The sequence below is a fragment of the Megascapheus bottae genome, chromosome 6 (assembly GCF_031878675.1).
Source record: "Megascapheus bottae isolate mThoBot1 chromosome 6, mThoBot2.hap1, whole genome shotgun sequence".
Lineage (NCBI taxonomy): Eukaryota > Metazoa > Chordata > Mammalia > Rodentia > Geomyidae > Megascapheus > Megascapheus bottae.
In genome coordinates this window covers 19859340-19918732 of record NC_143514.1, presented here as the reverse complement: position 1 = coordinate 19918732, position 59393 = coordinate 19859340, and the positions used below count along the sequence as shown (strand labels likewise).

The 59393-nt window shown below is 41.6% G+C and overlaps 2 protein-coding genes and 1 non-coding gene across 4 annotated transcripts; 2 read left to right on the top strand and 1 right to left on the bottom strand.

Annotated features, from left to right (window-relative positions):
• Positions 1–22244: 22244 nt before the first annotated feature.
• On the bottom strand, positions 22245–22351 carry LOC150061487 (U6 spliceosomal RNA). Its single transcript, XR_016536083.1, has one exon. It is a non-coding gene; the product is annotated as a U6 spliceosomal RNA (small nuclear RNA).
• Positions 22352–24970: 2619 nt separating this feature from the next.
• Lamtor5 (late endosomal/lysosomal adaptor, MAPK and MTOR activator 5) lies at positions 24971–29446 on the top strand. Its single transcript, XM_090334395.1, has 4 exons — positions 24971–25077; positions 25679–25740; positions 27782–27899; positions 28787–29446. Exons 1-4 carry the CDS (start codon positions 25043–25045, stop codon positions 28845–28847), a joined length of 276 nt encoding a protein of 91 aa, XP_090190521.1. The 5' UTR covers positions 24971–25042; the 3' UTR covers positions 28848–29446.
• A 3395-nt stretch (positions 29447–32841) lies between these two features.
• Positions 32842–55026, top strand: Slc16a4 (solute carrier family 16 member 4). 2 transcript variants are annotated; one of them, XM_090334393.1, is made up of 9 exons: positions 32842–33012; positions 34808–34920; positions 40006–40138; positions 40676–40819; positions 40955–41116; positions 42956–43465; positions 44298–44509; positions 46684–46777; positions 54241–55026. In XM_090334393.1, the coding sequence occupies exons 2-9, from the start codon at positions 34834–34836 to the stop codon at positions 54399–54401; spliced, it is 1503 nt and encodes a 500-aa protein (XP_090190519.1). In that variant the 5' UTR covers positions 32842–33012; positions 34808–34833; the 3' UTR covers positions 54402–55026. The 2 variants fall into 2 exon arrangements, with proteins under 2 accessions (XP_090190519.1, XP_090190520.1); XM_090334394.1 differs by lacking the exon at positions 46684–46777.
• The last annotated feature ends 4367 nt before the right edge of the window (positions 55027–59393 follow it).

Below are 59393 nucleotides of genomic sequence, written 5' to 3'. Positions count from 1 at the left end.
GATATTGTCCAAGTAGTAAAATGCTACCCTTGCGCATAAAGCCAACCAAAAGCCAGGAGCTGGTGGCTCACATTTGTTATCCTACCTATTGGATCTAAGGATTATGGTTCGGAGCCAGCTCTGGAAGGAAAGCCTATTAAGACTTTTATCTCCAATTAACTAGAAAACAAACTAAATAAATAAAACAGAAGTGCAGCTTTGGCTCAATGGTAGAATGATAGCCTTGGGGACAAAAGCTCAGTGACAGTACCCAGGCTCTGAGTTCAAGCCCCAGGAACAGCACCAAAAAAACAAAACAAAACAAAAAGCCAACTAAAATCAGTAGGCTTTGTTTTTGCAGTACAGAGTACAGACACACTGCACACACACACACACACACACACACACACACACACCTCTTAGTAACACATTAGGGACCTTTATTTTTCTCCCCTCATGAAGTTTTATGACTGCATATGCTTTTTCTTTTTCTTGTCTGTCATGGGACTTGAACTCAGGGTCTGGGCACTGTCCCTGAGCTTTTTTGGTCAACGCTAGCATTCTACCACTTGAGGCATAGCTCCATCTCCCCTCCCCTTTTTTTCGGATGGTTAAGTGAAGGTACGAGTCTCATGGCCTTTCCTGCCTGGGCTGGCTTGGAACCATGATCCTCAGATCTCAGCCTCCTGTGTAGCTAGGATTACAGGTGTGAGCCACCAGCTCATGGCTTTGACATGCTTTTTCTTAAAAAGTGAGGTCAGTAAGTCCCCTCCATACTCTGTGACCTGAGGGTGTGATTATCCGCATGGGGCCAGAGACTCCTTGCCTTCACTGGCTGCCAGGAAAAGCCACCCATCCCCTGCCTCAAGCTGCCCTGCCTGGAGGTGGGGAAGAGTCCTGGAGAGGACTGAGACAGACAAACCTCATCTTAAGAAAATGACACGACTTGCTTTAATTCAGCTTCCTCCATCTGTCCCCACCCTTCCCAACACCTCCCCTCATCTTTCAGAGGAAACACATCTAAAGCTTTCTAAGCATCTATCCAATGAGAACTTAATATCTAACTAACTTGGGAATAACAAAGGGTTTCATTCCTGAGGCCAGTGCTTGTGTGTTCAAGACAGCTGAGGGGAGAGTAGGTCTGAGACTACCCCTTGGCTCCATGGGAATAGTGCCAATGTTCACTCTAGAGGTCTGTCAGACCTGCACAATGGGACAATGTTGACACATATACTATCTACTTTCTAACTAAGGGAATTTTCAAAGCCAGCCCCAGGCAGGAAAGTCCATGAGACATTTATCTCCAAGTAACCACTAGAAAACCAGAAGTAGTACTGTAGATCAAAATGGTAGAGTGCTAGCCTTAGGGAGAAAAAGCTCAGGGACAGAGCCCATGCCCCGAGTGCAAGACCCACAGCTGAGAAAACAAACAAAAAAATTTAAAAAAAAACTTACCCTGCCTTAAGAGAAATAAACACACCATATAAAGGAATAAACTCGTGTTTTAATGTTAAAGAAGCCAAAGCTAACCCTGAAAAGACTACCTAAGAACTCCGCCTTCAGAAGTACTGGTCTATTCTAGAAAGATCCCCCCACCCTAGTCATCTTGGTCAGAGGCCCTGTGACATAGACACAAGAGCCAACGTGAATTCTTTAGGCTCAGAGGAACTCCCACAAACAACACTCTGCATTTTTCCTCAGGTAGTGTTTACCCCCTCAAAGTAGTTCTTCAGCTCTGAGCACAATAAAGTGCAGTACCTTCAAGTTTCAGTCAAGAGTTCCATCATGCTCGTGGAAGTTTACTTGGAGAATGACTTCCCAGAGGATATTTCCTGATTCCCTTCAGGAAAGAAGTTCATGTAGCAGCCTTCTAACAAGGAAGTGCACCCCTACAATGATTCTAAATCAACTGTAGAATTCAAGGGGGTCATACTGACTGTAGAGTACACTTTCGGAGAGAGTACTCTGATCATGGGTCACTTCTCTCTTGTCGTTCCTTCTCTCCCTCTCTCCCCTCCCCTGAGGCTGTCTCCCCCCCCCCCACACATATATATATACCATCACCACCACCACCACTGCTACCACCTCTCTCTGCAGTAAGGACTGTCCTTTGTAGGACTGGACTTGTGGACTCAGGAAAAAAAGTAAAGTAGGGCAGAACCTGCCTTGGAGGCTAACAAGTATTAGACTGAAGATCATCTGTTGATATTGAAAGCAGTTAAGGTGATGCCACTATGTACGCATGTACATGCGTTCAAGTATGGGACACTCACAAAGGAAAGGGAATGAAAGGAAATAAGAGCATGTTGATGCTAATGACCTTGGGTTGTTTTGTCCTGGCTTCATCCAATTCTACGTCTTCTCAGTTTTCTCATGGAGCACGTGGTCCTTTTGTAACAAAACCAATTTAATCTTACTTTGAAGTAATTATAAAAAGGAGGAAAGGGGAAATGTAAAAAAGTAAAAAAAAAAAAAGACATAAGGATTTGGTTCATTTAGAACTGAGATCAGACCCTCAATCTTCTGTCCTTATTAATTTGTGTGCTTTGACAAATTACTTAACTTCTTTAGGCCTCTGTTTCATCCTTAAATTGCCTAAATAGTGCATGCTTAGAGCAAAAGGACAACCCACAGATTTAATGGTTTCTGTTTTCAAAGTAAAGGTGCAAAGAGCCAGCGAACGATGGCTGTGGTACCAGGAAGAGATTCTTAAGTTTCCTCTGTGGAATGAGGCAGCTTCAGGAGAGCAAGGGCATGGCCCATTTGAGCATCACACACACACCCCCTCCTCCTCACCATGATCCGACCTAGGCATGAGGAAGACAGAATAAACACCAGACACCTTGGGGTCCAGCAGCAACATTCCAACCCTGTTTGTGGCCATAACTAATGTTCATTAACATGTAGGAGTCTGGAATTTGCTTCCACATGGAGACAAGAGACATACACTTGGAGGACTCTCTGTGAGCTCTGGCCAGTGGGGGACCAAGCTGTGCTTGGAAGGAGGTTCTATGAATGGCTATGCCTACAAACTGGTGAGGCTCATGATGAAGCATCTGGACCTCCAGGGCAGTGTATAAGGATCACCTCAGGATGGGGCAGCTCATGGCTCCAAAGACCTTTTAAAGGCATTGCCCATCATGATAAGAAAGAGGTGGCAACATCCACAGCAGGGACACAGCAGCACTCGACAAAGAAACAGCCCCCACTTCACTCTGCCATGTAAATCTTGCTCCAAAGCACTCAAATTCATTTCAGCAAGAGCTCCCCAGAGCTCGAACTGGATCACCCAGGCTTCTCCAGTCCTTAAGAAAAACAAGAGGATCCGCCAGAATTTGTCAAGAAATTAATTGGAAACAGCAGCGAGAGTTTCATGAATTTGTAATAAGGTAGTAATTTGCTTTCTCAAGGGCAAGCTTGGAGGCTGGCTTCATTCCCTCTGAGGTGACAGTTGAGCCAATGCTGCCACCAGCAAACAGCTGCTTCTGGTCTAGCAAAGCTCCAGAACCATAGGCCCTACCCCAGAAGCCAGGACAGCAGGCTTTATGAGGTGTCTCAGGTGCCTTTTCCAAGAAAAGCAAGAAGAAATGCCTGGGGTGTTGTGGGTGTCTGAAATGGGCTCTTTATTTATTATGTTTATGTGTTTGTATTGAGCAAAAGCTCTATTGAGCAACTCCTTTCTTCTGCTTATGAAGTACTGTAAAACTGGAAAAAATACTCAGAGATTAGGCCTCTGGGCCCAGGATGTGTCACCCAATATTGAGATGTGAGCTTTCTGTATGATGAGGGATAACAGCAGAGGAAATTATAGAACTGTCAATGTCTCATAACGTAGGTCTGCTCTTGACCGGCTCTGCCATGTTGCTCCTTTGGTTTTATTTAAAAACTCAAGTACAGAATGAAGAGGCAGAAATGAAGAAGACAGTCTCTGTCCTCAAGAGACTAGTAGGAAAAAAAGGCATAAATGACTGTAAGGTTAAAAAATAATAATAATCTAAACACTGGAAATGAGAACAAGAGAATACTGCGTGTCTTGCCAACCTCAATGGGGCATTATTTCACAAGTTTGCCCACAGATGACTCAAGGACTGTATCTCCCTGTGGTTTGGATATTTATTATTAATTAAAGACTCAGACTCCATAAAGTTCCACATTGACTTGTGGATTTTTTCTAATAAAAATATAAAGGAGTTTAATAAAAACAATGCAAGGAGTTTAATTTCTTTTAGCTACTAGGCCTTCTACTTCCTAGAGCTATGACACCCCAAGTTATTTTGCCCTTTGTTATTTTTCAAATAGGGTCTTATTTTTTTTTTTTTTTGCCAGTCCTGGGCTTGAGCTCAGGGCCTGAGCACTGTCCTTGGACTTTCTGAAGGCTAGTGGTCTACCACTTGAGCCTCAGCACCACTTCCGGATTTTTTCTATGTATGTGGTACCGAGGAATCAAACCCGGGTCTTCATGCATGCTAGGCAAGCACTTTAACCACTAGGCCAAACTCCCGGCCCCTAGCGTCTTATTTGTTATCCAGGCTGACCTGGACTGCCATCCCCCTATTTATATTTCCCACATAACTAGGTTGACAGGCATACACAACCACATTCAGCATCTTGTTGGCTGAGTGGGATAGGAGGAGTCTCAAAATCTTTGGTGTGGCCTGACCTTGAACTAAGATTTTTTTCCCACACTCAGATTCCCAAATAGATAGGATTACAGGCAAGAGCCACCATGCCCAGTAGGTTATGATTTTTTAATTACTTTTTATTTCATTTTTTCATATTTTCATTTTTATTTCAATTTTTTAACTATGGCAAAAGAACACATAACATAATACTTACCATCTGGGCAAGTATTAGTGGTAGAGTGTAGCCTAGCATGCATGAAGTCCTGTGTTCGATTCCTCAGTACAGATACACACAGAAAAATCTGGATGTGGAGCTGTGGCATAAGTGGTAAAGTACTAGCCTTGAGCAAAAGAAGCACAGGGACAGTATCCAGGCCCTGAGGACTGGAAAAAAAAAAGTTATCATCTTAATCACTCTTCAGTTGGAATTAAGTTATATTCACACTACGTGCTGCTATCACCACCATCTGCAACTGACGTTCCATACACATTAACCAATAAATTCAATGCATAACCTAATGCATTCCATTCTACCCTTCCACCATTCTACATTCTACCTGTATGAAGCAGACTATTTTCAGCTAGATTTCCAGGTCAGAGCTTTGTATTTCTGACTGATCAACAGAGCTCTGAGCTCTGGGCTATTGAGCTCTTTATTTCCAAGATTTCAATTTTATCTTTTTCAAAATTCTCTGTCTTTATTGAGTTCCTCTTCCATATCTTCAGCTGTTTATTTGAAATCTGTTTGTGCTCAGTTGTTTGTCCTCTGAGTCATCCTCATGCATTTTCCTCTTCAGTGTTATTCGTCATTCTTGCCATTTGTTTTTTATTCATTGTTTGGAATTTCTTCCTCTTCACTATCACTTACAGAGTGGAGTTGTTACCTTTGGGGGGAGACTCTCCTTTTGTTTATTCATTTTGTGATTCACCCCCACCCTGCTAGCATTTAACACATCTGGAGCCTAGCTTTTAGGTACAGTTTTCAGCGTCCTAAGTCCTCACAGTTGGTAGTTTCTCAGGGATTATTTAAGAATAGTTAATGGCTGGGTTATAATGTATCTTCCTGTTACTAGATTAGCTCAAAAATAAAAAAATCAAAAAAATCAAAAATTTAATTTCAACGTTCAAATCCTATGCTCAAACCCTCTTCTCCATTCAGAGTGAGAAAGGTTGTCTGCAAAAACTATCATACTTGGATAAAGAAAAAAATCTTATGTTTAGCTGGGCATGGTTGCTCACAATTGTAATCCTAGCTACTCAGGAGGCTGAGATCTTAGGAACAAGGTTCAAAGCCAGCTCAGCACAAAAGGACCTGAGACTCTTATCTCCAATTAACCTCCAGAAAATGGGAAGTGGGGCTTGGCTCAAGGGTAGGGAGGCAGCTTTGAGCTGAAGAGCTCAGAGACCGTGCCCAGGCTGAGTTCAAGCCCCATGACCCACAAAAAGAAGAAGAAGGAGGAGGGGGAGGAGGAGGAGGAGGGGGAGGAGGAGGAGGGGGAGGAGGAGGAGGAGGAGGAGGAGGAGGAGGAGGAGGAGGAAGAGGAGGAGGAGGAGGAGGAGGAGGAAGAGGAGGAGGAGGAGGAGGAGGAAGAGGAGGAGGAGGAAGAAGAAAGAAGGAAAGAAAGAAAGAAAGAAAGAAAGAAAGAAAGAAAGAAAGAAAGAAAGACAAAAAAAATTCTTGTTTTTAAGGCAATCCCTAATGAAGACTAGTCACCACTACTGCTCTAGATGAATAGTGCTATAGATGAATATAGAAGCAAAAATGTATCTTTAGCCAGACCCCAGTGGTTCATGCAAGTAATCCTAATATTCTGGAGGCTGAGAACTAAGAATTACAGTTCTAAACCGGCCTGGGTAGGAAAGAAGAAGGCAGAAGTGGTGCTGTGGCTCAAAGTTGTAGAACCTTGGAAGAAAAAGCTCAGGGACAGCATCCAGGCCCTGAGTTCAAGCCCCATGACTGATGATGAAGATAATAATAATAATAATAATAATAATAATGTATATCTGTGTGCTCTTATAATGAGATTCTCAGCCTCCCCTTCTCCTCCCAGGAGGCAGGGGATGAACTTGGAACTCTTTGTTACTTTCCTTCTACTGATTGCATTTCTTTGTGGTTGTTTACCTTCTTGTTCTCTCTTCAGAGGCTCCTCGTTCTCTTTCTCTCTTTGTATTTTCAAAATCTAGTTTCTTCTTTTTTCAATTTTTCAAATTAAAGTCATTGTTGAATTATAATTCTTTACATTGACACTAGCCTTTTATTAGCTATATTATTTTCAAATGCTTTTTATTCCATGGGTTGACTGTTCACTATTAATATGTCTTATAAAGGAGCAATTGATGTGGCTCGGTTAATTTATTTTCTTTTGTTATTTATGCTTTGATGTCCTATTTAAGCAATCATTGTAAAATTCAATTCCATGAAGTTTTTACTTCTAAGAGTCTTACATTTTTAACACATATAGCTTATCTCATCCATGTAGAATTAATTTTTGTATGAAATATATGGTATGATCTGGGTACCAGTGGCTCATCCATGTAACACTAGCCTGTAATCTCAGGAGGCTGAGAACTAAGGACTTCAAATTCAGCCCAGGCAGGACAATCTGTGAGATTCTTATCTCCAATTAACCAACAAAAGCCAAAGTGGAGCTGTGGTTTAAGTGGAGCTCTAGCCTTGAACAAAAAGAGCTCAAGGACAGTACCCAGGCCCTAAATTCAATCCCCCAGACAAGGGGAAGGGGGCGGAGAGGGAGGTAAAATATGGGTCCAACTTCTTTTACTTGCAGATATTCTATTTCTCAATACTTTTCTTAGCACACTTGTTCAAAAACCCCACTTATCATATATACAAGGGAAATCAGCTTAACCTAGAATTTATTCTAACATTTCCTTCTAAAGAAATTTAGTTCCTCAAAATTCATGTTAAAGAGATAGGTACATTTACTCATACACATAATCACATCTGGGGGGCAAAGAACAAGAAGATCCCAGTTTAAGGACAGGCAAGCAAAAACTGAGTGAGGCCCCATATCAATAAATAAGTTGATGGTAACATAATGGCATATATCTATAATTCCAGCTAGAGTCATGATCTGGGACCAGCCCCAGGCAAAAATGAGACCTTAGCTAAAGCAGAAAAGAACCAAAAGCTCCTCTCTAGTGAGCATAAAGCTCTAATTTTGAACCTTAGTATTACTAAAAAATAAAATCACACTGAAGTAGCTCTACTACCTAACTGGCTCACTCATCCATAAATTACTAAGTATTTGACCTGTGTCAGTTCTATATTTGAAGGCAAGTCATGGATTGAATTCTTAAGCATTATGATTTCGCAATAAGATACTTAGCACTATGGCAGCTGAAGATTACTTCTAGGTGGAAGATTTTCAAAGCTTGTCTTTTTTTTTTTCTTTAGATCAGTCTTCAGATAAGTGTGGGGGAACAATGGAGTTTAGGGCAGATATTTCAGAGCTTGAGGTGAAATATCTTTCTTCCTCCTTGCCCTCTTTCTTATCTGTCTTATTCGGGTGATCCTAAAGACAGACACCTGTATGGACTGTCTACTTAACAAAGGCCCCCTTTGTTGCTGTTTCCCTCCCATGTTGTGTCCCTTCACTGCCCTTTGTGAAATGTCCTTGCTTTAGCCAGGGTCAGCTGTCCCCTCCCAAGTTAACACACACACACACACACACACACACCGCCACCAATGCCCCTTTTCTCCTATCCCCTTCATAAGAGCCTGGAGAGGTCCCCTTCATAAGAGCCTTGTCATGAAAACTTGAATTTTCTTTGATTCTGCATCAGCTAGGGAGCCACATTTCCTGGCTCCACCCCACCCCCCTCATGAGACACCTGTGAAATATTTCCTGACAGACTCGAAATGTTACCAGCATCAATCACAGGATAAAGAGCAAATAGGCCTGAGATACTGCAGTCGCCTCTGTCAGATCCCAAGCAGGATTAATCAGGAAGTCTGCTTATGACCAAAGCAGATGAAACCCCAGCCCTGAGTGATCTTGGCTTGGACCCCAGATGGGGCTCTTTCCTCTGTGGGTGCTTTGTCCCTGCTTGATGCAGAGTCTGAATTTAACACTATGATGTGTGGATTCTGGGTGTCCCAGGTGTGTAAATTCCTCTGGGATTTGTTGGCGTATGTTCCAATCCTGGGGTTTGAACTCAGAGCCCTGGTGCTGTCTCTGAGCTTTTGTGCTGAAACCCAGTGCTCTACTACTTGAGCCACAGCTTCACTTTCAGCTTTTTTGGTGGTTCATTTTTTTTTCTGCCTGGGATGGCTTTATCATGATCCTCAGGTCTCAGCCTACTGAGGAGCTAGGATTGTAGGTGCCAGGCTCCTTTGGCATTTTTGAACTCACACTGGTATGCACCTCAGGCCTTTTTAACCCACAGACATGACATTCCCTGGGAAATGAGCCACTGTGATGTGACATGCACTGTGGCTGGAAATACTGGAAGTCCACAGGCTCACCTCTCCTCTGCTGGAAATTCATATACAGAATCAGCCAGGAGATATCCAGCTTGTTCTTGAGCTTTCCCACTTTCCTTCCTTCCATCTTGCAGCCTCAAGCTGTCCAAATCTCCTAAGTTCCAGGCACTCCAGCATCTCCAGCTGTGGCTCAGCCTTTGATGCTAGGAGAGAGCACAGCACCCTTAGGCTAGCAGGGCATATTAAGGGCTGGGCAAGAACATGAGAAGGGCTGAGAGCAGGTGCAGCGCTTTCTAAGCAGGGTGGCTGGGGTTGCTTTGGGTGGCATGGATATGACTGGGCATAGTTGTTATCAGGCTTGAGGTTGGCTAGCATGGGTCTGATTTCACTCTGTACTAGAGTAGCCTTGGGAAAGCCGATCTCCTTAAGATGAAAGAAGAAAAAGATACTCCTTAAATCAGACTGCTGTATTCTAACAGCAGCCTCTAACCTCTAGTGTTTACCTCACTCTTGATCATATTGCTTCCTCTTTCATCACATGTTCTTTTGTTCATCGTGGTATTCATATATACAAATAAATGGTAAATGTAATCAATAAGAGGCCAGGTTGTAGCTGACCTGAAAATGAAAAGTATAAGAGATCCAGGACAACAAAATGGGACCCCAGTGGTGGTCACTGCTCACTAGTCCGGCGTGTCCTCTGCCACCTAAGCTGTGGTCTTGAAGAACAAGAACAAGGTGACAGAGCTGTGGAAGCATCTGCTTCACGGAAGACAACGAGATCAACCCAAATTCAAGATGGGCTCGTGTCAGGTGTGGAGGAGCTGCTAATGGCCCCGGCTGAAGAGCTGACGGCCAGGTGCGGTCATCTGGCACCGTGATGGTAAGGAGCAAGGCAGGGAGTCTGCCTGCCGTGTTGAAGGGAAAGGCTGGGCCTGGCCATGCTGTAGAACATGGTCCCAGAATTGTGCTGCATTGTAACGCATCATCTTGTGGGGGGGACGTGAGTCTGGGAGTGCTCCTGTAAAGGCACCTGGAGAACTTTTGGAATTCCTAGAGAAGCTTGATTGTGGGGAGAATAAATCTACAACACGGATAAAACCTCCTTATTCTGGAGAGGGATACCCAAAGGACTTCATCTAGAGAGACTCCAAATTTGTACCATGCTTCACGGCTTGTAAGGGCAGGCCGAAGTTTGGCTTAGAGGAGCGGTTGCAGGCTACAAAGTGAAATCTTGTGACCGGCCACAGGGCCACTGGGCCTATGGCTAAGCACAAAGCCCTCCGCTGTCCCACCAGAGCTGTAAGAGGTCAGGGATGGTACTGCCACATTGAGTCACTGAGAGGGGCTGCTTGAGAACCAAGGTTTGTAGACTTCATACTCCAAGTCCAGAAGTTCAGTTTAGTCCTAGTCCTAACTTAAGGTCTAGCCATACACACACATTTGAAAAAGGGGGGGGGGGGCAGAGAGAGGAGATTTACTACACGGCAGCCATGGGGAGACACTTCAGTACATCTTCAGTCATCTTCAGAGTTGCAAAGATTGACTTCAGGTTAAATAGGAAGAATTGGGATGGGGGAAAGGGTGGTTAAAATAGTTCCAAGTCACGGATGTGGCCTGCTTGACCATTAGAACTCAGTTTCTGTCTCGGAAGGAATTCTGCAGAGGTTGTTTTAACCTTATTAAAAGGAACAAGGTGGTCTCCTGAATTCGGGGCTGTTTGCTTTAGGACAATAAGGAGACACTGCCTATGTCTGCTGTCCACACGATGGGGATCTGAATCTCCTGCAAACAAGGTGATTGCAAAGGGAAGGCAGCAGAGAATAGCAGGGTGCAGGTACAAAGCATTGGGGGACTTTTAATTTACAGGACTCAGCAAAAGCACCTTTTAAGTGACCTCTGCCACTTGGAGAAGAGCAGCGCTCTGGGGCCTGTGCTGATCTAGGCTTGTGAACACATATGCCCATGTGCTCACAGGACAACGTCATTGCACTATGCACTCGGCAGTCAATAGCCCTTCGCGAAGCACACAGCCGTATAAGTGACTTCCATGCCTGGCAACAATTAATACGTGTCTACTATTTCCTGAGGGTCAGGGAGTGAGTTTTGTCCTGTTAGTGTGGGTCTAAGAAGCATAATGTCCATTGGGGGCACAGGCACTTGAAGAAAGGGCCAAAAGGGCCCAGCACAGAGAACTCATGCCTATAATCCTAGCTGCTCAAGAGACTGAGATCTGAGGATCTCAGTTCAAAGCCATCTCAGGCAGAAAAGCCTGAGGCCAAAAAGCCATCAGTAGAGGTGTGGCATAATTGGCAGAGTGTCAGCCAATAAAGAAGAAAAAGTAAAAGAGTAAAAGAAGAAAAAGTCCAAAAGAACCCATGTCCCTAGATATTGTGTCTGCAGAATAATTCTTTCGCCAACTCATAAGGGAGGTTGGTTGTCATTTCATAGTCCAGCGAGTGATAAACTGTTCTCTACTTAAAGTGATATACACTGTATTAAGATGGGCCCTTCTCTACCTTGATAGATGAGTTCATATTCATCTCACTTCTCCTCTGGCAATTGAAAATATCAATGAGACATTTATCTCCTTGCCTCTAACTTTCTCCTAAGGGAAATTGATGCTGGATAGAATTAATGTGTGATTTACTGCGTGGTATCTGCAGTTTCAGGATAAGTCCCCTAGTTGCTGGCAGTGGAAATAGATTAAGAACAGCCATGGCCCCTTGAAAGGATTGGTCAGAGGGCAGTGTTATTGAAACTAGCTGAGCTAGGCACCAGTGGCTCAGTCCTATAATCCTAACTACACAGGAGGACGAGATATACAGGACCACAGACAGAGAATTCCTCAAGATTCTATCTAAAACATAATTCACAAAATATCACACTGGAGGCATGGTTCATGTGAGAGAACAGTCATGAGTGAAAACACCAAGCAAAAGGCCCTGAGTTTAAACCCTATACTGGCAAATCATCATCATCATCATCATCATCATCATCATCATCATCATCATCATCATCGTAAGAATAATAAATTAATTAGTTGAGGGGCTGGGAGTTTGGCCTAGTGGTAGAGTGCTTGCCTAGCATGCATGAAGACCTGGGTTCGATTCCTCAGTACCACATACATAGAAAAGCCAGAAGTGGTGCTGTGGCTCAAGTGGTAGAGCTCTAGCCTTGAGAAAGCCCAAAGACAGTGCTCAGGCCCTGAGCTAAAATCCCAGGACTGGAAATAAATAAATAAATAAATAAATAAATATAAATTAATTAGTTGAGAAGACAGAGATGCCATAGTTGACCCACACCTTGTAGTTCCAAGGCCATGGACACAAGTTCTACGCCCTTGATATGTCAGTTGTCCTCACCAGATTCCAACATGAAGATAGCTGACTGCAAGTTATGTGAGGGGTATGTGTGTGTGTGTGTGTGTGTGTGTGTGTGTGTGTGTATGCTTTGTCAATGTTCATCTTTTATCTTAAAATACAAAAATATAGCCCAAGTTTACAAATACTAAAACTGAGATCTGAGCCAGGTGCCTGTGGTTCATCTCAGGAGGCTGAGATCCAAGGATTTTGAAGCCAGCTCAGGGAGAGAAGTCTCTGAAACTTATTTTTGCCAGTCCTGGGGCTTGAACTCAGGGCCTGGGCACTGTCTTTGGGCTTTTTCAAGTGTAGAACTCTACCCTTTCGAGCCACAGCACCACTTCCAGCTTTTTTTTCTGTGTATGTGGTATCTAGGAATCAAACCCAGGGCTTTGTGTATGATAGACAAGCACTCTACCACTAAGCATTGCTTCCAGTCCTGTGCAACTCTTATCTTCAATTAACTACAAAAAGCTGATGTGAATGTGGCTCAAGTGATTAAGTGCTAGCCTTGAGCACTTGAAGTTCAGGAACAGTACCCATGCCCAGAGTTCAAGCCTCAGGGCCAGCATAAAGAAAAGAAACCTGAGTCCTGGAAAGGTGAAATCAGTTTACCCTATGGCATATTCTCTTGATTCATTGGTCACTGAATAGCGGGCTGCAGGCTCCATCCCCAATAAGGGGGATTCCTTTCAAGAAGCACTACTGAGCCCCTTCCGTGAGCCAGCTGCCGGGCACAGAACCATGGAAAAAGAGGATGAAACATTCAAGTGCAGACAAGGCCTCACTCCTAAAGAGTTCTACTTGCTTACTTTTCCTTCCTGTCCCTCTTGTCTTCCTTCTTGAATCAGCTCCCTCTCCTCAGAAACTCTATGTGCATGGACTGAGAGTTTGGCCTAGTGATAGAGTGCTTGCCTAGCATGCATGAAGACCAGAGTTTGATTCATAGAAAAGGCTGGAAGTGGTGCTGTGGCTCAAGTGGTAGAGCTCTAGCCCTGAGAAAGCCCAAGGATAGGGCTCAGCCCCTGAGTTCAAGCCTTAAGTCTAAGCCCTAAGGAAAAAAACCCCTGTCCACGGGGCAGGACCAAAACATCCAGTCTATTACTTCTACCCAAAACACAACTTGAGATTTCCATAGATATACTGACCAGAACACAAATTTTTTTGAGTATGGAATCCTTGCTTGCTTTCTTGTTGCTCCCAGTACCAGTATTTAGCCAACTAGGGGGAAGAGACCCATCAACAACTAGAACTTAGATGCCAAAATAAAAGAAAGACAAAGCACAAGGACAGTGCCCAGGCCTTGAGTTCAAACCCCAGGATCAACACATACACAAGACAAAAGAAGTCATGCCAAGAATTTCCTCCACAGCCTCTTCTGAAACTACACCCAGGAACAGGATCCAAGCTTCACAGTCAAGTTTACCAACACAGCTCCGGCTCCAGGGCTCTAGGAAAATTCCACGTTCCTGGCAAGGATTGCAACAGAGGTAGATATCCAGCTTCAGGGACAGCAGAGGTTATGAAATGATTGTGTTCTTGCTCCAGAAATGGCCTGTGCCAAGGGCAGGTGTAGGCACAACCATGCCTAGGAAAGGAGCAGCAGGAGCATTTTCCTCATGTGTGGTTTGGAGCTTTGTTTTGTTTGGTCATGGGGCTTGAACTCACCCTGGGCACTGTCCCTGAGCTCTTCAGCTCATAGATACAGCCCTACCCTTGAGCCAAGCCCCACTTCCCGTTTCCTAGAGGTTAATTGGAGATAAGAGTCTTAGGTCCTTTTGTACCCAGGCTGGCTTTGAACCTCCATCCTCAGATCTCAGCTGGTTTGGAGCTTTTTTGGTGAGAACTTAGAATGGGCTCTATGATCCACTCAACAGTCATTTAAATAGCTTCCTGTCTTTTTCTCCTTTCTTCTCTCCTTCCTTCTTTTCTTTTCTTTTTTTCTTTTCTTTCTTTCTTTCTTTCTTTCTTTCTTTCTTTCTTTCTTTCTTTCTTTCTTTCTTCCTTTCTTGTGCCAGTATGAGGGCTTGAACTCACTGTCCCCCACAGCTCCATTTCTGGTTTTTGTGGTTAATTGGAGATGAGTCTCACAGACTTTTCTTGCTCAAGCTAGTTTTGAACCCTGATCCTCAGATGTTAACCTCTTGGATAAGCTAGGATTATAGTCATAAGGCACCACCCCACAACTTCCTTAGTCCATAAGCCAAAGTCAGCTCTCACTGTTTGCAACCAAGACCCCTGCGTGCTAGCCTGATTCTTCTAGTCTCCGCCATCATTTCTTGAGCTTTTAGCAACATGAACAACTATCATTTATTCAGTGCTTACAATCATTCCTCAAATTAGGCTATGAGTTTTGAAAGTCTCACAACCTATACAACCCAATACTTTCCCTTATAGTGGAAAAATGAGGTAACAAAGCATCAGAAAAAAAATGGACAAAATCTTCCAAGAGGATAACTAAAAGCAGACACTGGTAGCTTGCTTGTCACCCTAGCTTTCAGGAGGCTAAGATCTGAGGGTCACAAATCTGAAAGCTAGCCCTGGCAAGATGTCTAAGAGACCTTTACCTCCAATTAACCAACAAAAACAGCTGAAAGTAGAGTTGTAGTTCAAGTGATAAAGTGCTAGCCTTAAGTGAAAAAGCCAAGGAACCACACCCAGGCCCTGAATTCAAGCTCCAGTACTTACACACAAATGATGATGATGATGATGATGATGATGATGATGATGGATAGTAATCATCATCATTATCATCGTGGAAAAACATAATAACACTTTGATAGTAGTTTAGTTCTTGAATCTAATCGTGGATTCTTAGGTAGACAGTGGCAAGTCAGGGAGAGAGCTTGAGCCCTGCTCCATGGTGGGTGGTCAGATCAGCAGGTCATTTTCTCTACATTGTCTCTGAGGTAAGAAGCAATAATGTCTGGCTAAGCTGCTGACTACAGATGTAAATAAGCTAGGCCTTGGTGGCTCATGCCTGTAATCCTAGCTACACAGTGGACTGAGATCCAGAGATGGAGGCTCAAAGCCAGCCTAAGCAGGAAAGTCTGCGAGAGTTATACCTATGGTTAGCCAGCAGAAAGGTGAAAGTGGAGGTATGCATAGCTCATGAGGTAGTGCTCCAGCCTTGAGTGGAAAAGCTAAAGAACTACACTCAGGCTCTGAGTTCAAGCCCTACTACTGGTACATTATCTTGGGGGGGTTTTGTTTGTTTTTTGTTTTTAAAGATGCTCAAGCCAGGTGCAGAGGCTCAAGCCTGTAATCCTAGCTACTCAGGAGGCTGAGATCTGAGGATCATGGTTCAAAGCCAACCCGACACTAAAGTCTGTGAGACCCCAATTAAACACCAGAAAACTGGAAGTGACCCAATGGATAGAGGTAGCTCTTCAGCCCAAGGACAATGCCCAGGCCCAGAGTTCAAATCCCACGACTGACCAGCAAAAAGAGGATGTTCAGATATTTCACTGCCAAAGCAGGATTTTTTTAGACAGTGGTCCTGTTATAGATACAAGCAGGATCTCTGAAACCCACCTGAGGCCAAAGGAAAGTCTATCAAATAGAGGGCCACATAGCCGAAGCACCTGCAAGCCTACATTTGATTATAAGCCTCAGTTCACCAGATGCACCACAAATACATTTAACACAGGTAATTTCTCTTCCATTTATTCTCAAGCACTTCCATCATTTAGCCAATTCCAAAGGCAATAAATCTTGGCATTATGGCTGATTTGATGGGTGATGCAGACAGTTTAATTAAAGCAAGAGTATTTTATCAGCTGCTCTAACTTTTTCCCCCTCTGGTCTGTGATATTTTTTATGTTGGGCTGATCTTTTTTTTATTCATAAGGGTTTTATTCCCATCTGTCATGGCTGCATTAACTGGGCATCTAATGAAGCCTTGGATATAGAAGTCTGCATCTCATTTATCCCCACTAGCAAACTTAATAAAGCAGCAGGGAAAATAGCTTCCTGGCCTGGAACTTTTTTTTTAGCCCAGCCTGAGTCATCTAAGGTATACATCACAGAATTTGGCCTCAGTTCTAAACTTCAGAAGATGATGCTCAAGTTTACCTTCCAGCCCCTGACAACAGTACCCTCTTGTCTGCCCAACCCACATCTTAGAGAGGCTTGGATTAGAGAAGCCACGAGCCAGTCTTTCCCTCTGCAGACATGTTTTGGAGCACCTTCTATAGCAAATTTAGAGATGGAAATAGATCCGTGATCAGCACAGGTATTTCATGCCTGCAATCCTAGCTCAGGAGGCTGCCATATGAGGATTCTGTTTCAAAGCCAGTCCATATGGAAAGTCCATGAGACTTTCATTTCCAATTAGCCATCAAAAATTTAGAAATGGAGATCTCGCTCGAAAATGCCAGCCTTGATTGAAAAGGCCAAGCAAGAGTGTGAGAGCCAGTTCACACCCCAGTACACACACACACGCACCATAGAACCAAAAAAGGCCAGTCAAATGGCTCATGCCATCACCATTGTTGGCCAATGTCCAATGCCAGAAAAAAATGGTGTGAGGGGTTTTTTTGGTCTGTGGTAGTGGTGGTGGTGGAGGGGGGGTGTTGGTTTAGGTATTATTCTGTCCTGGGGCCTGAACTCAGGGTCTGGGTGCTATCCCTGAGCTTTCTTTCCTCAAGATAAATACCCTACCACTTGAGCCACAGCTCCACTTCTGGTTTTTGGAGATAAGTCTCACAGACTTTCTTGCCTGGGCTGGTTTTGAAGCACAATTCTCAGACCTCAGCCTCCTGAGTAGTTAGGATTACAGGCATGAACCACCAGTACCCAGCTCACTAGAAAAGCTGGTTTAGCTGGCCAAAAAGCAAGATGGAATGCGAACTGCTAACTTCATCTGCTGTCTGTCGCTTCTGGATAACTAGTCTTTTCATTGAGACTGCCAGTGACTGTGGTATATTTGATTCGCATATTGGTTTCCTAGGGATTCCCAGAGTTCTCTAACATGAACTAGGTGATTTAACCCATGAAAAGCAAAAAGTAGAGGTGTGGATCAAGTGGTATAGTGGTCAGCCTTGAGTGAAAAAGACAAATAAGAGAACATGAGGTCCCGAGTTCAAATCCCAATACAATCACCCCCTACACACACACACACACACACACACACACACACACACACACACACACACACACACACATAAACTATCTTTAAACAGGGCCACATTCTTAGGTATCAAGAGTCAGGATTCCAGCATAAATTTTGGGGAGAGCCATAGTTCGACTCCTAACAATGAGTCTCTGATGCAGGCTTAACTGAAGTTCTGGGGGTGGTGGAAGGGAAATGGTGACAAAAACATGAGAAGGGGTATCAATGTGTGAGAAGTAATGCACCTACTACCTGGTGAATGGAACTGCAACCCCTCTATACATTACCCCGACAATAAAAAATAAATAAATAAAAAGAAAGAAACTGAAGCTCTGAAACAGTGTCTGGTAGTATGATGTAGTTGGAACAATGGAAAGTTAAGAATTCAAAGTTACTAGGCACTTCCCCTCTCTAAGGCTCAGATTCTTTTGTGCAGAACAAGAAGTGAGGGCTGGGCCCTCATTTCCAGGATTGAGTTTCTATGGAAGGTCAGGGGGAATTATTGGTTCAGCTCCACTACTTACAAGCAGGACCATGCTGAGCACATAGTGCTCTGAGCCTTGGGATGTTGACCCATAAAAGGGGGATAGCTGGGCGCTAGTGTATGAAATCTTGTAATCCTAGTACTCAGGAGGCTGAATTCCGAGATCCTGGCTCCAAGACAACCACACAGAAAAGGCTGAGCATCTCTTATCGCCAATTCAATAGCAAAAAGCCAAAAGTGAAGGTGTGGCTCAAGTGGCAGAACCCCAGCCTTAAGCGAAAATGTTAAGGGATAGCATGGGGCCCTAAATTCAAGACCCGATACCTACCTATCTACCTACACACACACAAGTAATATTAGCTACTTCATAAAAGGTTGTGGGGACTGAAGAAGCCTGTGACTTGGCAGAACACTGTTGCTACACCCTGAATATGAAATAATAGTGGCATGTATACTGCCATCAGAAGTCTGGCTTTAGATCTAGCACTGGGGTTTATATCTAGCATTGTTCAAAGACTGTTGGCTCACTGTACCCCACCATGGTCTTTTGCTGTAGTGAGGTCCTTCACCTGATAAGACTCTGGGGTCCCACCTTCACCTTCCCCAAACCCTCCCCTCTCCCATTCTACCTTGATCCTTCTCATCTTTTTCCCTTCCCATTCTTATCATTTGGGTTAGGCCTGGGATTCCAAGCAATTTTTTCTTTTTCCTTTGGTGTTTTTACAGTTTTTATACAGAAAATATATAACTTTGTTTTCTTAAGTCTAATAAAAATATTTAATTAATTTAACACAGGCTTGGTATGTGTGTGTGTGTGTGTGTGTGTGTGTGTGTGTGTGTGTGTGTGTGTGCTGGGGCTTGAACTTAAGGCCTGGATACTGTACCTTAGCTTTGTAGCATTTTTTACTCAAGGACAGAGCTCTATCACTTGAGCCATGCCTCCTCTTCTACCTTTTTACTTGCTAATTGGAAATAAAGAATCTCACAGACTTTCCTGCCTAGACTGGTTTCGAACCTCAATACTCAGATCTCAGCTTCCTGAGTATCTAGGATTACAGGTGTGAGCCACCAGTGCCCAACTTAGATTTAACACAGCTTTTTAGGGACATCATGTAAATCCAGCCTCTTTCATGTACACAAGACAATTGTGTGTCTATAGCTGTCACTCAGCTCTTCCAGTTGCTGAGCTGTCGTTTTTCTCTTGAACATCTGCTCCTCATCTGCATTAAAAACAGCTTGAAGAAACAAGCAGGCTTCCTGAGATTGAGTCCCAATTTGCCAGCCCCTCATTCAATTGAGTATCTCATATACCCACATGCAGATTGGGCATATGACAGTCCCTTCAATTCAGAGGATTCCTCCCTCCACTCTCCCTAGGCTCAGTGGCCATATATCCAGCCAGTAGCCAAATCAGGATTCAAACCTGCCCGCCCCTAGGCCATCCACTTCTTGGGATACCTCCTCACTATCCTCTACCAGCTTAAGAGATTTGGGAATCCACCCCCCTACGCACAGCCCCGCCATCCTTACAGGGTTTTCTGTGACCTTGGCGCCCCCTGGTGGCTCAGAAGGACTCCTGAAGGCCTGAGACTGAGCATTTGATTAACACTGCCCAGGGCAGAGCTTGTGCCACTACCAGAACTGTTCTTCTTCCTTTTCTATTTCATTTTTTGTGCCAGTTCCGAGACTTGAATTCAGGGCCTGGATCCTGTCCCTGAGATTTTTGCTCAGGGCTGGTGCTCTAGCACTTGAGCCACAGGTCCACCCCTGGCTTTTTTAGTGGTTAACTGGAGATCAGAGTCTCCCAGACTCTCCTGCTAGGACTGGTTTTGAACCACAATTCTCAGAGCTCAGCCTCCTAAGTGGCTAGGATTACAGGTGTGATCCACCAGAACCCAGCTAGAACTGCACTTCCTAAATAGGTTCCTCCAGATGCGGAAGCACAAGGTTTGAGGTTCCCCTCCACCTCCTCTCCCACACCCAGTCATGCACTTGGGCATCCACTGCCTGGCCCTGAAGGCTCACTGTCCAAGAACTTGTCTAAGGCCAAGGAAAGAAAGAAGAGGATAGAAAGAGCTGAAGTTCAGAGTTTAAGAGCTATTTACCGCACAGAATCCTTCCTCCAAAACATGTCCTCAAGACTCAACAGGGAAATGTTGTTTGGGTGGCTCCATGGCCTTTAGATGCAAAAAATGGAGACGGTGGGCCGGGAGTTTTGCCTAGTGGTAGAGTGCTTGCCTAGCATGCACGAAGCCCCGGGGATCGATTCCTTGGTACCATATACATAGAAAAAAGCCAGAAGTGGTGCTGTGGCCCAAGTGGTAGAGCTCTATAGCCTTGAGAAAGCCCAAAGACAGTGCTCAGGTCCTGAGTTCAGGCCCAGGAGTGGCAAAAAAATGGAGGTGTTCTTCCTATTTGTGAAAAGTACACATCAGAAACTTACAAGACAGTCAAGCACCAGTGGCTCATGCCTTGCAATCCTAGCTATTCAGGAGACTGAGATCTGAAGATTGCAATCTGAAGCCAGTCTTAGGTAGGAAAATCCATGGTATTTGTGTCCAGGAAATCAGGGGAAAAAAGCCAGAAGTGAAGTTGGGTCTTAAGTAATAGAGCACCATCCTTGAGCACAAGAGCTAAGGGACAGCACTGAGGCCCTAAAAGGAAGTTCAAGCCCCAGTACAGGCACAAAAGAGAGAAGAAAAAGAAAGGGAAGGGAAGAGAAGAGAAAAGGGGAAGGGGAAGGGGAAGGGAAGAGAAAGGGAAGAGAAGGGAAGGGAAGGGAGGAAAGGAGGGAGGGAAGGAGGGAGGAAAGAGGGAAGGAAGGAAAAATTATGAGACAAATGCTCTTACGTATGTGTTGTGAACCTTTCCTATTACCTCCAAGCCAAATGTCACACTCTAAAGAAAAATAGAAAACAATGAGAGGTCAGATGCCTCCTGCAATACCAGCCCAGCTCCCAATGCTTGCTCGGCTTGTGATATTCCTCTTTCTCTACCTTCCTTCCTGGAGGAAAAAAGGAAACAAGGCAGAGAAAGAAGAGGTATATGAAACAGACTGCCATACTCTTCTTGTTATCCTTTATTTTCAAAGGCATTCCTTATAGGTTAAAAAGGAATTGTGGCGGGGGGGGGGGGGGGGGAGAAGAGGGGAGGGCAGCATGGGCAGTGTAGAAATGTAGCTTAGTGGTAGAGTACTTGCCTAGCATGCATGAAGCCCTGAGTTCAATTCTTCAGTACCACATAAACAGAATAGGCCAGAAGTGGTGCTTGACTGAAGTGATAGGGCTCTAGCCTTGAGCATAGAGAGACTCGGGGACAGATCCTAGGCCCTAAGTTCAAGACCCAGGACCAGCAAAAATGAATGGGGCCGGGAATGTAGTCTAGTGGTAGAGTGTGTGCCTAGCATACATGAAGCCCCAGGTTCCATTCTTTGGTACCACATACATAGAAAAAGCCAGAAATGGTGCTGTGGCACAAGTGGCCCAGCTTATAAATAAGTCCCTTAGAACTATACAACTTTATCTGACTTATATAACTGTAATCCCTCTATATTTACCTTTACAATAACAATAAATAATCCAAGTTATTTAAATTATATTTTACTTTTTAAATATGGCTACAAGTCTACTTAAACAAATATAACTCATTCTATTTATTTGGATCATGCTCTGGCAGCTTACAAACTACAGCAGGCTGAGCACTGGTGGTTCACGCCTGTAATTCTGGCTACTCAGGAGGCTGAGATCTGAAAATCACAGTTTAAAGCCAACCTGAGCAGGAAAATCCATCATGAGACTCTTATCTCCAGTTAATCACCAAAAAAACTGGAGGTAGAGCACTAGCCTCAAGTAAAAAGAGCTCAGGGACAGTGCCCAGACTGAGAGTTCAAGGAGCAGGGGAGGCAGACCAGCAAAGCTTTACTGTATAGAACCACATGGGGCGGCACCAATTTCCCCTGGTATTTTTGGGTAGCAGGCTGAATTTTATTAGACTACTGGCACACTTTGTTACCAGTCAGCAGCATTTGTAGTTTCTGGTGCTATGTTGTTGTGGTTGTTGTGTCTTGTTTTGACAGTTTGTCTTTCTATGTAGCCCAGGCTGGCCTGGTACTGGCACTCTTCCTGTCTCAGCTTCTCAAGTGCTGGCATGACAGGCATGCCCCACTGCGCTCAACTCTTATGCAAGGTTTTTTTTTTAATATTATTTTTTAATTCTCTTGGGGTTTATCTCCTGGTCCTCTAAAAATACAGAACGTTTCATGAATTTGCATGTCATCTTTGCGCACGGCCCATGCTAATCTTCTCTGTATTGTTCCAATTTTAGTATATGTGCTGCCGAAGCGAGCACTCTAATGCAAGTTTTAAACTGCTTTTCTAAGATTAGTATGACCCATCCTGTATTATCTCATAACGTAATTATTACTCTAGATGAGGAGTCCAACACCCCTGAATTGAAACCTGTGAAACAGAATTTAAGTAAGTTAAATCTCTGCAAGCTTCCTTATGAGTTGGTTATCAAGATGAACTCTGAACTGAGGCTCTGGAGAGTCCTGGAATTAGGTGCTGGGTCACAAGATAGACTGGGTAAACATTCTCTCTCTCTCTCTCCCCCCCTCTCCAAATCACTATAATCAACTTAACTGGACATTAATAAGGGGGGTTGAATCAATTAAGGTACAGCTAGAACACAGAACTATTGCAAAGAATATAAATGAATACTTATTGTCAGAGAAAGACGTTTATGCTAAATTCTGTGAAGCCAGGATATCACATTGTATATTCAGTATACATAGAAAGTTCGCTTTAAAAAGAAAATAAAACAGCAACAACACTATTCACACCTATAATCCTAGCTACTCAGGAGGTTTAGATCTGAGTATCACAGTTTGAAGCCAACCCACACAGGAAAATCTGTGACTCTTTATCTCCAGTTAATCACAGAAAAAGTTCAGAAGAAGATTCAAATGGTAGAGCACTAGCCTTGAGTAAAAAGGAGCTCAGGGACAATGCCTTGACCTAGAGTTCAAGCTCCAGGACTGGCAAAAAAATAAAAACAAAATCAGTGCCTTAGTGCTGTTCATTTTTTTTTTTGTAGACTAACACTACCATTTGAGCCACACCTCCAGCCCTGATTTTTGCTGGGTATTTTGGACATGGAGTCTCACAGACTTCCCCACCTAGCCTGGCTTCAAACTGTGAGTCCCTGCATCTCAGATTACAGATATGTGTCATTAGCACCTGGCATTTTAAAATTATATTTAGGTAATCCTACTCATTGAGAATGTAAATACCTAACTGTCATCCCCTAAATTCTCAACCCTTATCACAGGAAATTCCACTGTGGGCCAGGCATGGTGGCTCACATCTGTAACCTCACCCCTGGGAAGCTGAGGTAGGAAGATTGTGAGCCAGGTAGCCTGAGCTACACAGCAAGATCCTGTCTCAACAAATAAAGTAAAATCAAATCGGGGACTACAAGTACTGGAAACAAAGTTTGTGCTGTCTAGGGGAATCAATCCATTTCATCAAGCAAGTGACATCTAAAGAAACTTGAGTGTCTCAGTATCGTCCTCTAGTGGCTCTATGCCATAAAACTTCTGAGCTGGGAATCATCAGCTCTACGGACTGATAAGCAAAAAACATGAAGAATTCAAAATGTGACACGATGAAAAAATCCGATCAATAAATAGGCGAATGAACAGGAAGTAGAGGTGGCCAATACATGAAAAAAATGTTTAACATCCTTAACCACAAAAGAAAATATGGCTCAGAATGGCACTGAGAGGCCATCACATCCCAGTCAGAATGGCTATTATCAGTGAGCGCTGTTGGCTCACCTCTGTAATCCCAACTACTCAGGAGACAGATCTAAGCATAGGTAGCTTAAAGCCAGAACAGGCAGGAAAGTCTGTGAGGCTCTCATCTCCAATTAACTAGAAGAAAGGGAAGAAAGAAGAAGAAGAAGAAGAAGAAGAAGAAGAAGAAGAAGAAGAAGAAGAAGAAGAAGAAGAAGAAGAAGAAGAAGAAGAAGAAGCAGCAGCAGCAGCAGCAGCAGCAGCAGCAGCTGGGACTCGAGTAGTAGAGCACCAGCCTTGAGCCAAGCAGAGTTTAAGACCCCCATATTAGCACACACACACAACCTCAGCCCAAAGGACATGTACTACTGGGTATAGGGAATTTCCTTCAGGTTTGTCCCGAACAAACCTGCGCTGGCTGTTGAGTTCGTTTGTGTCCTCCTTTTGCCTCTTTACCTCCCCCACCCCCTAAATTACGAATAAAATACATAACATGCATCATCATCATATGTGTGTATGTCGTGAGTGTGTTTGCGCCATCCCGGGGACTGAACCCGGGGCCTGGAGTGCTGTCGGAGTTGTTCCGCTCAAGGCTGGAGCCACTTGCAACTGTTTTGGGTGCTCAAGAGGAGATGAGAGTCTCTGGGACTTTCCTGCCCGGCTGGCCTGGAAGTGCATCCTCAGATCCCTCCAGAGTGGCTGGGGTTCCAGGCGTGAGCCGCGGGTGCCCGGACAATCGGCCGGCATCCTGGGGATTCCGACACTTCCCGCTGAGTGGGGGGCGGGAGCGGCCCCCGCGCGCACCGCACCCCCCGGCCCCGGCCGCCCGGGTCCTCCCGCTCCCGCCCCTCTCCCGGACCCGACCCCGCCCGTCCCGCCCGGTTACTGCAAGACCTTGTTTTAAGTTTGACAAGCTCTGAACCAAGCAGGGGTTTCAGGCCGTTTTGAACCCAATCCAAAGGTTAAAAATCTCCAGCACGAAGGTGCCGGGCCAGGAACCGAGGCCCAGCTGCGGACCTCGGGGCCGGTGAAGAGCCGGGCTCCGCTGGTAGCCCGCGCCACTCGGCGGGGCGAAGCAACGGCGAGATCTTCTGGCAGAAAATGAATTTGGCAGCGCGATGAATTTGGTCCCTCTAGAGACGCCGTCCAGCCGAGCGCCGAGTGCGTGTCACGTGACCGCGGCCTCCGGAGCGGAAGGACGCGGAGCACCGCGGGGTCTCGGGCTGAGGCGGGCTGCGGACGGGATGGAGGCCACCTTGGAGCAGCACCTGGAGGACACGTGAGTGGCGCCGGCCGAGTACGAGTGGCGCGAGCTGCGAATGCCTGCTGGACGGCTGGAGGACGCCGCGGCGTTGGGGCGGGAGGTGGGGGAGGATCGGCCTCCCGCCGGGGGCCACCGGGCGGAGCGGCTCGGAGGAGTCCAAGGCTGGACGTGGGGGTCCGGCGTGGGGGTCTGCTCGAGCCTCGCGTGGGGAACACACGCCCCTCCACCTGAAGACATCACTTGCTTTTTCGAGTCCCTTCACTCGGTTCAGGACACGAAAACACAAAGCAGACAGCAAACAGTTTCCTCCCTGCTGTTATTCCCACACCCCCCACCCCACCCCGGCCATGGGATCGCAGAAACCGATTTCGTACGCTTAAGTGAGCATCTCTAACAATCACAGCAGAATCTTTGGTGTTGCATTTTTAGGGCCCTCGGTACTTTTCTCTCACCAGGAAAAAAAATAATGGTTTGATTAATTATAATAGGGTGCGTGATAGTGAAGAAAAGTCTGGGAAACACTAAAGTACTCAATGCTTGGGACATAGCCTCTAAGAACCATAATGATTTATTTCTAAACATCAGTTGATTCATCTCTCTCATCTTCTGGAATCAGAATGAAGAATCCGTCCATTGTTGGAGTCTTGTGCACAGATTCACAAGGACTTAATCTTGGCTGTAAGTGTTACATACCAACCATTCTTTGAAGTTCAATTAGAGTCTATTCATTAGATTTCCTGTTACCTTCCTACTTTCTGGGCACTTTTGTGAGAGTAGAGATTTAAGTGGTATTTAAAAATGAAACAGTTCCTTACAGTTCTGTCTGAAATGGTTGTCTGTGTTAAAGTTGTATTTGTAATTTTAAGTTGGGTCTACAAAGGATATCATTATCATCAATTGACTGCATTCCTATACAGAGACTGTTAGGCTTTGTGTGTTATCTCCAGTGGTCACAATACCTGCCAGCTGTAGCAATAAATTAGCAGTAACATTGAGGTTCTAGAGCAAGACACATGTAAGTTCAACTCTATTAATAATCTCATTTATTAATAGTATGAGCTTGAACCAAAAAGAACCCTTCAAAGCCTCAGTTTCTTCACTGAATTATTTAATAATGATAATTACATAATTACATTGATCTCTTACTTGCCCTGGAAGCACCAATGTATGTATTCCTCAAAAATAACCCTGAATGATGAATAAAGAAACAGACACATAAAGTAAGATGTAGTGGTACAGACCTGTAATGTTGGCTTCTCTATTTGGGAGATAGGAGTCAGAGGCAGAAAGTTCTTGAGATCAAGGCTGACATGGGCAAAATCAAAATACAAAATATAAAAGGGCTGGGAATATGAGCACCTCCCTAGCATCTGAAGCCCTGTACCATCAGAAGATAGAAAATTTAAAGACAGCTACTGAATGACTGAAGCAATATTTATGCATAAAGCCCTAGCACAGAATCAGAATAATGTTCCATATTGATTACAGCTAAGGACATAAGTCCAGAAAAGTAAACAATATGTTAACGTCAGAAATAGTAAAATGTAAGGATTATTCTGCAATAGGAATTTTCTTCTCTACTGAATTCTTAAAGCAGGAATTTTTAAATTTTGCTGGAAGGTAACTAGAAAAGGTAATCTGTAACCTAGTTATGGTTTATACATGAATCAGTCATGTGGAAGAAAAAGGCAAATATTTTGAGTAGAAGGAAATTCAGGTGTGGACATATGAAACTGAGTTTCTTAAGAAACCTTTAAGATCTTTATGGTATCTGGCCTGGTCAGTGATTGTTTCCATCTGTTCTGCTATGATGGAGTATCACCTGACTTAGTTTAAGGTACAAGTAAGTTTGTAAGTTTGTATTGAGTTTATTTGTAGATACTATAAGCTTAGTAATTTATTTTGTACTTAAGACTATACAAACTTTTTTTTTTTTTGCCAGTCCTGGGCTTGAGCTCAGGGCCTGAGCACTGTCCTTGGACTTTCTCAAGGCTAGAGCTCTACCACTTGAGCCTCAGCACCATTTCCAGCTTTTTTTTTTTTCTTTTTTCTATGTATGTGGTACTAAGGAATTGAACCCGGGTCTTCGTGCATGCTAGGCAAGCACTCTACCACTAGGCCAAACTCCCAGCCACAAACTTTTTTTTTTTTTAAATTATGGGGTTTGAACTCTTGGCCTGGGCAGTCCCTAAGCTCTTCCGCTCAAAGCTAGGGCTCTACCACTCAAGTCACAGCACCAATTCCAGTTTCTGGTGGTTAATTGGAAAACTTTTGTGCCTGGGCTGGCTTTGAACTGTGATTCTCACATCTCAGTCTCCTAAGTAGCTAGGATTACAGGTGTGAACCACCAGTGCCAAGCTCACAAGCTAAAATATTTTAGACCATTTTATTGACACTTGAAAGTAGCCAATTATCTTATTCTAGCAAAAATAATTCACAGATCATAACAGATTCACACATTCTGTGAAGGTATCTTATAGCTGAGTTGAGCTTTCTGAATACTAAGTCCTTGAGCTCAGTAAAAGGAAACCAGATTTCCCCCAAGGAATTAGTTCAGCAAGTCCCTTGCTCTTATTGACTGCTTTTTGTCGATCTCATCTCTGAATTTTTTTGTTCCTATAAAATGAGACCATGAACTCATGTGGATAAGGAAATAGTACTATAGTTCTCTACTCACTTTTAGACAGTCATATAACATAGTATCATCTCTATTTCCCAGGCCGGGGTACTCTGTCAGATGAACATGCCGGAGTGATATCTGTCCTTGCCCAGCAAGCGGCTAAGCTAACCTCTGACCCCACTGATATTCCTGTGGTATGTCTAGAGTCAGATAATGGGTGAGTAGATATGAGCAGATCCTTTTCTTTTTGTCCAGAAAAAGTTTGGGAGACCTTGACTGGGGTCTTTCCTGTGTTCAAAATTGACTGCTTACCACACTTCAGGTCATATGACGTTGCAGTGAAGAGTAATAATTGTCAGGAACTATCAGTCTGCCAAGAAAAAGTAATGGCACAAAAGATGATCAAGAGTAAAAACTTCTTGGTGCTGGGAGTGTGGCCTAGCGTATACAAAGCCCTGGGTTTGATTCTTTGTACTACATACACAGGAAAAACTGAAAGTGGTGCTGTGGCTCAAGTGTTAAAACACTAGGCTTGAGAAAGCCCTAGGTGTTCAGGCCCTGAGTTTCAAGCCTAAGGATCGGCAAAAATTAAAATAAAAAATAAAAACCTTAATAGAAATAGTAAAGATATTCCAGGGCCAGGAGCATAGACTGGTAGTAGTGTTGGCCTGGCATGCATGAAGCCCTGGGTTTGATTCCTCATTACCACATACACAGAAAAAGCCAGAAATGGTGCTATGGCTCAAGTGGCAGAGCACTAACTTTGAGCAAAACAGTGTCCAAGACAGTGCCCAGGCCCTGAGTTAAAGCCCCAAGACTGGCAAAAAAAAAAAAAAAAAAATCCAAATAAGCATCTTTATAACAATACTAAGTGTGGAAAAGATTAGGATATAAAACTGTATAATATGTTTTGAGCGAACAAACAAAGAGGGAAGGGGGGTATAGTATGATAGGATTTAACTTTTGTTCAAGTATTATGTGGTTCTCATATGTGATCCTTAATGAAGAAAAATGTTGATACTTTGTACTTCAAGCCAAACATCTTTATTTTGCACTAAAGTTGCACTTAAGGTTTTACTGAATAGTTTCTTCTTTGTCTTTCAGGAATATTATGATCCAGAAACATGACGGCATAACAGTGGCAGTGCACAAAATGGCCTCTTGACATCTCATGTCCGCTTTCTAGAAACCTATCATAGGGATTCAACCTGTCAGTGTTAATTAAAACTTACAAAACTACTAATTATGCTTGTAAGTTCCAGTGGTTAGATCATTCACTTAATATACATTTGGGAGTTTTCTATTTATATAAGTTGCTTTTGCCCTAAACTCTCAAGATGTAAGAATTTTTCATGCTCGAGGCTCTACCACTTGATCCATAGCTCCACTTCTAGCTTCTTGGGAGTAGTTAATTGGAAATAACGAATCTCATGGACTTTCCCGTCCTGGTTGTCCTCAAATCTTGGCCTCCTGAGTAGTTAGGAATAAGTACAGGCATGAGCCACTGGCATCTGGCTAAGAAAGGATTACATTTTGAAGCATGTTTCTTTGTGTCCAAAGAAACAGATGCAGTGAGGAACAAGGGGTTTTGAGCAGGAGGAAACGGCTATGACAGAACTAACCAAAATGCGTATTTATGTAATAGCAAGTTGATCTAGTTTGATTGGGTAAGCAAGAGGGGAAAAATTTGGTCTAGGTCACCTTGTCTATAGAATTTTCTATATACAATAAATAAATCTGTTAGAGGAAATCATGTATCTTTTCTGAATTTCTTACTTTTACCATATGTTCTTTTTACCCCAGTTATTCTAGTTGGGAGGGGAAAGATATCAGTCCCAAACTACTTGCTTCTCTTTCCAACTTAATGGAAATGATATGTTTATTCAGCAGTGTTCATGGTGGATCAAACACATTCTTTACCTCAGTAACATAACTAATACTGTATAGCCAATATCGTTAAGTCCTTACTGCAAAACAGGAACTTTTTACTGTACTGCAGGTACTCTTGTTTGCCTTACTTTATGCTATTGTAACTAAGTCTAAGGAATTAGAAGTCACCATTTGGACCCACGTCTCCAACTTGTAGTCTGCACTCAACACAAAGACCATCAGGGAAATAGACATGTTTGGACAGAAAAAAATCTTTTATCACCTGTCAGTATAGGTCAGGGTCAGCCTTTGTAGTTCTCAAGAACAGTATATAAGCAGACATAAGGAACCTCAACTTGTTCAATTTGAATGACGTTTTGTTGCACTTGAGCAATCTGACATTTCACAATATGAAAAATGTCTACAATACTAACATAAGATGCTATTTCAAGAGGAACAAAGATTTCCAGTAAGACATGGCTCTTGGGCTTATGCTAATAGTAGGAATATGTGTCATATTCCAGATACAGTTAGGATTATAGCTGTGAGCCACTGGCTGAGCTTTGTCTTACAGATGTATCCCAACCACATAGAACATGTTTTTAGCACATAACAGTAAGTTATGTGCTGAGCAAATGAGTATATATCTTGTACCAGATATATACAAAAATCTTGTACTAGATTTTTGTAGTATAAGTTGGACTTCCAAACATGGAATGCATGCACTAAGGAATAGGGTTTCTAGCATGAGCATAAACCAAAAGGAATAGGTAAAAGCAAATGTTTTAAGCTGGGTGCTAGTGGCTCATACCTATAACTGTAGCTACTTAGGAGGATTGGGATCTTTTTAACACCAGCCCAGGCAGACAAATGAGGCTTCAAATTAACCAGCAAAAGCCAGAAACTGAAGTATGGCTCAAGTGGTAAAGTGCTAGCCTTGAGCAAAACAGTTGAGTGTGTGTATGAATGAGGCCCTGAGTTCAAGTGTCAGCACAAAAGTGTCAGCTAGTCCTGAGGCTTGACCTCAGGACCTGAGCACTATCCTTGGGCTTTCTCAAGGCTCTATCACTTGAGCCACAGCGTTGCTTCCAGCTTTTTCTCCTAGATAATCAGGAGGCTAAGATCTAAGAATGGAGATTCAAAGTCTGCCAGAGCTGAAAAAGTCAGTGAGACTCTTACTTCCTATTTTTAAAAAAAGCCAGAATTAGAGCTGTGGTTCAAGGCTTAGGGTGCTAGCCTTAAGCAAAAATGAAAGAATATCTCCCAGGCCCTGAGTTCAAGCCCTAATACCAACACAAAAATGTACTTAAGTTTCTCCAGCAGTAAGTTGTGACAACGCACAACTCGTAAGTAGCCATCCAGGGAAGCGTGCTACACTGAGTGCCCTAAGAAGCTGGTCATCTAAGCACTTTCTACTAGCACCTATCAAACTTTCAGACTTCCGGAGGAAAGTATGTTCAACATAAACCACATTGTTTATACACGACAGGCACAGTGATCTCATCATTTAGGGAATGGCAGGAATTCTTCAATTTAAATTCTCTGATGCCAGCAGGAATTACTTTTAATAAACCTAGTACCAATAGCAGTCCTGTAAATGTGCAGTTTACTTTATATAAGTTGTAATCCTCAAAAACACCTTACAAAATATTAGCCATTTTGGAAACACTCAAGGAGGATGCCTTGCCCAGTTTTTGAGGCTTTACAACAGCAAAGTCAGCAGGGTGCCGATAGCTCATGCCTGTAATCATAGCTAGTCAGAAGGCTAAGTTCTAAATATAACAGTTTGAAGCCAAAGGGGAAGACAAACCCTTAAGACTAAAAAAGCTGGAAGTGGTTCAAGTGGTAGAACACCAGTCTTGAGCCTAAAACTTAAAGGAAAGCATTCTGGCCCTGAATTCAAGCCCTGGTACACTCACCCCATCCCCCAACACACACAAAAGCAAATATTATAATCAAGTCTATAACATTACAATTCAAAGCTTCCTCTTCCTCCTATATAAAAGATATGTTTAACCAAACACCTGTGGCTCACTCCTATAATCTGTAGCTACTCCATAGGCTGAGCTCGTAGAATCATAGTTCAAAGGCAGCACTGGCACACAAATCCCTAAGAGTCTAATCTCCAGTAGCAAAAGCCAAAAAAGCCAAAGGGAAAAAAGTTGAGAATTGAATCCCTAGTATAGGCATGCAAACACATGTACATGTGTGCCTGCACACACACATACACACACATACACACGCAAACATTTCTGACGACTTTGAAGCCTTCTTAGTCTCTGAATGACTCCTGTCTTACCATATCTCAAATTTGTCCCCACATTCCCAAGAAAGCTATGAAACTCAGGCTCAGTGGTTAGAATCACAGCCTTACACAGAAAAAGCAAAAAATATGCCACCAAAATAGGAAAAATCCTACAGATGTTGACTAGAAATGTTTTCTAGAATATATAAAGAGCTCTCTGAAAGCACTTCCTTTCTTTCAAGCAATTCTGCCTTCTGATTGTTTATTTGATCCTTACCACTAGCACCCACATAACTGCCTCTTTCTACGGTGACTGGGCATCCTCCCCAAACCACCCCTGCACTTCTAAGCACTTCAATAAAAAGTATTAAAAGTTTTGCTTTGGGAGATTGAAATGTCCCTAATTTTCAATGGGGAGTATGCACGAATATGCAGGGTTTCCAGATAAAACAAGAGAAACACTCTTTGGCCTAAACTTTAGGAGTCTGGAACATTGGTGTGGGGAGATGAAAGGCAATTTCTCCTAGAATTTTTTCTTTTTAAATGTAGAGGGTGGAGCAGAGGAAGGAAATACACAGTCGAATTACTCTTTGGTGAGACTCAATGTTTATCATTTTCAAAAGGCAATGGAAAAATATTTCATTAAAATTACCACATGTATCTTTTCATGGGAGGTACTTGAAATTAAGGTAAGAAAATATCAAAAAGGCACTTAAAGTGAGATCTGAAACCCAAAATTAGTTACCAGAATCTTCAGTGAGCACAAAGACTTTATGAATAGGCTCAACTTAAAACTGCTTGGGTGTACCTCTAGAGGAGTTACACATTTATTTAAAAATATATAAGCATGAAGAATTCCAGACAAGTATATTTGAACTTTAAAGCCCCATCCCCCAACCTTGAAGCAAGTCACCAAAAAGATTTTCCCCTTGGTTAACTCAGAAAACTGCTTTTGACCCTATGCTGAGAGTCTACCTTCTGAGCAGGGTTTGGTCTGCCTGAAAAAACTCTCAAATTACAGACATTCCTCCTCCCTCAGGAAGTAAAGTCCACTGGCAGGAGGGCCTAAGCCTGCTCAGCACTACAAAACGTACTTTTCACCACAGCAGAATGAAACGCCTTCAAAAGAGTAACATTCTGTGAGATAGTACAATTTATTTTTCCTCCAAAATTGTCCTGTCTGTAGACGATTTTGCTGAAGCTGAACACACTAAAGGTAAGGCAGAAATGGGATCACGTTGGGTTGTTTTCTACGGGGTCTGGGATGACTGGCTTTTCTCATCTGTGTCACACATGCTGCTGGCTGATTGTCCTATCTGAAACAAATGCTGTACCCTTCACCTAAAACATTTAAACCACTTGAGTGTTTGCCTGTAATCCTAGCTACAGGATTAGGCAGCTGCAATCTGAGGATCACAGCTCCTTCTGGGGAAGGAAAATACATAAGATTTTTATCTCCAGGGAACCACAAAAAAATTAGAAAAAATTAGAAAGTGAAGGTACAGCCCAAATGGTAGAGCACTGGCCTTGAGCACAAAAAAACTCAGGGACAGTACCTAGACACAGAACGGGTTAAAAAAAAATACTTTTTGCTGGTGCTTTTAGCTTTTTGCGTCTTGGTGCTGTCCTTAATCTTTTTGCTCAAGGCTGGCCCTGTACTACTTGAGCCACAACTCCACTTTTGGATTCATCTGTAATTGGAGACAAATCTCACAGACTTTCCTTCCCGGGCTGGTTTCAAATCTTGATCCTCAAATCAGAGCCTCCTAAGTAGCTAGAATTACAGGCAGGCATGAGCCACTGGTATCCAGCTACATGTTCTTTTTACTGTCACTTTATGTGTATTTTCTTAATAAGCTGCATGTGAAGGCAGCAGAGTGGAAACTCTGCTCCTAAGAACACTTTCTAAAGAACTCTAAGACCACTAATAATAGCATAGACATTGGACTTTTCTTTTTCTTTGTTGTCGGTTTGAACTCTCGGCCTGGGCACTGTCCCTGAGCATATCAGCTCAAGGCTAGTACTTTACCAGTTGAGCCACAGCATAAGAATTTCTTGGACTTTCATGCCATGGTAGCTTTGAACGTGGCTCAGATCTCAGCCTCCTGAGTAGCCAGGATTACAGGTATGAGATACTTGTAGCCAGCTGAGATTGAACTTTCTATTCAAGTTTCCCCATGTGGCCTCTCCAACTTTTCTCTGATCCAGGGTCCATTCAAAGGGCAGACATTTCATTTTGCTGTCATATTTATTTAGTTCCTTAAAACAGTTTACTAGGACAGGTGCTGGGGCTTGCCTTTAATCATAGCCACTCAGGAGGCTGAGATCTGAGGATTGAAGTTCAAAGCCAGCCAAAGCAGGAAATTCTCATATACAATTAGCCACTAAAAGGCAGTGGAGCTGTGGCACAAGTGGCAGAGCATTAACTTTGTGTAAAAAAGCTCAAGCCTAGGTTCAAGCCCCAGTACGGGTACACTGGAGCTCATGCACCCACCCACCTACCCACACACTTAGTAAATACTATATAAAAGAGACATCCTAGGGACCAGGAGTTTGGCCTAGTGGTAGAGTGCTTGGCTAGCATGCATGAAGACCCGGGTTCAATTCCTCAGTACCACATACACAGAAAAAGGCAGAAGTGGTGCTGTGGCTCAAGTGATAGAGAGCTTTAGCCTTGAGAAATCCCAAGGACAGTGCCTAGGCTCTGAGTTCAAGCCCCAGGATTAGCAAAAAAGAAAAAATAAAAAGACATCCGAAACCTAAAACACTGTTCAGTGTGTATTCCTTTGGAGTCAAGGCCTGAAGGATGGCATCAACTTGTCTTACAAGTCTCCTGGGTCTGAGTATATGGGAGTAGTGACCGCTCTATTGTTAGGGAGTTCAGGTCAAACGAGTACATCAGGCCACTTTCATATGTAACTAAGAGATAAAACATAATTACAAAGCAAGGGATTTTACTCAGATAAAGTTTTGTTTCTTGTTGACTGAACCATTTGTTTTCAATGTTGTAGTACTCTGCACTTAATACAGAATCATCATGCCAAAGAAGAAGGGGAAAGCCTGGCGCTACACTAGAACCCCGGATGGAGGATGGGGATGGATGGTTGTGCTTCATTTTTTCCTGGTAAGCATTTGCGTTCACCTTTCCACCTGTGTGGGCTTGTTGAAGAAAGGCCAGGAGAACCCATCACTTGGGAAATCCTTGGCATGAGAGCCAGGAACTGCCCATAAGTGCCAGTCAGGGCCCATGCTAGCCCAGGAGAAAGCTGAAATGTCCTTTTGAGTGAAAACCGAAGTGTCCAACCAGTCTCATATTTTTCTGCTCTACACCCCTATGCCCACAGATTGCTCATCACAATCAGCAGCTGTGCCTTGGCAGCATAGCAGTTGAGATTTGGAGACAACCCAATTAGCACTGGGCAGTGCTAAAAAGCGTCTTGCTTGGCCCAGCAAAATACCTACACAATGGACAGGAGTTCCCTTTAGTGACTATAGACAGGGATGTTTCCTTCATTCTGTCTGTTGCATACTAACGCTTGAACTGACTTTGGACTCTGGCTTTTTTCACTCACAGCTGGAACTCCATCCCTTGAGCCACACCCCCAGTTCCAGCTTTTTGCTGGTTAATTGGACATTAAGAGTCTCATTGGAGGGGCCAGGAGTTTAGCCTAGTAGTGGAGTGCTTGCCTAGCATGCACAAAGACCCGGGTTCAATTCCTCGGTACCACATACACAGAAAAAAGCCAGAAGTGCTGCTGTGGCTCCAGTGGTAGAGCTCTATAGCCTTGAGGAAAGCCAAGGACAGTGCCCAGGTCCTGAGTTCAAGACCCAGGACTGAATAAAAAAAAAAGGTCTCAAGGATTTGTCTGTCCAAAAGGGCCCCAAATCTCAATCCTTAGATTTATCTCAGCTTCCTGAGTAACTAGCATTATAAATGTAAGCCACCAGCCTCCAGATGCAGATGCCTTCCATCTTTTTAGGTAACTTGTCACCACTCTGAGGCTCCTAGAAGTTGCATGAGACAACTTGTGTGCCATACTTTGCATATTCTAGAATGTTGGCGAATCCTGCACAGATAACAGATTAGAGAATTAGGCCTGAACCAGAAGATAGTGGAAAGATGTTATAGCAGTATAGTCAGAATAAGTCAATAACAGCAATGATGAAGAGAAGAAAACAGATCTGAGCACATCAAGGAGGGGATGTGGAAAACACAGCAGTGATGAGTATATGGGAGTCCTGGGTTATTGGCTTGAACAACATTGGTGGATGAATATAGTGTTGGGAGCTGGAGATCAAAGGAAGAGAGGAAAACCTGAAAACTTGCAGTTTAGACAATGAACGTGAAGCATGTATAAAAAGAATGCTTCGCATCTATCAATGTGCATCTGAAGTACAGTTACACCTAAATTTGTGTCTGACACAGTAGTTTGAACTTCAATACATAGGCAAAATCAGCAAAAAGGTAGAAACAAGAAAAGAGCTTGGGGATGAGCTCAGGGATAAGCAGAAACAGAAGCAATGATAATTCAGAAACTGCAAACAGAAAATGATGTGCAATGTTGCTGTGGCAAATTGCGATAAAAAAGGACAATAGCCCATTGATTTAGCAACAAAGAAGTCTCTGATAATTTAAGAGCTTCAGTGTGGGGACTAAAGCTAGAGGACTTCTGTTTTTAGTGGAACACTAGGATGAGAGGATAAGGTACCTAACAGACTTTCTTTAAATATATTTGTCTTTGAAGATCAGGGTGAGCTGGGCAATACTACAGTGGGGCACAGGGTAGCATAAGCTGTTTGTTAGTATATAATAACTGACAAAGTCTGGTACTCTGATTTCAAAAAAAGGATGGGAAGATTGCTAATACCAGTTCTTCTAAGCCAATCAGAATTGTCTGGTAAGACTCCTCTTATTTGGAGAGTAGAAGTCTTGCTAAAGGTATACTTTGTAGGCTCAACCCAATTAACAATTCTTAAAGATAAAAGAAATAAGAGCCAGCCAGCTCCTGGTGGCTCATGCCTATAATCCTAGCTACTCAGGAGAATGAGACCTGTGGTTCAAAGTCAGCCTGAGCAGGGAATTTCATGAGATTCTTATCTCCAATTAATCTTCTGGAAACCAGAAGGGTGCTGTGGCTCAAAGTGGTAGAGCCCTAACTCTGAGCAAAATTTCTTAGGGACAGCACTTCAGGCCCGTGAGTTCAAAGAGAGAGGGAGAGAAAAAGAGGAAGAGAGACAGAGACACCAGAGACAGGAAGAAAGAGGAGAGGGGAGGAGGGAGAGGAGGGGAGAGAAAGAAAGGGGAAGGGAAGGGGGAGAGAAAGGAAGGGAGGGCAGGGAAGGGAAAGGAAGGGAGGGAAGGCAGAGAGAGGGGAAGGGAGGAAGAAAGGAAAGAAGGAAGGAATAAGAGAATAGGAAATCAATAATTTCTAGGGTTACTTTATTTATGGGTGAGCCACTTACATTGTCAGATGTGGACTTTGGTAACAGGACTGAAACCAAGCTCGGTTTAAGGAACAGTATTACATAGATACAGACCTACGTAATCCACTAAGTTAATGGAAAACAGACCCAGGGCGAGGTTCTTACTATCTCTGGTCAAACCAGAAAGCAAATGGAATGGTTTTAAGGGACAAGGATAGATTCATTTGCACTGCCCTAAGCCTTCTACATACTCAGCAAAGATCCAGTTATTAGACAAGTTATCAGACATTGAGATGTCAAGGATAAGTAAGGATTGTGAACTGAGAACCACTTGCTAACCAAACTCAGGTGGCTAAGAAAAGTCAGTATCCTGTGCATATCAAGCACAGAACCCTCATTCACAGAAAGAGGACACTTTTTTTTTTTTTTTTTTGCCAGTCGTGGGCTTAAGCTCAGGGCCTGAGCACTGTCCTTGGATTTTTCTCAAGGCTAGAACTCTACCACTTGAGCCTCAGCACCACTTCTGGCTTTTTCTAAGTATGTGGTACCAAGGAATCGAACCCGGGTCTTCGTGCATGCTAGGCAAGCACTCTACCACTAGGCCAAACTCCTAGCCCAAGAGAACACTTATTTTAAAGAATGAATCAGCACTAAATTGTACTTACTCATGAGAGAAGTCACTATTTTGAACTGAAGCAAGTCTAGTTCATTAAGAGATTTGCATATATTCTGTAGCTTCATTTCCTGCTACAAGTCACAGAGGAAAATTATGGTTATAAATTGCCAGAATGGTTTTACCTTTTTAAAAAAAAATCAAATAAGAATGAGAAAAACACATTCAAGGGACCTCCTCTCCACCAAGTTTGTTTAATGAGATGAGCCATTACTATTTAAACTTCCTACTGTCAAACTTGTACTCTGTAGAATGCAGGTTAACTCTTACCTCCAGCCAAAAGATACTAACCAGGCCCTTGAGCCACCTAGATCAGGCCCACTGTTCTCTCATGTCTTTCTCTCCTCTGCATTCATCACTCCTTCCCTTTATTAAAGTCCTTGCCTTGCTTTTTTCTTTTTAAATAGTATATAGTCTGATAATGATGAAAAAGAAAGGAAGGGACTGATTACTTAAAAAGGAGGGGCTGAGGTAGAGAGGTGTCTATGAGGAAGCAGGTCAATGACTAATGGATCAAAGATACAGATCAAAACAACCAAAAAGAACAAGCATGGGATAAGGTAAAGAAATATAAGTTCAGCCAGGCACAGGGCACAGTGGCTCACACCAGTAATCCTAGCTACTCAGGAGGCTGAGATCGGGATCGCAGTTCAAAGCCAACCCAGGCACTAAAGAATGTGAGACTCTTATTTCTAATTAATCACTAGAAAATGGGAAGTGGGGCTGTGGCTCAAAGGGTAAGGCAGTGACCTTGAGCTGAAGAGCTCAGGGACAGCACCCAGGCCCAAAGTTCAAGCCTCATGACCTACAAAAAAAAAAAAAAAAAAAGATAAGTTCACATTTGGCCAGTGAAACAAAAGATAGACAGTTATGGATTAGAAGTTTTTGAAAAAGTAGAATAGTAACACAAAGATAATGCAGTATAATTAAATGGTAAGAATTCAGTGTTTTCCAAGAAAATCTTAATTCTTAAACCCTAATGTGTTAATATTTTCATTGTCTCTCACACAAAAAAAGGAATCTTAACCTCTACAAAATAGTTGGCCTAGTATTTGAAGTTGCACCCATGAGAAGCAAAGCCAAGGCTTTAGCAAGCCAAGGCTGGTTTGATTCTAAATCCATTCCCATAACTACACAAGTATATAGGTGGTAATTAATTTACCCAGGGAGTTTTAGGTGAATAGAGTACAGAACTAGGGAGGGAAAATCCTTACAGGTAGGCAGAACAATTGGAGTCAGCACAAGTGAGCCCAGAATGTTGTGATTCTCAAGCAATGCTTGATAGGTTAAAAGGAGAAAACAGGTCTGGAAATGCAAAGACTACTGAAACAAGGAGGAAGCTAAGAATGTTCATTTGGGCTCTCACTTCAGATGGTTTACATGGTAAGCAGGAAGTAGGAGAGATGGGAACAGAAAAGGAAGAGAAACTGTTCACTGCCTCCTGGCTACTAAGATTTCCAAGAAAGCAAAGTTAGTAATTCTCAGAAAGAAAAATGATCTCGAAAGGAAGAATTTTAGTGGAAGAGGGAGGGGCAAGCAAGGAGGGTTAGGTAGAACAGAGGAAAAGACTGGGCATAGGAGCCAGCCAATAAGGTGGTCAACTCTTGCTATCCTGGAATAACTAAGCACTCATTCTCAAGCATGTCCTGAAGCAGATGATAAATTATATAATCACTGTATACTGAGTGAAAGATGGGACTCAGCTTAGGAACAGAAGTATGGCAAAACTAACCTAAGCGCTGAAATGTCTAATTCTTCCTCTTTTTGGACAAATGCTTTTTCCCACAGAGAAAAGACATGTGCTAGAAAAGGGGATATGGGCGGGGGGAAGGGTGTCAGTGGACTCCATTTGACACAAATGTCAGCTTCAGTACCCTCATCCTTGGAAACTTTTTCTCCAAACTTTAAATTGACGAATCTCATGTAATGTGCTTAGCTGGTCTAAAAAAGGAGTGACTTCTCCCCTCTTCCCAGATAAGCTATGTACTGTAATGAAGAACCACCAATAAAGCAAACTGGCAAGTATAGAGACTGGAGCAACAGAACCTCCAGCATCTTCAACCTCCTCCGCACTTGCTTGCTTGCCAGCAGACATGTTCTCCTTTTATTTAGGTAAATGTGTTTGTGATGGGGATGGCCAAGACATTTGCTATTTTCTTTGTGGTCTTCCAAGAAGAATTTGAAGGCACCTCAGAGCAAATTGGTTGGATTGGATCCATCATGTCATCACTTCGTTTTTGTGCAGGTATCAAGTTGGCACAAACTTGCTCTTCATAGAGAATGACCCTCTGAGTCTTTTAAGATTGAAACGTTACTAACCTTCAGTATTTAGTGTTGAGAAAGTAAAGAAATGCAGTTTGACTTCCACTTGACTTGATCAGTATGTTAGGAAATTAGGGGTCAAAATTTAAGAGTGAAGCTATCCCTTATTCACTTTTCATGCCTTCTTTCTTTCCAGTTGCGTAATGATATAATGCAGATTATAAAGGCCCAGTTCAAAACCCAGAACCAATTTCTTCTCTTCTAGTTTTAGTACAAGAATATGGTGATAAACAACACTTTATAGTAGTCACAGACAACTGGAATAATTATATTTAGTCATTTTATAATGCATCTTCAGTTTCCCCTTCAAAAAGCAAAATAGTATGGGACTGTAATATTAAAAACTCATACACCTGTGCAGAAAGATATCATAATCGAAATGCTTTTGTGTTCCCCCTCCGTTCCCTTCATTATGGCATGGAGATGCCACTTACCTAGCATTTCCTTTTTCTTTCTTAAGGTCCCTTAGCTGCCATTATTTGTGACATACTTGGAGAAAGAACAACCTCTGTTCTTGGGACATCCCTTATTTCTGGTGGTTACCTGATCAGCAGCTGGGCCACAAGCATTCCCTTTCTTTGTGTGACTATGGGACTTTTACCTGGTGAGTCCACTGTCAACAGAACACTACAAAAAATAAAACAGGACTTTCCCTACTACCATTCTTTCATCCTAAATGCCTAGGCAACAGGCTTCTTAAACAAAAAGTTATTCCAAACTTTTATTTTTTTTTTTTAAGGTTTAGGATCTGCTTTTTTATACCAAGTAGCTGCTGTGGTAGTCACCAAATACTTCAAAAAGCGATTGGCTCTTGCTACTGCTATTGCCCGTTCTGGGATGGGACTGACTTTTCTGTTGGCACCCTTTACAAAATTCCTGATAGATCTTTATGACTGGACAGGTGAGTAAGTCTTTCTTAACTGTTGACTCTGCACAACTTGGCATGCATAAGGTACTAGGTTAAATTCCCAGTATTACAAAAAGTCAAAAAAAGAAAACATATTTCCAGAGAAGAAATGAGAAGTCTAAAAGACACATGTTCAGGCTGTAACCTCATACAAACTCCCCAAAATTTGTTGAAGACTCTGACGACTGAGGTGATGGGAGAGTACTCTAAGCAGCTGGAAACAACGTTTTAGTGACAGTGACATCTCTGGAGAAACAAGGATCCCCTCTTCCACCTCCCTTCCTCACCAAGCATTTAATGTTTTATATTTTCTTTTAAAGAAAAAAAAATCCCCATAAAAAAGCCTCTTTCACAAGGCTTATAAACTGATCAAACAGGAAAAAAATATTCTGTAAGAGACTATATTCTTTAAGAGTCTTTTATATACTAACTACTATTTCCATATATCAACTGTAAATTTATACAAAAACCAATTCACCCTAAATTTTTCTTTGTATCTAACATTTGGGTTAAAATAATCTTAACTACTGGAAAAGACCTATGTACATATATATGTATGCATATATGCATGTGCTTACATTTATAGCAGTCCTAGTAATTCTCTTTTCCAAAGTACAAACCATCTAATAGTGTCATTGTTCACAAGAACATTTGATAAATCTGTACCATGGGTAGAGCCTATATAGCCTGTTCTCTTGCTAGAAGTATTACACTCAAATCACAGCTTTGGTGAGGGAGGAAAAAAATCAATTGATGAAATCAAGCAACTATTCAACTACAAAGACAAGATCAGAACCTGTCTTTTTCAGGAGGAAAAAAATTAAATGTCAGATTAAAAGGATGAAGGGATATTCCCCTTGTCTAAAGCTGTTCCCAAATGATTCTTGTATCTAATTCTCTATTATTTTTAAATCTATACTGTCACTTCAAGACTTTTTTTTTGTCAGTGGGGGGACTTGAACTCTGGGCCTGGGTGTTATCCCTGAGCTCTTCAGCTCAAGGCTACTGCCCTACCCCTTGAGTCACAGCATCACTTCCGGTTTTCTGGTGGTTAATTGGAGATAAGAGTCTCATAGATTTTAGTGCCTAGGCTGGCTATGAACCATGATCCTTATATCTCAGCCCCCTGAGCAGCTAAGATTATAAGCATGAGCCACATTTTTTTTAATTCCAATTTAGACCCCATAATTTTCTTTTCTTTCCTCCACTGCCGCTCCCCACCCCCCCCACCCCACCCCCCGTCATGAGACTTGGACTTAGGGCCTAGGCACTCTCTGTGAGGATAGTGCTCCAACTTTGAGTCCCAGTGTCACTTCTAGTTTTCTGGTTATCTCATAGACTTTCTTGCCTGGGCTGGCTTCAAACCATGATACTCGGATCTTAGCCTCTTAAGTAGCTAGGATTATAGGTGTGAGCTACCAGTACCCAGAACACATGATTTTTTACATTTGAAATACTACCCTTACCCCGCCCCCAAGCTTAGTTTTTCCCTTTAACAAAAATAAACTCCTTCCACCATGCCTCATGGTGCAGTTTTCTCATTTTCTACATCTAAAGGACTTCTACTTTTACAAGGACAAAATAATATAGCTGACAAGTTAACAGTTTAAATGCTTCATATTTTCAAGAATTTAGACCACACTACAGGGCTAGAGGTGTGATTTAGCTGTAGAGTGCCTATTTAGCAAGCTGGAGGCAGAGTTCAAACCCCAAAATGGGATGTGGGGGGGGGGGGGGCGCGGAGAATTACTGGATTATATAATAGGGATTGTTTTCTGAATTTATGAATACAAATCACTGTGAATGATTTTTAATTTTCTCAATCTCTTTTAGGTGCTCTTATATTATTTGGGGCTATTACATTGAATTTGGTGCCTTCTAGTATGCTGTTAAGACCTATCCATATCAAAAATGAGAATTCTAATATTGAAGATAAAGATTTGTCTACAAATGGTTCAGAGGTATCCTGTAGGATGAAAACAGCATATTGCAATGAGATACAAGAGTCTTCTGTCAAGGACAGTACTATGCAGAAAGCTGGACAACCTGGTACAACTTTCACTGTCTTACAACATCAAAGTGAAGAAGAGTTCAACAGTGGGCATAAAAGGAACAAACTATCCCTGAGTGATGAAGGAGGTTACAAGAAAAAGGCTACTTTATGGAGCCACAAACAAAAACTCATTGATATTTCTGTCTTTAGGAATCCTTTCTTCTACATATTTACCTGGTCTTTTCTCCTAAGTCAGTTAGCATATTTCATCCCTACCTTTCACCTGGTAGCCAGAGCCAAAACACTGGATATTGATGTTATGGATGCCTCTTACCTCATTTCTGTAGCTGGTAAGAAAATATCCTCCTACCTAGAAGGAAAAATTATATTTTATTAAATTTTCTTAAATTGTTGAAGTTGTGGGAAGGCCAGAAGAAAGTTTTTTGAGGCTAGCACAGCACTGGGCATTTCTATCAAAATCTCACTATTCCTTGTACAGATCTTAACTCAAGTCTTAATCATTATCATTTTCATGTATCTAACAGTGGACATCAATTATTTGTTGGATAAATACTGAATTTCAAAAAGCTGGCTCAGTGACAAAAGGAAGCAGGAAATACCAAGTGCAAAGTGTAGTGACTGTCCTATAATTTCTTCATTTGTAGTAAGGCACAATACCTACCCTCATTAAAATTTTCAGGGTAAAATCCAAATGTAATCCATGCAGAACTTAGTACACTGACTGGCTTGTGGTAAGTATTTAATAATGTATTACTGATATTTCCCTTGAAATCATAGTAAGATAGAAAATACCCTTGAGGACAGTCACAAATGGATTGGCTGACATTCAAATAAGCTAAAAGTAAAAATAAATACCTCTTGGAGTATTCATGAAAATACTTAGAGTCAGAACACTTAACCACAAATTGCTTGATCTCAACTGGCAAAAAAGTCTAAAAGACTGAAAAGATACTCAAATACTGCTGTGTATCTAAGAGAGCAAGATATATAGCCTTACATTTTCTTTCACTACAAAATCAGATTTAGATCAGATTAAGGGTATAGAACAGGAACAAAATCCTAACAGGAAGTCTTAAGAAAAGCTGTCTCTGGATTCACATTTTTCAAAAGGGTTAGGAAAATGGAATTGGGGTTTCCTAAAACCTTTCTCTATTATTCCAGGTATTACTGAGGCAGTCAGTCAGCTCATTTCTGGATGGGTTGCTGATCAAAACTGGATCAAAAAGTACCAATACCACAAGTCTTACCTCATCCTGTGCGGCATCACTAATCTGCTTGCTCCTTTGGCCACCACATTTCCACTCCTTATGACCTACACCATCTTCTTTGCAATTTTCACTGGTGGCTATTTGGCATTGATACTTCCTGTACTGGTGAGTAGTGGCATTCATTAATGCTACTTAGTACAACTTACAGTAATAATCTCACCCAAAAGAATATATCTTCATTGTTTTTTGTGCTGGTCCTTCCTGAGGCTTGAACTCGGGGCTTGGGTGCCATCTTTGAGCTTTTTCACTCAAGGCTAGTGTCTTGTGCTTCAGTGCCTTTTCCAGCTTTCTGTTGGTTAGCTGGAGATAAAAGAATTTCATAAACTTTCCTTCCTGGGCTGGCTTTGAGCTAGTACCCTCAGATCTCAGACTTCTGAACAGCTAAGATTACAGGCATAAGCCACCAGTACCCAGCCTTTGAATTACTTTTTTTTTTTTAAATAAAAAGAAACCAAATGGAACTGAGTTACTCAAATGTTTGTGTCCTTGGAGCCCCTGGAAATTCCTTCTTAGAACTAGATTTTCAGCAGAGTGCAGTGGCTCACGCCTGTAATCCTAGCTACTTGGAGGTTGAGATCTGAGGAACTCGGTTCAAAGACAGTCCAGGCACTAAAAAGCCCATGAGATCCTTATCTCCAAGTAACCACTAGAAATCCAGAAGTGGCACTGTGGCTCAGGGGGTAGGGCAGTAGACCTGTGCTGCAGAGCTCAAGGACAGCACCCAGGCCCAGAGTTCAAGTCACATGACCGACAAAAAAAAAAAATTCAGCTGGTCGAGATGGCTCAAGCCTGTAATCCTAGCTACTACTTAGGAGGCTGAGAGCTGAGGACCAAAGTTCAGAGCCAGCCCAGGCACAGAAACAACTGAAACTTTTTTTTTAAAAGGACTTTTCTGCCCAGGCTGGTTTTGATCCTTAGATCCTCAGATCTTATCCTCCTAAGTAGCTAGGCAGGAGGCACCTTTGTTTTTTTGTCAGTCCTGGGCTTGAGATCGGGGCCTGATCACTATCCTTGTATTTTTTTTCTCAAGGCTAGAGCTCTACCACTTTAGCTATAGCACCACTTCTGTCTTTTCTCTATGTATGTGGTACAGAGGAATCAAACCCAGGTCTTGGTGCATGATAGGCAAGCACTCTACCACTTGGCCAACCTGAACTGAGACTGTTATCTCCAATTAACTTCTAGAAAAACGGGAAGTGGGCTTGGCTCAAGGGCAGGGTGGTAGCCTTGAGCTGAAGAGTTTAGGGATTGTGCTCAAGCCAAGGTCAAGCCCCAGAACCCACACACAAAAAAATGTTTTTACAAGCCAGCCGCTGGTGGCTCAAGCCTGTAATTCTAGCTGCTTTCCAGAAACTAAAATCTGAGGACTATGGTTCAAAGTCTGAGTAGGCAAATATATCTGACAGACTCTTATCTCCAACTAACCAGCAAAAAGATGAAACTGGAAGAATGTTTAAAGTAGAGCACCAGCCTTGAGGGAAAAAGCTAAGCAAGAATATGAGTACCTGAGTTTAAGCCCCACAACCAGATAAAAGAATACTAAACCCTACCATTTTCTTCTAAGTAAAAAGACTGATGAAGTTCAGGGGCAAAAAGTCCACCTGAACCATTATAAAAGATTTAAAACCCAACCAAAAGCCACTGACTGTCCCTCTACCAGTAAAATTACACACAAAAGAAATGCCAGCCTGGGTACAAAAGTGAGACTCTCATCTCCAATTAACCACTAGAAAACCAGAAGTGGCACTGTGGCTCATTGTGGTAGTGGAGTAGCCTTGAGCTGAAGAGCTCAGGGACAGCACCCAGGTCCAGAGTTCAAGCCTCATGACCAATCAAAAGAAAAAAAAAAAAAAAAGGAAAAACCCTACAGGGCTGGGAGTGTGGCCTAGTGGTAGAGTGTCTGCCTATCATGCACGATGCCCTGGGTTTAATTCCATTGTACCACAAATGCAGAAAAAGCCAGAAGTGGCATTGTGATTCAAGTGTTAGAGCACTAGCCTTGAGAAAGCTAAATTCAAGCCTAAAGACTGGCAAAAACATACAAAGCCCCCGAAACCCAGTAAAGTAAAAAGGAAAAAAAAAAAACCCTACAAACACTGTCTAGCCAATTTAACTGTTTATTTGACCTCTTCCTTCTTCATTAATACAAGGGGGTAAAAGGCAACTTAAATTACTCCAGAAGTCACATTATTTTCAATCATGACATAAACAGTATTTGTCCCTAGAGTTCTAGTGATTTCATCCTCAATATAGCTAACAGTGAATTCTAATCACTACAGGTTGATCTGTCTAAGAATTGTAGTGTGCACACGTTTTTGGGACTTGCCAGTTTCTTTGCCGGGATAGCTGTGCTTTCTGGACCACCATTAGCAGGTACAGAACTGACATTATGAACAAATTTCAGAAGCAATAAAAGAATAGGCTGATCCAAGTTTTATAACATCAAATGGCAATATCAGATTATATGTTATCACTGGCATTTCTGTATCCAATCTATTCTATCACCAATATAGGAAGATATGAGTTAGTTCAACAGACATGTACTAATCAGATTCTTATATCCTTATGAGAATCTTAGAGCAGTATATATATATATAGGTATATATAAAAATCCAGCAGTTTAAAATCCATAATGATTATCAATAAATCAATGAAATGAAGGGAGGGTGGAGGATAAAGATGAGCCATATCTTATACTTCACCTTAGCCAAGAGGGTGCTCTCTTTCTAAGAAGAAAGGAAGCATACCTCACATTCTATCTGTAGGAAGAGGGAGAACACTTGGCCTAAATTAGGGCAAAGTTTTTGTGGGAAAGCTAGTTGGGGTTTACTAGTAAATGTTATACAAAAGTTTACACTGTGGATATTTAGGAATGCTGACTGTTACTTTTAAATCTGGAAGGCAGTTTTGAGTTCTTATTACTTCAGTTAAGTTCAAAGCTAAATTATGGTTTACTGGAAATAACAGTTTGACCTACCTGGTTATTTTGTGTGTATCAAACATATACTCCAAGACTATCAAAAACTTGAGTAAACTCATACAATAGGGAGCAGGCATAAAAATTTTTAAAATAAATTTGAATACGCCCAAGTTTAATTTTACATTCAAACTTATATTTGTAATTTAAATTTACATTCAAATAAGTAATTTTTGAATGTACAAATGACTACCCAACATTTCCAATCACCCATAAAACAAAACTTGGCCTGTAACTTATTTGCTGCTTTCAGACCTTAATTGAGACAGAGAAGGGATTTGATCTTGCTCTATTATCATTTTCTAAAAATGAGGTTTTACAATGATATTTAAATTTGTACCTTTTAAGACTCAGAAAAGGCAAACATTTCAGTAAAAAAATATGTCAGGAAAGTAGCTCATGCCTATAATCCTAGCTACTTGGGAAGTGGAGATTAGGAGAACTGGCAACTCCAGGATAGCTAGGGAAAAAGTTGGTAAGACTTCTATCAACCCAAAGCCAGGAAAGATGGTAATAACTAGTATCCCAGCTATGAAAGAAGCATAAATGAGGATCACAGTACAGGCCAGTTCAGGCATAAATGCAAGGCCCTATTCAAAAAGCAATGTAAGCAGGAGTCAGTGGTTCACAGATGTAATTCTACTCCATAGGCTGTCTTGTAATTCTGGTTCAAAGCCAGTCTAAGCAAGAAAATCCTTGAGACTCATCATTAATTACCCAGCAAAAAGACAGAAGTACAGGTGTAGTAGAGAACTACAGAAGTGGTAGAGTGGTAGAGCACTAGCCTTGAGTAAAAAAACTAAAGGATAATGCCCAGGTCCTATGTTCAAGTCCCAGTACCAACACACACACACACACTTATAAGAATACCATGAAGAAGAAAGAGCACTGTTGAACTTCAGTTTGATATATACTAAATACAAAAAATTAGCCAGGTGCTAGTCACTCAAACTTGTAATCCTGGCTACTGAGGAGGTTGAGATCTGAAGACTGAGGTTTAACGCCAGCTAGAGGAGACTCAATTCCAGTTCTAATTTCTGTCAAAAAAGCTAGAAGTAGAGTTGTGGTTCCACTGGCAACAATAACAACAACAAAAGCAGCCAATTCTCTTACCTCAATTGATGAACACAGCCTTCTCCATGTTGACTAACTCTCAACATATATTTCACACCTTGTAAATCAGCTATGTAAAGCTTCGAAATCATGCCCAGGATTGTCAGAGATTGATAACAGGAAGCCAAAAACCAGAGTTGCATAGAAAAGCTATTCTATGTAGTTAATACACAGATCAATGAAATACAAAAACCGCTCAAATACAGTTTCCAATACTTTTTTTTTCAGTTTTAACTATATTTTTTAAAGTTTTAATCTTTCTTCATTGGCTACCCCAATATAGCCTTGGAACTTTTCATGCCCATTAGGTAAAAAGTACAAATGTTTTGGTAAACACTAGGGTACAGAATATACTATTATAAAGATAACAAATTATGTTTGATGTTACATGTTATGTTATGTTTGGTAACATGACTTAAAATGTTTCAAGTATTCAGTATATATGGAGATAGGTTTTGTGAGGGATACTACCTGAAAAGAAAAGGCTACAGGCCTATGCAAACTGAAATCAATTTCCTGGGTCATGATCTTTTTTTTTTTTTTTTAAATAAAAATGATAAACCACAACAGAGCAGATTAGAGTATATCACTTTATTGTGAAACATTTCATGTACATACCTGGGTAATTTATTGTTAACCACTCAAAAATCTGTTTATGTTTTTTTTTTATTATCTTGAATCTAGAATACTTAGAATTATATGTAAAGATAAGACAGCTCATGATAAATATCTGTATCCACCTATTCTAAGAATACTACTTAGGCACATCAATTCAGTGTTTTAGCCAGCCATAGTGGTGCTGGTGTAGGCAGGAGGACTGCAGCCCCAGGCCAGCCCTTAACAAAAAAACCATGAGTTTTTATCTCAAAATATAACTGGGGGTACATTTGGGAGCATAAGAACCTGAGTGCAAGTCTCAGTATCACAAAAAATAAATGCAAGTCAGTAAGTTCGTCTAAAAAGTTATATATATAGATTATAGTCTAGGAGTTGCTCATGGTATAAGATGACAAGCCAGAAGCAGGTGGCTCATACCTGTAATCCTATCACTCCAGAGGCTGAGATCTGAGGATCCTGGTTCAAAAGCCTGCCTGGACTGAAAATCCCTGTGAGACTTTTTTTTTTTTTGGTGGATCATGTGGCTTGACCTCTGGGCCTGGGCACTGTCTCTGAGCTCTTCAGGCTACCACCCTACCCCTGGGCCTAGGCGTTGTCTCTGAGCTTTTCAGCTTCAGGCTTCTACCTTACCCCAAGAGACACAGCCCCACTTCCTTTTCTAGAGGAGATAAGACTCTCAGGTCTTTTTGTGCCCAGGCTTGCTTTGAACCTTTATCCTCAGATCTCAGCCTCCTGAGTAGCTAGGATTATAGGCATGAGTCACCACAGCTGTGGCTGGAAGACTCTTATCTCTAATTAACTAGCAGAAAATTGGAAGTGGAGCTGGGGTTCAAAGTAGTAGAGCACTAGCAAAAGAGCCCAGGCCCTGAGTTCAAGCCCCAGGACTAACAACAAAAAAGAGATGACAATAAATAATTAAGGTAAAGTTCCTTCTCAGTGACAATGTTGTATGACTAAGCATAAGTTTCAGGGAAGTTTTTGCTAAGTCCTTGCTACTAATAGCTATTCCTCTGTGAAATGTCAAGAGTATTTTATTTTACGAAGACTATTACATTTGGTCTTAACTTCTTATACCAATAGAAATTACCAAAGAAACAGTAGAAATGTTGGCTTACAGATTTATTAAATTCCAAGGGATGGCAATGTAATTTAGTGGTAAAGCACTTGCCTAACATGTATGAGGCTTTGGGTTCAATCCTTAGTATGTACCTCAAAAATGAAACTCTTAACTGAGATCTCAAGAGGTATGAGAAATTATATTACTGTGTTACCTTTGTTTAAATTTAGACATACAGGTGATAAATAGTGAATTCTCAACCAAACTTAGATTTTTAGAACTATACAAGATTCTCATTGTTTACTTACCTAGACCTGTTATTACCAAACTGCAAGAGTTGAAATTCCTATAAGATTGTAGTCATTTTTAATTAGAAATCTGGCCAACAGTAAATCCTCTGTCAAAACACTAGTTAAAAATGGTAACAATGAATACATGGATTAACATTTTTCTCATTCCTGTATGGAAATGAAAGAGAAAAAAAATTAGTTCTATATAACATATTTTAATAATTCAAGGAAATGACAAATGAAAAGTCCAATAGCATCACAACTTACTTAAACTAAACTTTTTTTTTTTTAATTTTAAAAACTGTAAGTAGAGGTTAAGGATTTGGTTCAATGGAAGAGGGCTTGCCTAGCAGGTACAAGGGCACTGAGTTCAGTCCTCTGCACTAAAAGAAAATAAAAATTGTGGGCCAGGACTTTTGCCTAGTGGTTAAAGTGCTTGCCTAGCATGCATGAAGACCCGGGTTCGATTCCTCGGTACCACATACATAGAAAAAAGCCGGAAGTGGTGCTGAGGCTCAAGTGGTAGAGCTCTAGCCTTGGATTTTCTCAAGGACAGTGCTCAGGCCCTGAACTCAAGCCCAGGACTGGCAAAAAAAAAAAAAAGAAAGAAAGAAAAAAAGAAAAGAAAAATTGTAAATATAGCAAGTGGGCAAGACATTTATACACTTTTCTCAATTGTGAATATAGTACATACTATGACATCAACGAAACTCATTATCATTTGATTGCTGAAATTGACAGATTAAACACACTTGTTCAAAAGGCACCATGCTGGCCCACTCCAACCTAGAGGCCCTCTATCTCCAATATTCAGTAAACAAATCCAATCTTAGCTTATGAAATAGTCAAAATCGTAAGAGTTGTGCTGGGTTCCTTGGCTCAGAGTAGTCAGCAAATCCAAGTGAAGGCACTTAAATGTCATGGCTCACTCGATTGTAACTGGTATTTTTTATGCTGATAGATGGCATCTAAGACTATACAACAGCACAAAGACGGAAACTTTGGAAGGTTGTTGGAAAACAAAAAGTACTGAGATTGACAAATAATATAGATAGATAGATAGATATAAATAGATATTAGGTCAATCACAAATATTTTGAATCTAAGTTTTCAGATTTCAATTTGAATATAATAATATTCATTCAGTAATTAAAAAGCAACATATTACTGTAACTCACTGCTATACGCTACATGGCACACAAAAAAGACAGAGACACTCTCAGTCTTTGTAGCTAGCTGCTCATATTGGCACAGAATTCACTATGCCACAATGTACTTCCAAGACTTCCTAACAAAGACAAAAAAGTCTAAAACTGGTAATTATTGTCATCTCTGTTCTTCTACCTCATAACTAAAAATCTAATTAGTAACCAGAACACATCTTTGTTTCCTTACCTGTAACTGAAGACACTGTGTGCTGTGGAACAAATCACCTTAAAATATGTTGACATTTTATTCAATTGGATACTTTTTCAAACAAACTTAAAGAAAACCATTTCTAATCCTGAGTAGAAATGTCACTGTATTCCAAAATGGGTTAAAATTACCAAGGAAGAACTATAACTGTCTTTTGCTTTTATTTGTCTTGAATTTCATGAGTGTAAACCTCATGCTTAATATTTTAAGCAACTCTTTTATTGGAAAAGACAATGGATAAATGGAAACTAATCCATTCACATATGCCTCTGTCCCCTTTAATACAGATAAGTCATCATGTAATAAAATGCTAGGACATTTCCTATCTCTATTCCATCCTTAGTTCAATTACAGCATTAAACATTGAATGCCACTTGTCTAGATAGACAGACAGATTTATTATTATTTTTTTTTTTTGGTGGGTCATGGGGCTTGAACTCAGCCTGGGCATTGTCCTGAGCTCTTTAGCTCAAGGCACCACCCTACACCTGGATCTGGGAGTTGTCCCTGAGCTCTTCAGCTCAAGTCTACCACCCTACCCTTGAGTGAAGCCCCAACCCCCCATTTTTCTAGAGGTTAATTTTGTGCCCAGGCTGGGGTGGCTTTGAAGCTTGATCCTTGGATCTCAGCTTCCTGAGTAACACCAGGCCCAGTGCTCCATAGTTTTTTTAGTCACTCTGGTCTATAAATTGAGAAATTCTCTGTACTCTAAAATGTTATTGGAAAGAGAAAAAAAAAGCCCTAAGAACCTTTTGTTCCACTATCAGTCCACTTTGGAGATTCAGGATGACTGGAGACAAGTGAGAAGGCACAACAAAGTTCTCAGACCTCTAAAAATCCTAAAGAATACATTATTGCCCTGAAGGAAAAATAATGTAAGTTATTTATTTATTTGGTTACCCCACAAACAACAAAAACCCCCAAAGAATTTCATTCTGGCCCAACATTACTAAGATTGTTGAATCCCTACACACATTTAAAAGCAAAACAAACAAAAAGAAATAGCTCTCTATTGTGGGGTTTTTGTTTTTTTGAGCTGCCCTTTGGTGCTGTCTCTAAGGGTTTTATTTTGCTCAGTCAGTGCAAGCATTCTACCCCAGAGTCACAGTTCCACATCTGGCTTTTTGGTACTTAACTGGAGGTAAGAGTCTCATGGACTTTCCTACCCATGCTGGAAAGACTTTCCTTCAGTTGGGCCTCAAACCATAGTCCTCAGATCTCAGCCTCCAGAGTAGCTAGGGTTACAGGTACTAGGCTCTATTGTGGTTTAAAAAGGTGAAGAAGAGTGTATTCCTTCCCATGAAAACACGATATACTTTCACAAGACCTAGGAATTGAGTTTCCAAATGCTAATAATTAGGAAACCACAATCCTCTTAATAAAATTTACAACACAGTCAATGCTGAAAGCACTCCCCATAAATCTTACTGCAGCCGGCCGAAGGCTCAGGCCTGTAATCTTAGCTACTCAGGAGGCTGAGATCTGAGGATCAAGGTTCAAAGCCAACTCCGGCACAAAAGGACCTGAGACTTTTATCTCCAACTAACCTCTAGAAAACTGGAAGTGGGGCCTGGCTCAAGAGTAGGGCGGTAGCCTTGAGCTGAAGAGCTCAGTGACAGCACTCATGCCTCTGTGCACTTAGGCAGTAGAACTCTATACTACAGTCATAGTCAACAAGCTGATTTTGATTCAAACTGGAGAGTCACAGAAATCTCAACGTTACTAGAACAAGCATCAAAGAACTTTAGGACTAAGAACTTTTGGGCATAATTCAAGTTCCAGGACCAGCAATCAATTAATCAACCATAAGTAAGTATATGATATGTCCCTAATTTTCTCCCAACTTTCACTATGAGATTGGAGTTGAGCCAGGTACCAGTGGCACATGCTTATAACTGCAGTACTACCTACTCACGAAGCTGAGATCTGAGGATCACAGTCCAAAGCCAGCCAAGGCAGAAAAGTCCAGGAGATTCTTATCTACAAGTAATCACCAAAATGCTGGAAATGGATGTGTGACTCAAGCAGTGGGGCACTAGCCTTGAGCAAAAAGCCTGAGAGAATACCCTGGGCCCTGAGTTTAAACCCAGATGGCACAAAGAAAACAAAGGAAGAAAAGAGACAAGATTGGAGTGGTGTTCTGAGTTCTTATGACTTTTTCATTTACTGTAAGTCCTTAACTTAGATATAAATGATTCAAATTCATCAATGATGAGACAGATTAAGAAGCTCAACTAACTTTCTAACAGGTCACAATATAGATTTGATAACTATAGATGATTTCTTCCTTTAAGGTACAGTTTCTACTTGAGAATTACTAATGAAAACATTTGCTTCACTAATAGAAATCCTTTCTACCTTCCAGGATGGTTATATGATCAGACACAAACATATACCGGCTCTTTCTACTTCTCTGGCTCATGCTACCTCCTCTCTTCAGTTTCCTTTTTCTTCATACCATTGGCTGAAAGATGGAAAAGCAAACTGTCTGACCAGAAAGAGGACTACAATCAAGTGAAAGTTTAACAGGAAAAAATCTGAACTTAACCAGTCATTGCAAATAAAAGCTTGGAAGAAAACTTCCTTTGTAAAATGAGAAGGTAAACTGGATAGCTTTCAAAGCTTTAGCATTATGATAAATATTTAATTGGTAATACAAAAAAAACCAGAATAACAGGGCCTGGGAGTTTGGCCTAGTGGTAGAGTGCTTGCCTAGCATGTACAAAGACCCGGGTTCATTTCCTTGGTACCAAATATATAGAAAAGCTGGAAGCATGCTGTGGCTCAAGTGGTAGAGCACTAGCCTTGAAGAAAGCCCAAGAACAGTGTTCAGGCCCTGAGTTCAGTCCCAAGGACTGGTAAAACAAACAAAAAAATCAGAGTAACAGCAATTTAAACTGCTTGTCAATATTTAGTTATAAAAGGTAAAACTTTAATTAGATGAAGCAACTATTTACATAAAATTAGGACATATAATAAGTCAATCCATACTATCAATTGTGCCATGGTAACTCAGTCACTAAAATATATGAACATGGAAAGCTATTGTTTTCTTTAAAAAAGTATTAAACAGGCTGGGAGTTTGACCTCGTGGTATAGGGCTTGCATGAAGACCCAGGTTCAATTCCTCAGTACCACATACATAGAAAAAGCCAGCAGTGGTGCTGTGGCTCAAGTGGTAGAGCTCTAGCCTTGAGAAAGCCCAAGGACAGCATGCAGGTCCTTGGCAGGACAGCACACAGGATTGGCAAAAAAAAAAAAAAAAGTATTAGTCAGGCGTTGGTGGCTCACACCTATAATCCTAACTACTCGGGAGGATGAGATCTAAGGATCTAGGTTCAAAGCAAGCCCCAGCAGAAAAGTTCCCCTGAGATTTTTATCTGCCATTAACCACTCAAAAACTGGAAGTGGTGCTGTGACTCAAGTAGGAGAGCACTAGCCTAGAACACAAAGACACTCAGGGGCAACACCTAGGCCCTGAATTCAAGGCTCACACCTCCCAAAAAACTATTAAACATTGGCTAACTGAAACTCAAGAGTCAGAATATTAAAAACTTACTTGCTGGGCGCTGGTGGCTCACACCTGTAATCCTAGATCTGAGGATCATGGTTCAGAGAGACTCTTATCTCCAGCCATCCACCAGATAACCCGAAGTGGCACTGTGGTTCTTTGAGGTAGAAGGATAGCCTTGAGCTGAAGAGCTCAGGGACAGTAACAAGGCCCAGAGTTCAAGACCCACAACTGAGAAAATTAAAATTAAAAAATTCACTTAGTGAAGGGGTCAGGAGTGTGGCCTAGCAGTAGTGCTTGCCTAGCACGCAAGAAGCCCTGGGTTTGATTCTCTGGTACCACAAATATAGAAAAAGCCAGGAAGTGGTGCTGTGGCTCAGGGTAGTGCACTAGCCTGGAGAAAGGCCAAGGACAGTGCCCAGCCCCTGAGTTCAAGGCCCAGGACTGGCAAAAATTTTTTATTTGCTAAACCTGACATTCCTAATGTCTCCCCAGTGGATGATAGATGTAGAAATGCAAAGGCTAGCCCACTTCTAGGACCAAGCCTGTTGGTTGTCATAGAAGTAAGTCTATGAGGGTGGAACTTTTTCCTACTGTCAACATGAGAAGCCCTCAATGGTAGTGGAAGGAATAGTTCTAGTCTCCAGTGCATGACAGCAGTCCATCACCAGCACCCCACCTACATAGAGCTGGGTTGGCTGGCAGACATTGGTTTTTGTGTCCATAAAATCTCTGTGTATTCAACCAACTGCAAATGGAAAATTCAGAAAAACATTATTTCTGTATGGAATATGTACAGACTTTTTCCCCGTTGCAGCAACTATTTATATAAGATGTACATTGTAGGCTGGGAGTATGGCCTAGTGGTAGAGTGGTACAGTACTTGTCTAGCATGCACAAAGAACCTGGGTTCAATTCCTTGGTACCACATACACAGAAAAGCAGAAAGTGGTGCTGTGGCTCAAAGGTAGAGTGCTAGCCTTGGGAAAGCCTAAGGACAGTGCCTGAGGTCAAGCCCCAGGATGGGCAAAAAAATTTTTAAAAGATGTACGTCTTGTAAGACATCATAAGCAGTGTAGAGCTACCTATGCTTACATAAATGACAAGAGCATTCTCAGATTTTGGTTTTCTGAGGTATGAGGATGGGAGGGCTGAATGCCAATGAATAACAAAGGACAGTGCATCCGGTGATTCCTCTGAGTCTGTGTTGTTTGGAGCCACAAAGTCTTGACTAGCCTCAGCCATCACAGTTGTGATCAGCACAGTCTAGCACTGTGGCCACTGGTGACATGTGGCTCTTGAGCAAGTCCATGTTAAGATATACCTGCTCAGCCATGTTCATCTCTGCACTATTCACAATAGCCAAGCGATAGAAAAAACCCAGATGTCCTATTACAGATGAATGGATCCAAAAAATGTGGTATACACACACACACACACACACACACACACACACACACACACGCGCGCGCACGCGCGCACACACACACAATGGAATTCTACATAGCCAAAAGACAAGATAAAATAATGGCAATTGCTGGGAAGTGGATGAAATTAGAGCAAATCATGTTGAGTGAGATAAGACTAAAGGAACAAAAGGTGCATGGTCTCCTTGATATGTGGATATTAGATCTACATAGTACAAGAGCGATGACTCAATATTTGGGTACCCAAGGTTATGGACATGGTCTTGGAGATATAAACATAACTACATAGACATAAAAATCTACGATGAGCTTTTTTTTACATATATCAATTTGTACCTATGACATACAAACCCTCAGCTGAATTTTAATTATGTTCTAAAAAACTATGTGCCAGTGATTGTATATAGAGATTCCCTTCTTGAATACTTGGTTAAACATGACATTTGAAATATGATGTAAAAATCAATGTTAATAAATTCTTTAATAATTTTTTTTTTTTTTTTTTGCCAGTCCTGTGCTTGGGCTCAGGGCTTGAGCACTGTCCTTGGACTTTCTCAAGGCTAGAGCTCTACCACTTGAGCCTCAGCACCACTTCCGGCTTTTTTGTATGTATGTGGTACCAAGGAATCGAACCTGGGTCTTCGTGCATGCTAGGCAAGCACTTTAACCACTAGGCCAAACTCCCAGCCCCCAAAAAAATTTTTTAAAGAAAAAAAAATTCACTTAGTGACTAGGATATTCTGCTCCAAAACGTTTTCTGTATTCACCAGAAGAGACCCTTGTTTTTTTTTAAATTTCTATGACAAACTTACATTGCTATATAAAAAAAATTGCTCAAAAAATGTAATCTTTGTTTTAAGATATGAATGGTACTCCCGGTCAAATAAACATAGCTGCTTTTCTCACTACAGTGCAATAAATTATCTAAAATATTCAGACTATATACCTAAATAACTTTTTTTGTAGTAGTAAAAAATTGAATTTATAGCACTGGCTATACACTGACTACCACTTGAGCTATGTCTTTAACTCTTCAGACGTCTCTTCAGAACTCTAAGTTTCATATGAAAGTTGAATTGATGCCTTTAATAGGACAATATATATTTTGATTATGTATGAATTATGTTAACTAATATCACTGGGACTAAATACTTAGATGTACATACAGAGCTCTTCAATATTTGGGTGATCTTAAAAAGGAAAAAAACATCAGGTATGGTAACACATACCTGTAATCCCAGGCAGGGCTGGCCAACCTGAACTACAGCAAGACCCTCTTTCAAAACAAATGAAAAATAAACAAAACATTTCTACAACAGCATCATCCTTTAAAACCTCTTTCACAATGTTCCTTAAACTATGATCATGGTTACCATTCTACCCTTTCGTTCCTCCACTTCAAAACATCTGTCAGAGGAGGAAGGGAGTAGATGAAGGAAGGGTGACACAGATCAAGATGTTCCACACTAATGCACCATACTAACTTGGCATCGTGGTGCCCTAACTTCTCAGGAAACATCTCAGTTGGAAGCCAGTAGGGGAAGGAATGTCCAAGAGACTGTTTCCTAATTAACTAACAAAGTGCTGAAAGTAACCTCAAGAGGCGAAGGGACAGCTCTCAGACTGAGCCTCATTTTCCTCTATATACCTCATAGATGTAATGAAAATATACTTGCTAAGCAAAATGCCCTTCATACACAATAGTCACTTGTTAAATAAGGAGGCAAGTTAATATTTTGCTTAATTATAAAATTACATGTTTTTCATGACTAAATCCCAAATATTCAAATTTAATTTATTTTTAAGAAACACAATGCAAAATTTGAACAATTTGACCTCGCTATTAAATCAAAGGTCAATATCTTTAAAATTTTTGAGTTTCTCTTAAGCTACAATCATCACAGATGATCTTTTAGGTCTCCATGTCTGTCTCATGTGGCTATGCATTTTCATTGCACAAATATCTGATATCTCACATTTGATCATCCATGGTCAACACTACACATAAATGAAAAATAATTACTTGGAATCAGCTTTTAAATTTAAAAATTTTAAATTTTATTTCTGTGAGATAAAATGAATCAAGAAGGGAAACCATGTTATTTGTTAAATGAATCTATACACATCTGTAATCCTTACTCTAGTGGCAGAAGGAATATAGAGTTCTTGGCCAGCCTGGACTACATGAGACATCAGCCCAAAAGCAAAAGAACCTATTCTTTAATACATTCCAATACAAGCTTAATAATTCACAATAGAACTACTATGACATCTCCTTCAATCCAAAATTATAAATAAATATCGACTTCATATAGACTTTTAGGGATACAGGAGATTAGGATGACTGTCTGGATTTGGCTAGAAATAAAGGAGTTCTTCAGACTCGGACAGCATACTAGTTTTTTCCTACCCACCATCCAAATAAACAAAATAAACCACAAAGTCATTTGTTTCTACTTCATTCAAATCTCAGCTGGCATAACAAAACTAACAAGGGAAGCTCACAAAACTTTTCATGAGAACCCACTTTCAGGCATAAACTAGCCAAGGACTTCTGAATCTTTAAAAATAAGTTTATTT

What these genes read in the sequence shown, in the direction of transcription:
- Lamtor5 (XM_090334395.1), top strand. Translation starts at nt 25,043, where the DNA reads ATGGAGGCCACCTTGGAGCAGCACCTGGAGGACAC. An exon ending in ACAAGGACTTAATCTTGGCT is followed by an intron (nt 25,741 to 27,781) that starts GTAAGTGTTACA and finishes TCTATTTCCCAG; the next exon opens with GCCGGGGTACTCTGTCAGAT. An exon ending in TGTCTAGAGTCAGATAATGG is followed by an intron (nt 27,900 to 28,786) that starts GTGAGTAGATAT and finishes TTTGTCTTTCAG; the next exon opens with GAATATTATGATCCAGAAAC.
- Slc16a4 (XM_090334393.1), top strand. Translation starts at nt 34,834, where the DNA reads ATGCCAAAGAAGAAGGGGAAAGCCTGGCGCTACACTAGAACCCCGGAT. An exon ending in TTGTGCTTCATTTTTTCCTG is followed by an intron (nt 34,921 to 40,005) that starts GTAAGCATTTGC and finishes CCTTTTATTTAG; the next exon opens with GTAAATGTGTTTGTGATGGG. An exon ending in GACTATGGGACTTTTACCTG is followed by an intron (nt 40,820 to 40,954) that starts GTGAGTCCACTG and finishes TTTTTTTTTAAG; the next exon opens with GTTTAGGATCTGCTTTTTTA.